The following is a 70639-nucleotide window of genomic DNA, read 5'->3' as shown; positions in this document are numbered from 1 at the left end:
AGAGGTGTGACTAATGGATTCATACCAAATCATGTGACGTGGTATATATTGGTCAGCAACCTGTCTAAAGAAAGAGGTTATGTCCATCAGGGCTTTATTTAAGCCTAGTTTATTTTTCTCCGGAGTGCACTAAGGATTCTCATGGTATTTCTGAAAGCATTTATGCTGATGGTGATTGGAGGTGGATATGAAGGCACACATTTTGATTTTTAGTTGGTGGTAATCCTGATTTTTGAGTTCTTTTAAATTATAAAGATTTTGCACCTGCGAGTTTGATTTGTTGGTTGGTGATTGGGGAGAAATCCGGCTGGCTCTCTGGAATACTTGGCTGAGTTTTCTGCTGGTTGAGGCAGAACAAACTACATGTTGCTTTGTGTTGTTGAGGTAAATATAATCATGGGCAACCTGAGCTTGTTTCTTCATTCTGTACATGGAAACCTTCTAGTAGCCTATTGTAACTTTATGTTTAATGCATACTTCCATAGACTTACATCCCTATTTGGAGAAGTAGTAGTTTCATAGTTTGCATCAGAGGCAGTGGCCATCAATGAAGCCTACTATGACAACTTTTAGATTATTTTTGCCTCATTGTTTGAATTTATGATCTTGTCATATTAGGGTTAATGTTATTTTCACAAATAAAAGTTGCCCTCTAATCAGTTGTGAAAAGATATGTTCCTTATCCACTGTTGAATGCTTTATGGAAAAGGTTTAACAACACTTTCATGAGCTATATATCTAGACATGTTACCACTCAACTTACCACCAGGCACCAGATAGACACTTTGACTCTTGCTTTATAGGATTTAAATGCTTGTCTAGTTCTTTTAATTTTATTTATTTTTATTTTTATTTTTATTTTTAATTTATCAGAAAGCTAATTCATAAAACAGGAGATATACTTGTCTGGTTTGAATCTAATGAATGCTACTTATCTTACGTTGTCACTAGTTTGATATTGTAAATAATTCTGCTTATCTTTGAGACCATGGAATTTATTGTTTGCTAACTTCAAGACTTGCCGTCTTGATTCTCTCAGCTTAGACTCCAACATACTGTCACCTTGTTATTGCAGGCAAACTTAAGCATGATAATTCTAGAGACCAAGTAAATTAGGGTTGATGATAATTCCAGATTGATCTAATATGTTATTGGGAGTCAGTTTGTCTGATTTAATATGTTTAAAAGTATGTGACAGATTTATGTGTCACGTTTGTTAAGACGATAACTAGTAGATTAGTGTTGATGATTATTCTAGATAGGTCAAATATGTTTGTCATTCAGAGCCAGTTTGTCTGATTTAATATGTTTAAAGGAATGGAAGAGATATTATGTCTGCCCAAATTACTTAATCATCCAAGTATTTCAATTTCAATCTTTGTCTGGCGTCTGATCATGTCTCAATTTTTGTTATTTCTGTCGCGTTAAAGGTGGAGCTGATTGTTTTTGACCTATATTATGTTGTGGATTCAAGATAAGCGCCTTTCTTAGCTAGAAGCATGCACATTAGCTAGAAGCATGTATGTGAAGTGTATTGTTGCATATAATCCTTATGCCTGGATAGTTTTGAATTATATCCATGATTTATTGGACAGAAAACAGCTGGATATATAGAACAGATGTATTCAACTGTGTGTGCGCTCTATTTTGTGGAGGTATATTTTAGCTTATCAGTTCAAAATGGTACAAAAATTTCACACTTGCAGGTGAAATGGTCAATGAAATATATGAACATCTAATTACAGGAGGGAATGCGAGTATCCTTCTGGTGATGGCACACGTCTGGGTGTCATACAGGAGTGGTTATGAAATCAAAATGCAGGTTCTTCACAACTGCAAAGCAGCTCCCTCTCCCTCTCATTTCATAAGCAGAAGGTCCTTAGCGATGATCTGATTATTTTTTCGTCACCGTGACTTTGATATTCCACCCGATCCTACCTACTTTAGAGTCGGATTTCATTTCAGATGATCTCGATTAAACCGATTGCATTGCAGTGGTTAGATGTCTTTTAGTGATGATCTGTTTTATTCGCATATGTATTTTTTTTTTCTTGGTAAAACCAATTATTTGGTTGATAAACTAGACTGTAAACCAATTTCTTATAGATTCAGTGAAGTAATTTTGCATCGGTTCTCTGTTTTTAGCTATAGCACTTGATCTTTCAAATTTGTTAAGTTGGTAGACATGAGAGTTTAACTTTCTGTTCTGATGTAGCGCTCAAGTTGATTTCCATACATTGCCATGGATTTGACCATGCACATGTTTTTTTTACCAAAAGAAAAAGAATGCTTGTGTTTACATATTGATTGCAATGATCCAAGTAAACCTAAACCCCATCATGAATTATATGTTGTAATGAGTAAAAAAAAAGGTGTGGTTAGAAGCCGCCCCTCCCTCTTTGCTGGAATTCTGAGCTCAAGCTCAAACTCTGCAAGGGGAATCAAATATCAATCACAGTAACAAATCGGACCTTGACCAGCTTTTGCATCGTCCGAAAGATAAAAGGAGTATCAAGCATTCCGGATAAGGCCTTTCGGTTCATCAAGAAAAAGGAGATCTTAGTAGCTAGAGAAATGAAAATGTAACCGAATAATGGATGGAAGTACGAAGTTGTCCGACTAAGTATTTCTTCAGGTACCACTCATACAATTTGATACCTAATCTTTGAAAAATGAAAGAAGACTAGGTACCAAATAGTATGATACCGTAGAAGAAAGAAGATTAGTAGGTATCAAATTGGACAAATTGTATAAATACCGTAGATTAGAAGGTATTCATCCAAGTAAATACCTAAAGTATCCTTATGGGTCTTAACAATTTCCATCTTATGTCCCTACCTTGTACCTTAAAAGCGTCTCTCTTTCTCTTTCACTGCTTCGCTTCTCTTCTCTTCCTCCTCCTCTACTAGTGCTCCTTTGTCTCTCTCTCTCTCTCTCTCTCTAAGGAAAAGAAAAAGGAGGCTCCAATTTGCAGTGAAACGGAGACCAGGCTTTGCCAATCCTACGCTGCAGAACTCGGATGCCGCCATAGCTATTATGTGAGCTTTTCGTTTGAATTTTGTTTTCGTCTTTCTGATTTTTCCGATTATTCGTTCGCGTTTTTCGATAGTTTATATTGAATGCGACTTGACTTGTTGCAATGTTAGATTTCCCCTTGGCTTAATAATTCTATTTCGATCAATTAATTCGTACCCGCTTTGTTTTTACTTTTAGGGTTAGGGTTTCTGACCTCAACTTGGAACGCTAAGACTTGCTTTGTTTTTTGTTTCAGTGAAATTTTGGTTCAACGTACTAGATAGGAGCAATGTCGGTCACTGCAGGTGTTAGTGACACTGTGATTGCCATTAGGGATAAGCTGAGAGGTAAAATTGGACAGACTAAAGTTAAAAGGTATTGGCCTGGAAAAGCTCCTGAGTGGGGAGATGATGCCGACGAAGATGGCGATATTAGGTTGTCCGCGGCTGCCTCCCTCGAGAAAGCTTTCCCCACTCAGGATTATTCCGATATTGCAAGGAAAGATGATCCTAGGCTGCGTCGTTTGGCTGAGAGCAGGATAGATAATCGCGACGATGTTAGGGCTGATCACAGGCGTATCCGCCAAGCTGAAATTGTTTCAACTATTGAAGAGGAAGCCAGGAGGCAGGAAGGGATAGATGCCGAAGAAGAGGATCCTGATGCTTTAGAGGAAAGGAGAAGAAGGATTAAGGAAAGGTTGCGTGAGAGGGAGCAAGAAGAAGCTGCACTCCTCCCCTCCGAAGATGAGGAAGAGGATAAGGAAGAAGAGGAGGAGGAAGAGGAATCAGAGTATTCAACTGACTCAGAAGATGAGCATGGTGGTATGATGATGCTCAAGCCAGTCTTTGTTCCCAAGGCTGAGAGAGATACCATCGCTGAACGTGAGCGAATTGAGGCAGAAGAACTGGCCCTTGAGGAAGCAAGGAAGAAAAAATTGGAGGAGAGGAAGAGAGAAACAAAGCAGATTGTGGTTGAGGAAATCCGAAAGGATGAAGAGATACAGAAAAGTATGGAACAGGATGCTAACATTGCTGATATTGATACTGATGATGAACTTAACGAGGCAGAGGAGTATGAAGCTTGGAAGGCAAGAGAGATTGCCAGGATCAAGAGGGATAGGGAGGAAAGAGAAGCGATGTTGAAGGAAAAGGAAGAGATTGAAAGAGTAAGAAATATGACAGAGGAAGAGAGGAGGGAATGGGAGAGGAAGAATCCTAAACCTGCACCAAAACCAAAGCAAAAGTGGAGGTTCATGCAGAAGTACCACCACAAAGGTGCTTTCTTCCAGTCAGACGCAGATGACCATGCTGCAACTGTGGGAACAGATGGAATTTTTACTCGTGATTTCTCTGCTCCAACTGGAGAAGATAAAATGGACAAAACTATATTGCCGAAGGTCATGCAAGTCAAGCATTTTGGTCGAAGTGGAAGGACAAAATGGACCCATCTTGTCAATGAGGATACTACTGACTGGAACAATCCGTAAGTTGACTTTCCTAAATGAATTATTATCCATTCTGTTTTTCACTTCACTATCTTGCTATGCTCATGTGTTTTTCACTTCACTATCTTACTGATGCACTGTTCACTTAAGATTCTATGGGTTAGAGAGTGCTCAGATATGGAGGCATCCATGGTGGTACTGTTGCATAACATTATTGAATCCTATGTCTTGATATGAATGTGGTGATTTACTAGTACGTTTGGAGATTAGCTTAGGAAATGTGATACAAGTATAAAATTAATGAGTAGTCACTTAATTTAGAGTTCTAAAGGATTTATTGTTTGAAAAAAATAGCATATTCATTGATGAAAAAGTCTTCATATCATGCTAGAAGAACTGCTGCTGATCCTTGTAATAGGCTGAATAGATAGTTTTCTTTTCTGTTGCTTTTTCGTTTTGGGCGTTTCTAGGCCTCCTTGTAACCCCCAAAAAATAAATAAATAAATAAATAATAAAAAAAAAATGTTCGTATCAATTGCATTATGGGAGACAAAACAATATTGATTATGACATCATATATGTAAAGCAAATCAACTTCCATGATAATTAAAATGGAGTGAATACCTTCTTAACTATGGAAGATTAAAGCATTTCATTTGATTTACTTGAAAACAAGTATGTTAACTAAGAAATATAAATCTAGTGGAGTGTAAAAGTTCTTGTGATTCCCACTAATGTATGAGGCATCAAGACACATACAGTGTGATGCCAGAAAATTATTTAATGTCAATCTTGAAGTGATTTTAAGAAACCTTTACTCTGATGTCAAACTCTGAAGCTAGAGTGCACGTTTTAGCAACTAAACCCTAGAAGATTCTAAATGTAGGTTAGCTGTTCTGTATATTTGAACCTCACATTATAAAGATCCCTACTGCTTGTCATGCTTGTAATTCAATAGTTTTTTGTTTTGTTTTTTACTTATGACAATGTCTTCTGGCCATATTGATATTGTTACATTTATTTTCATTTTTTTTGCAATATTGTTATTTCAATGACAGAGCATCGTCAGACTCGGTAGTTTAGAGATTTAATTATGTTTGGAGTCTTAGCTGTGCTCTGTTATGTCTCGGGTTTCTTTGGTAATAAGTGAAACTTTCAAATGCTATGCATGGTGTTCTGTTGAATTTTCTGTGGGTTTCACTTTGGGTCCGAGGTTGAGTTTACTCCTTTTTGCATTTCAGGTGGACCTACAATGATCCTCTTCGGGCAAAGTATAATGCTAAAATGGCCGGAATGAATGCACCTATAGAAAAACCCAGAGGAAGCAAGAAATTGAAGGATCGGGAGTATCATTGAGGGTAATGACTCTCTGTCTCATCTGGGTGCTAGAAACCAGGTTTCTGATTTAATGTTTTCTTGAATGATATACATGCTTCAGGCGGTAATAGTGCATGAATCTTCACATTGTAGGACTTCCTAGTCCGAGCACAGGGGTGTATTAATCCCTGTCCATAATAGTATTTTTGTGTAACTCGAGATTAGAATTACTACTGTAGAATGATTTCTGAAAATTTTACCTCTTATGTCCTAGTTAATTTTCGTACTTGTTCTTTTGTGTGTATTTTTATTTTATTTTCTTGGTAAACCCTTTTCATAGATAGGTAGAAATCAACAATATGATTATTCCCCTAGACTTACTAGAGAAAGCAATCTAATCATCAACCGAAGTTATAAAAAACAATCCCAGAATTGCTAAGTTATCGTTGTTCAAAGGGAACCAAAACCGAATTCTTGAGTACAAGTCGTGTTGCACCCATCTCTACTCATGGTTTTGAATCTATTGATTCCATCCATTTCCTCTTGCATCCAGGTGGTTGTCTAGTTATCTCTCCTAATGTTCTGTTGATACTCTTGTTGTGGAGCTAATAGTTGCTAAATTCAACATCTGGTTTGCATGGTTCTCGCGTGTTTAGTGTTAATAGGGCACTATTTTGTAGGAGTTAAGCACAGGAGCACCACGGCTCGAATCATTTACCTTATATATTTTGATAAACTAGCGTTGGTGAAGTTTTTCTCATATTTATATGCAGGATTCATTATAAATGTTGGGAGTCACTACCGTTTGAGGAAGGAAATATCAGGCAGCTTCCCGCAATCAAAATGTATAACATTGTACAGAAGCCTATTGAACACCATGTCCCTTTAGAATTTGGTCATCCATCTTGACCCTCCTCGTGCCAGAGGATGGTAAGTATGAACTTGTCATCAGGCCAACAGCTCGCCACCTCCTTTGTGGAGCGTATCTTCTCAAGGCTTTGGCCACCTCTCACGGCACAAGTCCTTTTCTGTGGGTAATTAACTCCCCGAACTGCTGCCCCAAGATGACAGCATCTTCCGGTGCTAGTGGTGTGCATGCAAGACCACTGCGCTAGATATGTTTTGTATTGATATGAAGGAACATTTTCCCTACTATATAACCTATTTTCTCTAAACTTTTAGAAAGATAAAAAAATTAAAACTCAGGTGCTCACGGAACTCTCCTTTTTTGGGTTCTTATAGTTATATACCTCATTACTACAATTTGCACACGAATTAGCTACAGTAGTTACTAAGCATCAAGCGACATCTACATAGATGAAAGATTTCCCACCATGGTTATTGCCTCATCGTGTAATTTTAGGCAGTGAAATTCACACTCCTCATTTTACAATCCACACTCTCTCTTTCTGTTTTTGGTAACTTAAATTGTAGGAAAATGCTTGAGATCTCAAAAAGTTATACAAAAAACCTATCCCAAATGTGCCACATCTTTATCTTAATCCTAATAATATCTAGTATGTCTTTCTATTTTATTATTTGTCATTTAAAATAGAAAGATTGACAAGAAAACTTACGAAATATGAAGATCTCTCCCTCCCTCTCTCTCTCTCTCTATCTCTCTCTCTCTATCTCTCTCTCTCTCTCTCTCTTTTTATTCTTTTAAAAATATGAAGAGATCTCTTAATCGAAACCGGGCAAAATCTATCATACCATACCCTATCAACTTTGCAACCACCTAACTCTAACGTTACCATGTTGATCATCAAAAGGAAAAACCTAAATTCACTTAGCATCAATACCATTGTTGACCATATCTACAAAAAGATTATGCCTATCAAATGGCAGTTTTATTTTTTCCAAGAACTTGCAGGAACAAGCTTGAGTCTCTCACTATTGCATATCTCAATCATGAATTCATCTAGGTCATTGAAGAAGATTTGATCAATTTTGGTCCCATTTTTATCATCCTCTTCTTATGTACTCTATGTGCCAGTGCATGAGGCTTTTCCCATTTGAACACCACCGAAAAGTGACCAACTATTGGATTAGCTATCATACTATTAATCCAGGTAAAGTTCTATCGGTTGAATCTTCCACTAGTTGAGGCAACAACACAATGACTTATATATTCAAATCTCAATATGCATAGATAATTAGATATATATTGTCTTGGAAAACCTTAATGCGACTCTGAAGCCGCTCCTAAACCCTATTCTTTGTCCTCACGACGGCACACTCTACGACCCCTACTTACTGCAAAATGATATCCATTGACGACGTTACAACGAGCTTTGCTGCTTCTCTCGCCTAGCGGGCTCTGATGTTGTTGACATCTTACACTTGAACAGCTTAGAAAGGCAATCAAACTCTCAGACTTTTCTCTTGGCCAAACTTATGACAAAGAAATAGTTTGGCACTCAAGATCTGCAGCGCCATTTCCGACGCATCTGGGTCATCGATGGAGTCTTTAAGGTCCAAGACAGTATCCAAGGTCATTTTGTCTTCTCCTTTGATCTGAAACGGGATCGGAATAAGGTTTTAAGGGGAGGGCCGTGGTATTTTAACAAAGCTACGGTGCTGCTATAGCAATATGATGGCCTAGAAGATCCACTTGTCATCCCCATGAATCTGCTCTTTTTCTGGGTCAAAATCACAGGTATCCGGCCAGCCTTAGAAGATAAAAAAAACTATCATGAATGTGGCTTCTGTTGCGGGTAAGGTTCTGGACTTTGATAAAAGACTATTTGACCATAAGGGTCAGATTAGGGTTCATGTAGCTCATGCTACATCCCACCCTTTCTTCCTGAAACGGACTCTTAAAATCATTCCTAGAGTGGTGAAAGAAATTACCATTTTCTTTGAGAATTTACATGGAAAATGCAGGAATTGTCACCTACTGTTTCATGAACAGGGAGTTTGTCCTAATGTTGATACACAAACTGTGCATGAACCTGCTGCAAGACTAAGACATCGGGGAAGTCTTTAACATCCCACTTTCTAGGTTTCTCTGATCTTCGTTTCCAGCATGGAGCGTTCCGGTTTCAAGGACTGACAACACCTCTACTGCCACCAGTTGCGCGCAACTTGTTTGGCACGCCTGCTATGCACAAGCACCGCAAGCCTATTGTGGTGCGTAGTGAAGACCTCAGGCTTGTTGAAGAAACAAATGCCCTAGCCTTAGTTCCTGTGGAAGTCGAGTCATCAATTGTAAAAAGAAGTAGGCCTACATAGCCGTATACATCCCCAAAGAAGCTGAAATTTCTGTGTAATGATGGTGAGGTTGTAACATCCCGTATCTTCACTTACCCGTTTACTAGTCATTTGGACGGTAAACGACAACTACTTTCACTTTTACAGTCGTTTCGATACTTTTAGTGGCCCTAAAATATGACTTTTTGTTCGGGTCAAAATTTGAGAAAATGTTTTTCATGAAAGTTGTAGAGGACGTTAAACCGAGCGCGTGCATATGTGGTACGTAAAAATCGGAGTTCATATGCGAAAGTTATGGCCAAAATACTAAAGTTACTGTTTATGGTAATTTTCTATAAATAGCCGAGTTACTGTGGTAAGTTTCCATTTTTCGGAAACTTACCGAGCCCTCTCCCCGATTCTCTCTTCCTCTCCGACCTCTTCACCTTCTTCCGGCCATAACTCCTCCATCCGGCGACGGATTTTGACGTATAAGATGTCGTTGGAAAGCTCTCTTCCTTCTCTTCATTTCTGGGTTCGTTTCGTAGCTTGATATGAACTGTGGAAGGTGCAGCAACGAGAAGAAGAGGAGGGTCACTGTAGCAGTTTTGAGTCAACACCGATATTTTCCAATTCCGGCAGTCTCCGGCCACCAAATTGGCGTCGAAGGTTCGATTTTTGACATAGATCATTTCCCCTAAGGTCTTTCATTTCAATTTGCAGTGTAGAGGTCGAATTAACAATTTCAATTTCTAGGGTTCTTGGAATTTCTGGAAATTTTTCACCGGCCAAATTGGAGCTCTTCCAGGTAAAATTGGAACTTGTTGTAGTTGAGAAAGAGGTTGGGTTTGTTGAGTGGATGGGACTGCCAAATTTTGGTGGCCATCGGAGGTGGTTGCCGGTGGCGTGTGGGGCCCACGCGCTTCCACTGTTGGTGGAGCGTGGAGGCGTGTAGGACAGTGTTTTAATTCCGGTTTTTAGCCCATTAAATCCTATAAATTGTGTAGAGCTTGTATGTGAAGTTTGGTGATTTTTGGAGAAACTTGGAATTAATTATGAATTTCTGAAGTATAGGGTTTCGATTACCGAATTACGAGAATCCGACCGTCGGATATCTCACGGTTCTGCCTTGGAACCTTTAAATTAACGAATTGGTATTAGTGGTATAATTTGGGCTAAATCCGAGGAGAATTGGGAGGTGAAATTATGAGGAATTGATTTTAGGAATTGTATTAAATTAGTGAAGAATTATTCACGGAATATAATTATGTACAGGACGACGTACCGAGTTATTACTCGATGACGGAACACGAATGCGTGATCGTCGGAATAGTACTGTGAGTGGACTTTTGTTTTAAATAGCGATGCATGCATTTATTTTCTTAAATAATGCTCTAGTGATTATTCATATTACTTTTTGAGGAAATGAATTAATTTTCGGAAATTGATTTCGAATTATATCATGGATTTGCTTTCAATAATGAGTTTCAAAGGTTGGTTTTGATTTATAATATTATTTGATGAATTCCTTATTTCCGAGGTAAATTTCTGGAATTAAGCATATCCCTAATCACCGAGTTAAGCTCCTGGAAGATTTTTAAGATGAGTTTCAATGGAGTTGGATATTCTCAATTGTTTATTGACTTTCAATTTTGGCATCGGGAATGCCTAATTAAGGATTTTGGATTTGGTTGGCTTCTTGGAGATTTTGAGAGATTTTTGGAAATGGGATTTACCTAAACTAATTTCCGGTTTTAGTTACGGATTTGAGAATATCTGGGCGTGTGGGACACGCCGTCGATTTATTCCTATTTCTCACTTATCCATTTTGAGATTGAGAGTAATCTTGGCGTGCGGGGTCACGTCGTTGAATACATGGTTTCTATCTCGTGAGAAATTTGGGGAAGCTACATGGATTTACTGGTTTTCGATGATTTTTCCTCACCATACGTGGGTTATGTTATTAGGTCTCCTCCTCACTGACTTTGTGTTGGTGAGTGGCAGTTGAGGTAGCTTGTTCTCCTCCTCACCTACCTTGTGTTGGTGAGTGGCAGTAGAGGTGATTTATTCTCCTTCTCACGTGGGTGGCAGTTGAGGTTATTTGGTCTCCTCGCACAATCTATGTGTGAGTGGAAGTTGAGGTTATTAGTTCTCCTCCTCGCACAATCTATGTGTGAGTGGCAGTTGAGGGTAGGTAGAGCCTGGGAGGCTTCATTTCCCGTATGGTGATATCTCTTCCCCATATCCTATCATTTCTCGACTAGCGGGGCCTAGTCTGATTTCCGTGTAACCAGCGGGGCTGGTCTTATCGTGTTGAGTATCGGAGTTTCGATCTTTCCTCTCAGTTGTTTGTGACTAGCTAGCGGGGCTAGTCGGTTTTTCTTGAGCGGAGCTTCTCGTGATTTGTTTTCTAAATCGTTGCATGCATCGAGAGTTTTGAAGGAAATAAATGTGGGAAAATATAAAATCCATTTAGTTTAAAAATTGTTTATTTTTGTCCACTCACGCTAACGTATTTTATGTACTTTCCCCTGGGCCCTTCGGTTTCAAATGCCCAGTTTGCAGGCGAATTGGTTGAGGTCGGGCGTACACGAGTTGAGGCATAGTCAACAGCATGGCTTCCGCATCTGCCTTTGAATTAGGTTTTCCTCTTATACCTTTCTGTTAGAATTGCTCTGATTACCTATGAGATTTATGCTATTCGAGTTGAGATGTGTGTTTTGGGAATTGGTGACTGATGTTGATTTGGGGAGCAGGGTGGCTCCAGGAGCATAAGGATGAATTGATTAAGTGTAAATGTTTTGTACAGGTTTGGGTAGCCCATTTTAGGGGAAGTTCCGCCAAATTTTTGGTAGAATTTCTTCTAAGGTGGGCCCCGCAGGGTCACTTCGGATTTCAGGGTGAAATCTGAGGCTGGTCCTGTCAGAGGTTGCTGCTAGCTCATCTATCATGCCCAAGAAACTAAAAGTTCCAGAATTCCACACCAAATTCTCTGCTAAATCCCTGGGCCTCATTGAAGCTCTGGGAGGTGTCTTAATTCCTAAGGAAGGATCATTCCCCAAGGAAACTATGCAGCTGGTCAAAGTGGAACAGAAGAAGAAAAGAGGCCGGCCTCTGGGGTCGAAAAACAAGAACTCTTCAAAGAATATGAAGATTGCAGCTGAAGAGGTGCTTAGCATGCTTTGCCCTGGAAAACCTCCTAGCCCTAGTGTTAAGGGCAAGGAGAAAATTTAGTTTTATTTTCTTTTCAACTATGCCTATTTACTTGTCATTAGTAACATAGTTTATAGGCTTTCTTTGAATAAGTGAGCATGAGTACCGTCAAATGATCGGACCTAATCTATGTATCGCTGTGGTTTTTTACCACAAACTCTTTATCTACCTAGAGACGGTAGAGAGAGGATATGTAATAGTCCTTTCTGGCCTGAGTTTTATTAATATATCAACATGATATTCTTCAAAAAGATATATATTGTCTTAGATGAACAACATAAGCATCTATGTGAAAGAAAGCAGACGTATTGCACCAAACACATCTGTTCTCTTGATGAGGACGTTATGTTGTGATTTTTATTTTTTTAGGCTAATTTGAAAATGAAAATAATTATATTTGCTGGAAATTATTCAATTGAAGGTCACGTGGCATATGCCACTTATGATGTTACATCATTTGGTATTAGTTTTTGGGTTCTTGACCCAAAGCACTAAAATGAGCAAAAATTATCCAACTTACCCAACAACAGATTTTTATTCTCACTAACACAATTTGAAGCAAAATGACTTTTCTACGCTCAATCTAATTATTAATCTACCCACAATTTAATCAATTATTCTTGGATGGTTCTCGGTTATATTGGGAATTGTAAGACATAATTACTTCACTAGAAAACAAAGGAAAGCAAAGTTGGACTTTTATTCTTCAAAAACTATTGTGGAAATCCTGGAAAAGTTCTAAATGGAATAAATTTTGACTTACTCTACTAGAGAGTTATTATTGATCACATTCAACTAGAGGAGTTTTGAACATGACACGTTGAAACTTGAAATGTCATTTGGTAAAATGGAGGCAGAAGGGCTAGAAGGAAAGAAAAAATGGGGGAAAAAAGGGTTCTAGTGGGGTAATAGAGGTCTGTTAAAGGTCTATTGGGAACAATAGACGTGTATTGAGGGGCAATAGATGTTTTTAAATTGATATAATCTCTTCATTTTTTTTCTTTAAACAAAGTTTTATTTATCTAAATTTAGGGAGATTAGTTCATATTCTGGCAACCGAAAGTTCTATTAGGGGACAATAAACATCTATTGGGGGGCAATAGACGTTTTTAAATTGATATAATCACTTTGTTTTTTTTTTTTTAAACAAAGTTTTATTTGTCTAAATTTAAAGAGATTAGTTCATATTTTGGCAACCATTATGGGACAATAAACATCTATTGGGGGCAATAAACATTTGCGGTGAGGTTTTCAGAAAAGTCCAGTGGGCGGCGGCAGGTGACCACATTCCAGTGGCCGGTGACCGGAATCTGAAGAAAGTTGGCCAAAATCCGGAGGTCGGCGACCGGACTCCGGCGAAGTCTCCTATGGTTTCTCTCTCTTCCATTCTTTCTTTCTCTCTCTCTCTCTCTCTAAGTAACAAAAAGGTGAGGATAAAATGGTATTAAAAAAAATTAAAAAAAAAATCTTAATGGGGTATTAGAGAAGACCTCCTTAGAGTGTTTTGGGTAAGAGTGAATTAAAAAACTTAATGAGGTAAGTGGGAAAAAAATCTATAGAAATGGGGTAAATGAACAAAAACCTAATTTTTTGGTGTATGTAGCACTACTCTAAATTTTGTTTTTAGTAACTTAAATTTTGTCATTTTATGAGAATTTTGACCAAAGAAGAAAAATTTTGCAGGTGATAGCTTCTTGCAGATGATAGCTTCTTGTTGGGGAAGCTACTGAAGCTGATTGTACTCGTGTTAAATCAATTCTTGATATTTATGCCAGAGCATCAGGACAACAAATTAATTTGTAGAAAAGTAGTGTGATGTTTAGCTCTAATGTGAGTATGGAGACCCAATCGCATTTGACTTCCATCCTGGAGGTGCAATGTGTGACAGATCATGGGCAGTACCTTGGTCTCCCATTGCATGTGGGAAGGTCCAAAACTGCAGCGTTTGCATATCTGAAGGAAAGACTTACTAAGAAGCTTGTCAGTTGGAGATCAAAAACTCTTAGTATCGCTGGGAAGGAAGTCTTGATTAAGGCAGTTGCTCAAGCCGTTCCCCAATATGTTATGAATTGTTATATGTTGCCAAAGTCATTATGTGATGATTTACAGCAATTATGTGCTCAATTCTTTTGGGGCTCTACGGAGGAAAAAAAGAAAATTCATTGGCGCTCTTGGGAGAGGATGTGTCTTTCTAAGCAGGAGGGGGGGGGTATGGGTTTTAAATGTCTACATGCTCACAATTTAGCAATTAGCAATGCTTGCTAAGAAAGGATGGCACTTGATATCCAACCCTAACTCTCTAGTAAGTCGTCTTCTCAAGTCTATTTATTTTCCTAATGGTAATTTTCTAAGTGCTGATATGGGTGATAGACCTTCTTATGCCTGGAGAAGTATTATGGAGGCCAAACCGATTATCCAAGCTGGAGTTTTTTGGAAAATTGGGGATGGGCAAAAGGTTAACATTTGGCATGAAGATTGGATTCCATCTTGCCCTTCTTACTCTTTACAGAAACCTCAAGGCACAACTTTTGAATTTGTTTCTGATTAGATAGATTCGGTATCCAATACTTGGATGGAGCCGGCTTTGCATGCATGTATTCGTCCTGAAATTGTTCTTGAAGTGTTGAGCATTCCTCTCAGTAGAAGAAGGGGGCAAGACGTTATTACCTGGAAGTTCAACGAGAAGGGTTTCTTTTCAGTTAAATCAACTTATAGGGTGGCAAGGGATTTCTCTTTGGGTAATGTTTTGGCCTCTGGTTCTGGAGGGGATCCTTATGCTACACTGTGGAGGGCCTTATGGAAGGCCAAAGTACCGGGTAAAGTCACAATTTTTGGGTGGAGGGTTGCCCACAATCTACTGCCTACTAGGGCATCTTTGGCTTTGAAAGGATATGAAGGGGAGATGAGATGTTTATTGTGCTCTTTTCCTTGGGAAGACTTGGGACATGTTTTATGTCAATGCCCTCTAGCTCAATCTATTTGGACTGCTCCTCCTTTCTTGTTTAATATTGATACTTCTAATCCTTTGAATGTAAATGACTGGTTGTTGGACAAGGCGAGCACTGTCTTCTTCTTATTTTGATAAGCTGCTAGTTCTCATGTGGAGCTTATGGCGAAACTGCAATGACCAATTGTGGAATAGTCACCACATAATAGGTCCTGCCCTAGTGGCTTCTGCCATGAGTTGGTTGGAGGAGTTTAATCAAGTTCGTGCTACTGGGAAGCCTGCCTCTTTGAGCATGCAGTGTTCAAGGAACCTGCCTCTTTGAGCATGCAGTGTTCAAGGAACCGGTTTTGGTGCCCACCGCCTTCTGGTGTCATCAAAATGAACACGGATGGCGCCTTCCTTAATGGTATTTGCCATGGAGGTGTTGGTGGTGTATTGCGTGATGAGCACGGTAGTTTTTAGGCTGGTTTTTCAGATAAAGTGCAGTTCATTACGTCACCCCTTCATGTTGAGTTAGTAGCTATCAAGCATGGTATGCAGATGCTTCAACAGTTGGGAGCAACAAAAGTAGAAATTGAAAGTGATTGTCTTGTTGCTGTACAATCTGTTACTGATCAGGTTGGTGACCATTCTCTACTAAGTAACCTAGTAGATGACATCAAAGATTTATGTAAGTCTTTTTATTTCATTGAATTGCTTCATGTAAATAGGCAAACAAACTTTGTTGCTCATAGGTTGGCTAGCCTTGGTTTTGAATCCTCTATTCAGACTGAGTGGTTCACTTCTGCTCCGACTATCATCTCGGATGCCTTATTGTATGATCTAAATCATATTTGATGAATAAAGTCTTTGTTCTTTCAAAAAAAAAAAAAAAAAAATTTTTTTTGGACCAAATAAGGAAAAAGAGAATGTGGATTACAAATTAGGGAGTGTAAATTTCAATTTTTTTTTTATAAATTATTTGTTTTTTTATTTTATTATGAACTCTAAGTAAGGCTGTCAATGGGTCGTGTTGGGTTAAGGTATTTATCGTGTCACAAGATATAAACCCAAACCCAACCCATTTAATAATCGTGTCAAAAATTTAAACTCAAACCCCAACCTATTTATTAAACGGGTTACCCGTTTCCAACCCGCTTAACCCATTTAATAAATAGGTCGTGTCTTGTTAGACGAAATGACCCATTTAAACGTTAACAATGAGACTCATTTAATTAAAAAAAATTGCATAAATTGATTAAATTTACTAAAAACTCCATAAGATGAAAAATATAAATAATTATATATAATTCATAAATAATTAAATCCAATAATTAAAAAGCGAAATATTTCAAATTGTCTAATCCTATGATCAAATATCCGAACATCTAAAATTTCAAGAAGAAACATAACACAATAGGGTTATACGGGTTCATTTTGTGTTGCGGGTTGATCATTGGCCGACCCATTTATTAAATGGGTCATGGCGGGTTGACCCATCACCGACCTGCTTTTTAATAGTGCGGGTTCAACCTGCTTTATTTCGTGTGGGTTTCGAATCGTATTATCGGGTCGTGTCAGAATTGACAGCCTTAACTAGAAGTCCTGAATTCGGCCTAAACAGAGGGCATATTTTTGCATAAAAAAGAAAAAGAAAAAGAAAGAAAGAAAAAGATTCCAATTACGTGGTTATCGAGACCAAATAGCAAAAGGCCAAATTGATTTGAGTTTACGTGCTCCTCTAATGCAACTCTTTCATCAAGCCCAAAAAAAAAAAAAAAAAAAAAAAAAAAAAAAATCTCCAACACTTGGCCACACAAAATGTGATGCCACATGCCATGAAGTTGAACGCAGCAGAGATTAAGCTCTCTCTTTGCTTTTCTTCTGCCTGTCACTCTCTGTCCCGCACTCACCAACCAAGTCGGCCAACCCAACGAAGTTTCTGCTACTTTCTGAACTTGTGTCAAGATAGGTACAGAGACCCACAACCTCTCAACAACAAGTTCAACAAAAATGCTCTCCAAGTTGGCCAAGTATTGGATACCGATTATCCAAGCTGGAGTTTTTTGGAAAATTGGGGATGGGCAAAAGGTTAACATTTGGCATGAAGATTGGATTCCATCTTGCCCTTCTTACTCTTTACAGAAACCTCAAGGCACAGCTTTTGAATTTGTTTCTGATTAGATAGATTCGGTATCCAATACTTGGATGGAGCCGGCTTTGCATGCATGTATTCGTCCTGAAATTGTTCTTGAAGTGTTGAGCATTCCTCTCAGTAGAAGAAGGGGGCAAGACGTTATTACCTGGAAGTTCAACGAGAAGGGTTTCTTTTCAGTTAAATCAACTTATAGGGTGGCAAGGGATTTCTCTTTGGGTAATGTTTTGGCCTCTGGTTCTGGAGGGGATCCTTATGCTACACTGTGGAGGGCCTTATGGAAGGCCAAAGTACCGGGTAAAGTCACAATTTTTGGGTGGAGGGTTGCCCACAATCTACTGCCTACTAGGGCATCTTTGGCTTTGAAAGGATATGAAGGGGAGATGAGATGTTTATTGTGCTCTTTTCCTTGGGAAGACTTGGGACATGTTTTATGTCAATGCCCTCTAGCTCAATCTATTTGGACTGCTCCTCCTTTCTTGTTTAATATTGATACTTCTAATCCTTTGAATGTAAATGACTGGTTGTTGGACAAGGCGAGCACTGTCTTCTTCTTATTTTGATAAGCTGCTAGTTCTCATGTGGAGCTTATGGCGAAACTGCAATGACCAATTGTGGAATAGTCACCACATAATAGGTCCTGCCCTAGTGGCTTCTGCCATGAGTTGGTTGGAGGAGTTTAATCAAGTTCGTGCTACTGGGAAGCCTGCCTCTTTGAGCATGCAGTGTTCAAGGAACCTGCCTCTTTGAGCATGCAGTGTTCAAGGAACCGGTTTTGGTGCCCACCGCCTTCTGGTGTCATCAAAATGAACACGGATGGCGCCTTCCTTAATGGTATTTGCCATGGAGGTGTTGGTGGTGTATTGCGTGATGAGCACGGTAGTTTTTAGGCTGGTTTTTCAGATAAAGTGCAGTTCATTACGTCACCCCTTCATGTTGAGTTAGTAGCTATCAAGCATGGTATGCAGATGCTTCAACAGTTGGGAGCAACAAAAGTAGAAATTGAAAGTGATTGTCTTGTTGCTGTACAATCTGTTACTGATCAGGTTGGTGACCATTCTCTACTAAGTAACCTAGTAGATGACATCAAAGATTTATGTAAGTCTTTTTATTTCATTGAATTGCTTCATGTAAATAGGCAAACAAACTTTGTTGCTCATAGGTTGGCTAGCCTTGGTTTTGAATCCTCTATTCAGACTGAGTGGTTCACTTCTGCTCCGACTATCATCTCGGATGCCTTATTGTATGATCTAAATCATATTTGATGAATAAAGTCTTTGTTCTTTCAAAAAAAAAAAAAAAAAATTTTTTTTGGACCAAATAAGGAAAAAGAGAATGTGGATTACAAATTAGGGAGTGTAAATTTCAATTTTTTTTTTATAAATTATTTGTTTTTTTATTTTATTATGAACTCTAAGTAAGGCTGTCAATGGGTCGTGTTGGGTTAAGGTATTTATCGTGTCACAAGATATAAACCCAAACCCAACCCATTTAATAATCGTGTCAAAAATTTAAACTCAAACCCCAACCTATTTATTAAACGGGTTACCCGTTTCCAACCCGCTTAACCCATTTAATAAATAGGTCGTGTCTTGTTAGACGAAATGACCCATTTAAACGTTAACAATGAGACTCATTTAATTAAAAAAAATTGCATAAATTGATTAAATTTACTAAAAACTCCATAAGATGAAAAATATAAATAATTATATATAATTCATAAATAATTAAATCCAATAATTAAAAAGCGAAATATTTCAAATTGTCTAATCCTATGATCAAATATCCGAACATCTAAAATTTCAAGAAGAAACATAACACAATAGGGTTATACGGGTTCATTTTGTGTTGCGGGTTGATCATTGGCCGACCCATTTATTAAATGGGTCATGGCGGGTTGACCCATCACCGACCTGCTTTTTAATAGTGCGGGTTCAACCTGCTTTATTTCGTGTGGGTTTCGAATCGTATTATCGGGTCGTGTCAGAATTGACAGCCTTAACTAGAAGTCCTGAATTCGGCCTAAACAGAGGGCAGATTTTTGCATAAAAAAGAAAAAGAAAAAGAAAGAAAGAAAAAGATTCCAATTACGTGGTTATCGAGACCAAATAGCAAAAGGCCAAATTGATTTGAGTTTACGTGCTCCTCTAATGCAACTCTTTCATCAAGCCCAAAAAAAAAAAAAAAAAAAAAAAAAAAAAAAATCTCCAACACTTGGCCACACAAAATGTGATGCCACATGCCATGAAGTTGAACGCAGCAGAGATTAAGCTCTCTCTTTGCTTTTCTTCTGCCTGTCACTCTCTGTCCCGCACTCACCAACCAAGTCGGCCAACCCAACGAAGTTTCTGCTACTTTCTGAACTTGTGTCAAGATAGGTACAGAGACCCACAACCTCTCAACAACAAGTTCAACAAAAATGCTCTCCAAGTTGTGTGCATCACCCAGTTCCCGATTTTGTGGGCATAGGGGTGGGAATCATCCTCTATGTCGTTTTGGGTATGCTTCAAGGAAATCTTCAGAGTATGACAAGCCTCGGTTCAGGATTGTGGGGCAATCTCTGGGGGATAGGTGGAAGCTCAACGACGTTGATGCCAGTCAGTTTTCCTTCCTTTTTTTTTTTTTTTTTAACTAGTGAAGCTGGGTTTTTGTTATATCCTAATAAATCGTATTCCTAGATGAACCCAGATTGTGGGCTTCACTCAACTCTCTTGGGTGATAGTTGTAGGCCATAGCTGGAAGATAACCCTCCCGGAACATGAATGAACTAAGACTTCTCCGACAAGCATTTGCTTACTAAAGGATTGTATGATGCAGTCCATAGTTGTGATGTCTAACCTATTAGTGTGATGCAGTAGTTTCCATCCTGTTCTTGTAGCTTTCTCCCCTCATCATCCAACTTTCCTATTGTTCGTATTGTTATGGCAATCATAAATCTAGAAACAAACCGGAGCATTCCCATGCATTATTTTCTTACATCAATACCATAAGTGTTTAGATTCCTGTTGAGAATGATTAGTGAAAGTTTATTAATAGGATTTTTACCTTTTGATAGCAGATTGCGCAACCATTTTTGGTGGATCTGTTGAGTGTCTGTGGTCAGTTAACTACACCTTTCATTTCATGCATTCCTAGTTCCTTTATGGATAGAATTTAAAGTGGTTCTCTTTTGTGCTTTTAGCACCACATTGAGCGAGTCTCTTAGGGGACATGATTTCGGTAATTGGAATGGTAATTCCTCGGCCGTTGATCTTTGAGGCATAGGTTCCATGAACCTTCTGGATTCATATAATATAGTTAAACTGTGTTCTTTCGTTCACTGTTGTTCTATTTTGGAAAACATAGTGCAAAATACATAAGACTGTTGATTGCTGTTAAAATAGTTTAGAAATGCAACTGTAAATATAAACAGATACAATCTATATGTCTGGATTGAGGAAAATGGAGGTATGAGGCATTCTTTTTGGCTAATCAGAATGCACTACTAATTTGCTCATAAGCTCTAAAGCATCATGAAACAAATGTCAAAACAGTCTCATTTTTTTTTTCCCCTGAACTCTTGTTTCATGATAGATGCAGTGCAAGAAAAGTTGAATTCATGGCTACTGAAGACCCAAAGCTTTTTAAGTGAAGTTACTTCTCCACTAGTAAGAACTAGTCAGACTGGAAAACCTGTCACCAGAGATGCTCTTGAGACACAAGATATGGACGACATATTTATGGCTGAACAGACTATTAATAGCAGAACACCAAATGGAATTCTCTCTTTGGCTGCTATTGTATCTGTAGAGCAGTTTAGCAGGTGAGTTTATTTTTCAGTCAAGTATTTTGACTTGAAAATTTTGCGTCTGTTCCTCCTGTGTGACTTGGATGTTCTTCAACAGCAATATGTTCATTCTGTTGGTTGGATTGTTTTACAAATTATGATTGTCTGTTTCTCTTTTGGTTCAAAGAAATGCTGTTTATTGCAAGATTGGAATAGAAATTACAAATGGAAGAAGAGAGATTTCTCTATTTTTTTATTTTTTATTTTTATCAGAAGAATAGAAACTCCTACTCAAATGTACTGACAGACCAGCAACCTGGAATTAACAGGGATGCCATAAATGATGGTATTTTAATATGCAAGGCTGGTTGATGTTGCTTCCTTTAGAGCATCTATTATTATGCAAGAGCTTCCGTTGTTTCATATACCTAGTACATTTTATAAGCATTATCACATTTTATAAGCATTATCATTGAATTTTTGCAGGATGAATGGATTGACGGGGCAGAAAATGCAGAAAATATTCAAAGCGCTTGTTCCTGAATCTACATATAATGATGCTCGTAATTTGGTTGAATATTGCTGCTTTAGGTTTTTGTCAAGGGATGCTTCTGATGTTCATCCTTCCCTGAAGGTTAGTAGTACTTAGTGCAAGTTCAACTTATATCTGATTTGTGCACTAAATAAGAATTGATTTTGTCCATGTCCCTTTGTTGAGCATTTCATATGAGATGTGGATTTTTCTATATTTGGGCAAACACGATAACCTGTTCACCGTCTATATTTTGATTCATTATGTTTTACAGTGAATGGATGATTGGTGTTTTCTGAAATGATATTCTGGGAATTTTATTCTGTAAATATTACTTGCTTTCCTTTTCTTTATGTTCTCCGTTTCCTTGTCTCAAATTTTTAGCAATTGTATAGGTAATATCCTGCTCTATAAGTGAAGTCTCTGAAACCTTTCTTCCCTGAGTCTTTTTTTTATTTTTTATGTGTGTGCGTGCGTGTGTCTTTGACCTATAAACCTGATGTAGTCCTTGGTGTTTCTGAAATTTGTCACTGAGGTGATGTTGTAGTTGAATAGCAATATTTTTTATTTTATTATTTATTTACTTATATTGGTCAGGAACTTAGTACATTTTACTGTTGTTTCTGGACAATGTTGGAACGTTAACAGGAACCTGCATTCCAAAGACTGATATTCATAACAATGCTTGCATGGGAGAATCCTTATCAAGAACATCTTGCCAGTGGTTCGGAGAAAGCTTCTTTTCAGGTTCATTTATTCAAATACTTTAATTATTTATATCAACCTTTAGAAAATAGAAAATCTTCTTTATCTTGTAGCAGCTCTCTTATTAGTTGTACTTTACTTTGTTTAAAACTTCATAGTAATGTGATTATGAACATAGAGACCTGATTAGATCCCAAAGGTTCTCTCTCTCTCTCTCTCTCTCATTCATTTGGGTTTCTGAACCAGAAGTGCACAAATTTAAGTTACAAGGCACATTGAATCTAACAGTTTTCCTATGAAGAGAAGGACATGAAATTGCAATGGGATTTCTTAAGGGTAAACCAATATTTTTTGCCTATAGATGATATGAATGATATAATGCTCTATGAGATAGTTTGGATAGGTCATGACTTTACATTGGGATTTCTCAGAGGTGAACGGATACTTGTTCCAAATATGATTTGTTAGTATGTCCTATTTACAATACGGATGAATGATATAATGTTGTATGAGATAGTTGGGATAGGTCATGACTTTACGTGGAACTCATCAATGGTGAACAATATTGATTAATTGATTTTCTTCTGAGATTTTCCACTTTGCGATGAGGTCCACCAATTTCTTCTAGATGGAATTTAGATCCGAAGTTTCTTGGCGAAGGTTTCATGTTATTGTTCCCCCCCACCCCCCCCCCCCCCCAAAAAGGCTCACTGAATCTAATAGTTTTCCTATTAAGAGAAGGACATGAAAATTGCAATGGGATTTCGTAATCCCATAATTTAGAGAAGGTTCATACAGCATACACGCTGGGTAAAGTACTGAGAGAATTTCCAATGTTTATTAATCTACCACATAATTTTTTTCAAGGTTAATCTCTAGTCATCATAATCTGGAACACTGTTAGCAGGTTTTGCGCTCAACCAATTTTTCAGTTATTATTAATAGGAGGCCTAGTCAAATAGTCAGGAAAAATCTGGAAGGCTGGAGCCAGAGTTACGGTTCTGGAGGTGGTAGAATCGGCTTCATTTAGTCACTCTTAAGTAGTATTCATGCTTATTTCTTGTCTATGTTTAGACCAACAACCACAGTGGCCAAAACCCTGTCAGTAGGATTCACACTGCGTTCTGTTATTCAAAGTTCTTGGTTTGGAGATTAGTGGGGTGGGATTTCAGTATTTGACATGTCCTTGGTATTGTAGTCCTGAGAAATTCATGTCCCAGGTATATCCTTCTCTCATCCAAGCATCAAAGTACAATTAGATCTTGGGAAGATTTTTGGCTGAGAGAGCTTCCTTTGAATCTTTATTTCCTCATTTATATCAAGTGTCCACAAACCAGTTTACTGTGATCTCTTCTATTGCTTTTTTATTCCCATCTAATTGGCATTTACATGTAGCTTGAATAACAAAAAACAGCAGAGTTTATTAATCTTTTATCCCATATCAATAGACTCTTGCCATTCTAGTAGATTGCATTGGCAGTGAAAATATAAGGGGTCAGTACTTAGGAAAGCAGGATATTTGCGTCAAGAAAATATTTGAAATTCCCATCACATGATGGTATGGTACCCATGTAAAGTGTTGCATCTTGGACTTGGAGTGCCTTTATATTCTCTCATGTCATAGTGTACCTACTTTTCTTGTAGGAAAACATTGTAGGAAGACATTTTGTTCCTTTTTCTACACATTATATTGTAATTTTTAAAGTGGTCTGTCAACTCTATTCATTGCTGGCATTGCAGAGAAAACTTGTGAGAGAAGATGCCTTTGTACGTTTGGCTCCTGCAATTTCTGGTGTGGCTGATAGGTCCACAGTGCATAATCTATTTAAGGCTCTAGCTGGTGATGAACAAGGCATCTCTTTGAGCTTGTGGTTGACTTATGTTGATGAACTTCTCAAGTGAGTTCATTGTTTGCTATTTTAGGAACTTTGCTTTGTTACACAGTTTTGTTACTTGAAGTAATTGTGTGCTAATCATTCAATATGTTTTTGGTGCGGGCTGGGCTGCAACTTTTTACTGCACACAACATTTTACAGATTGTGGGAGTAGTGTGAGAGTTTATAGTTCCTTTCTCTATGTTTGCTCTTACGGCACTTCATGAGGACTTGTCTCTTTTTATTTGTTCTATACCAGTGGATATACAAGTGAGTGATATTATGAACTTTCTTAGGTATGTTAAATGGAACCAGTTAGTTGAGAAATAGTTCAAGTATTGAATGAAACTACTAAGAGCTAAAGGAAGTTTGATGTCAAATTGCATTTGCTTGCCTGTCTAAGATAGAAACAGAATTTGATGATTGGTTTATGGACACTATTATAGGATATTTGCATGCTTTCAATAAATATTTGTTATAGTATAGTGATTTGCAATTTGCATGCTTATGAATCAAGAAGAGTTTCTTCTGTAGAAACTACAAATAGTAGGGAAAACAATCATTATAATAGGTTCAATTGCCTGCATAGAGTTTTAGGTTTTACAGTTTTTTTTTTTATACATTCTAGGAAGCTCATGTCGTACTGGTGTCATGCAGGGTTCACGAAGGAAGAAAATCATATCAGATACGAGAGTCCCCGAACCTTTCTGAGGAGAGAATCTTATGCATTGGTTCCAGCAGGAAACGTCCTGTCTTAAAATGGGAGAAAAATATGGCCTGGCCTGGAAAAGTTACTCTAACTGATAAAGCTATTTATTTTGAGGTAGCTAAACTTCTCTGTTCAGCCATCAACATTTATATCTGTAAAGTTTTTTTTTATAAAGTATTAAGGGCTTTTTATTAGGAATAGGCATTATGGTGCATTCTGGAATCATATTTTTGATTAATTCGAGCACTTGTCTTAATTGGTGATTGTCAACCTTTGAATTTCTTTCTATGAGTGTCCTTATTTCATTGTTGGAGCATTTCTCATCTCAAATCATTCATATATTTCTCTATTGTAGGCAGCTGGCTTATTTGGACAAAATGATTCTATGAAGTTGGATTTGACAAGACCTGGATTGCGAGTAGAAAAAGCAAAAGTTGGACCTTTTGGTTCTGTTCTCTTTGATTCTGCGGTCTCTATATCATATGGTCCCGAGTGAGTAAGCTTCTTCCGACTCGTAAAATTATAGAAACCTATATTATTCATTTCTGTTTCCAACTATTCTATGGTGTGACTTGTTAGGATGAGATGAAAAGCTAATTGTTAAGTTGCAAATAAGTCGGAAGGATATTACTTAGTCCTCCCAAACCCCAGAAAAGAAAAGAAAAGAAAAAAAAGCACTAACAACAAAAATAGGAAACTAGGGATCTTAAACTAATTCACTTGTGTCATCAAACTGTGAGTCAGATCTCCTAAATAATTTTCCTGACTCAGTTAGACACCTTCAGGATTCAAGTAATTATGTATGCAGTAAGAGAATTGTCTCGCTAATTTCTTAACTGATGCTTTTTTTCCTCACTCTAAATATGCATAAAGGGCTGTTTTCTAAACAATTTGATACAGGTCAAAAGACAAGTGGGTGCTGGAATTTGTTGACTTGGGTGGAGAAATGAGGCGAGATGTCTGGCATGCGTTTATTAGTGAGATTATTGTGTTACACAAGTTTATCAGGGAGTATGGTCCAAAGGAAGATGATGAATCGTTATTTCATGTTTATGGTGCTCACAAAGGAAAGGAAAGAGCTATCACCAGTGCCATTAATAGTATAGCTAGACTACAGGCTCTTCAGTTTATGAGGAAGTTGCTAGATGATCCGACCAAACTAGCTCAGTTCACATATCTACAATATGCACCATATGGTGATATTGTTTCTCAGGCTCTAGCAGTAAACTATTGGGGTGGCCCACTGATATCTAAGTTTATAGAGGAACACAACCCACCAGCTCAAGGAGCAAGGCCTTCTAGTGAAATGATTGAAAGCAGTAATCATGTGTTTGACATTGATGGCAGTGTCTACTTACACAAGTGGAAGACCTCTCCATCTTGGGCTTCAAGTGCTTCTGTGAGCTTTTGGAAGAATGCATCAATAAGGCAGGGGGTGGTATTAAGTAAAAATATTGTTGTTGCTGATTCAGCTCTAGTGGAAAGAGCCACAGGAATATGCAAACAAAAATCGCAGGCAGCTGAAAAAACTCAAGCCGCTATTGATGCTGCAATGCTTAAAGGGATACCCAGTAACATCGATCTATTCAAGGTTTGTTCTCTACACAATAAGCATCCTTTGGTTCGAAGTACTTGATCTTATCAATTTGTTTTCTGTTTATATGTTCATGCTTCTATTTTCTGAAGTCTTCCAGCATATCATCTAAGGTTTCAGTTGACAATTCTTTTCCCTGTGAAATTCTTATGCTTCAACTATAATTTAAGAGTAAGATTAACAATGTATCCATTGTTTCCTCTTTGCAGGAACTTCTGCTTCCTCTGACCATAATTGCCACAAAATTTGAAAAACTTAGGCGCTGGGAGGAGCCATACTTGACTGTTTCTTTTCTTGCATTTTCCTATACAATCATTTTCAGGTAGGTCTCTTGTTTTAGAATAGCTAATGTCTACGCTACCCCTAAAAACCCCACGGGATATATATGTAGTTAGTGCTTACCCCAGAGATACTAATCAAATAATCATATACTCTTTACATGCCATGCAGATGTTAAATGGTTTTCTTTTTATGAATCACTTAGTTCCTTGTGTCTATAATATTTTTTTTGTTGTGATCTTTTTAGTTGGTCATTAATTTAGTTTCAGTTTTTCAATTCTTTGTTACTAAACCACTGCTCTTCGGAGGTGTCCAATCTGACCTCTCACAAAACTCGTAACTGATCCATTGCTGAAGTCCAAGTATATTTAAGAAATCAATATATTGCATTCCTAAAATATGCTACAGGTGAAATCACTATTATATTCATATACTCATAGGGAATTTAAACACAATGTACTGGTGCCTCATTTCCTTTTTGTAATTGCTATCATATCTTATTAGTAATGTTCTCGTAATGGCTACAATAACTTATTGTAGTTTTGAAAAATCTACATGATTCTTAAAGTTGACAGTGAAACACATACATCAGCTGTAGAAAATCTTCTGTAGAGAGTCTCAAAGCTTTCTTGCCAACTATTTAGGGTCCTGTTGAGAGAAGTGAGAAAATAGAGAGCACTAAATATAGGTTTCCTGTAAACTGTTCAGGGTAGTGTTCAAAGTGCATCTATTGGCTTGGTCCAGTCACCATTGTGGAACCATGATGAGGAAATAGAAATCCCAGATTACTCAAGAACCTATCCTGTATTGCAAATTGTTTCTGAGTTGGATGCTAAGACATAGTATTGTGTAGTATCTGTCATTTCAATTCCAAATGAAGGGACGTTCTTCATATAATCCCAAAATGTATACTATAAAAACTCTTTCCTATCTTTCTTCCTTCAGCTTAATCTATTGTTAGAGTACTTTGGTTATAAATTCCTATTGTTTCCCTAAATTTTCCACATACTGAGTGATTTCAGCTAATTCAATGAGATACTTTGTCAGGAATTTGCTGTCATATATATTCCCAACAGCATTGATAATATTGGCAACTGGTATGCTAACACTGAAGGGGCTAAAGGAGCAAGGCCGTCTTGGGAGATCATTTGGAATGATTACTCTCCGTGACCAGCCTCCTTCAAATACTATCGAAAAAATTATAGCTGTAAAAGATGGCATGCAAGATGTGGAAAATTATTTGCAGAATCTGAATGTCACACTTCTGAAAATACATACAATTATCCTTTCTGGTCAGCCTCAGGTATGAATTCCTCATTTTATTTTGTAACTCTTACTATTTAGTTGTCACATAAGCTCTCTCTGATGCATTGCTGCTGTTAGTGTGTCTTTTGGCAAAAATTATTCTCTATTTATATATATATATATATATGTAGTATGTGTGTGTATATAATAGGTAAAGACTTTCATACTCCACTTGAGCAGATGCCAATCTGATGAACATCTGCTTGATAGACCTTCATAATTTGTCAATCCACCCATTCACTGCTTAGGCGTGGCAATTTGGCTCTCCGATATTGGAGCAAAACCCTAAACCCGAAGTGGTGATTATCCATCCTTGCTAGTACATCCATGTTGGATGAGTTTTGGGTGGATGATACTCCTGATATTATTCAGGATGTTCTTATTGAGGACAGATGTAATCTAGCCCGAGGTATAGGCTCTATGTCCCCTCGTGGCAGTATCCTTCTATGAATAATGAAATCCTAGGGAGGAGAACCAGCACTCTGGCTTAGCGGGTTATTTGCCTGTATTCAAAAAAAAAAAAAAACAACATTGCCGAAACCAGAACAAAAGATATATAAGATCAAAATGCGAAAAATCAAAACAGATTGATGGACTGCTCAAGCTGGTCGTAGATATTTGTATGTACACACATGAACCATTCTGATTAACAGTTTTAAAGATGAATTGTAGATTCTACCATTCTCTAGGTGCTTCAGGAAGAATGCTTGGTAAAATTTGTGGTGATAGGCTATAAGGTAGTTTGATTTGACAGATACTCTAGGTTGTCTCCTTGACTCGTTACATAATGAAAGAGAGAACATGTTTTTTTTTCCTTTTCTTTTTCTGAATTTTTTATTTTATATGATCTGGAGTGGTCCTTGTTAGTACCATGGATGATTTTCCTATAGTAAATATATGTTTCCTACAGTAAGTTGTCATGTAAAATTGGTTTGTTTTGATTCTTGAAGAGGAAAAGTTAGTTTAGTTGGTTTTAAGTTTGGCTGCCGGTTACATATCCATATTGATTTGGACTTTAATCAGATTACGACTGAGGTTGCACTGGTGCTGTTATCTTCTGCAACAGTTCTCCTCACTGTGCCATTCAAATATGTTCTTGCCTTTCTTATCTTCGATCTCTTCACGCGGGAGCTTGAGTTCAGGAGGGAGATGGTCAAAAGATTCATAGATTTCTTGAAGGAGCGTTGGGACACAGTGCCTGCTGCCCCTGTAGTTGTATTACCGTATGGAAGTAATGAATCCACACCAGAACCTGATAGAAAGGGAAGCAAGGACGTAGAAAAATCTGAAAAAAGTGATAGAAGTAATAATTCTGTATAGATTCATATGTATAGCTATGTGATAGTCTCATAATTCATTTTTAATATACCTCAGGTATGTAGAAAGCAAGAATAACCATCAAGTGTACAGAAAATGAAGCACTTGTAATGTCAATCTAATGCTTCACTGCAGCATAGTTTGAGTTAATTGGTTAATGGTTCTGACTTTATCAGTATCGGCCCTAAAGCAACCATTCCAGGAAGAAGCCGCCAAATCATCTGCTACTTTAAGCTACAATCACTTGCTATGCTACATGCACCTAAATGCACAGGGGAGCATTTTGATTTCTTTGCTCATGTATATACACCAAAATTGGAACTATTAATTTCTTCTAATTACCCGTGTTTATTGATGTAATCTTTTTTTTTTTTTTTTTTGTAACTTTTATCCATTACTAGTCTGGCACTTCATTCTGGTTATGTTCAGAGGTTGACAACCATTTTTCACCACCTATGAAGCAACGAGTAAATGATTTAACTTATAACATCAGGCATGTAGTACTGTTCTGCACACGAATCATATAATCTATGAAAACTGGACCATCAGAGTTTATCTTTGCAACCTAATCCATCTTCCAGGTTTGCTCTATCTTCTGAATTACTGTTTGGGTAAAGCATTGTGTTCAAGTGCATCTCTTCCTTATACACTCCTTATGGGAAAAAAAAATCAACTAAAAGGTACAATTGTGAAATGCATGAAGCATGTGCTGAATCTGCTAAAGTTGAGTCTGCAAGTCGAAAATCAGGGTTAATGCGAGCAAATTTAACCACCATGTTTGAGTGTGTACTGTAAAAATCCTTGGATCCATTGCACAGAAGCTGTCTATCATGACAAGAGCACACCGTTTAGTTCATGTCCAGTTTCGACAAAGTAGTTATATTAGTAAATGCATGTAATGTATAAATTTCTTGGAGGATTGGTGATGGCTCTCTCATTCATTTTTGGTCTGATAATTGTCAGGGAGAGGACATTCTGATAGTACCACTTCTATTGATTTTCCTCTTGAAGGTCAAGGACTGCGGGAATTTTGAGGGATATAAACTTCTTACATCAGTCCTTGATGAAGATACTACCAATGAAATTGTGAGAATCCCTGTTGGTTTTGACGGTGAAGGGACTGATAAGATGATCTGGGGAGCTAATTCTATTGAAAATTTACTGTGAAGTCTACGTACTTTCCTTTGTTTAATTCAACTGGAGAATCACACAGCTTTTCCTTGGGACTATCTTTGGAGATTATCAATTCTTCCCCAATTGAGGACTTTCTTCTGGTTGGTTTGTTATGGACTCATGGTAAGCTCCTGTCTAATGTGGAAGGGCTAAGAGACATCCTTGTTCTGATCCAAGTTGTTAATGTCCTGAACTTTATTACACCTCCTCAGAGATTGCCTCTGGAATAGTATTATTTGTCCTGATTTTATCGCAAGAACTTGGAACCTAGGTTGGAATGGATGGTTAATTGCAGAACTAAATTGTTGATTTCAAAAATTAATAGTCATGCTGGTTTGAACTTTGAAATGGGTAAATGTTTCCATGTACACATGTTGGTTTATGTGGAAATAGGAGTCCTCTTGATCCTTTTACGTACTAATATATTGGATACTACTACTAAATGGAGTCTTGCTCATACTCCTGACACTCATGGTACTGAAAGATTTGCAGTGACTGTTAAATGAACAAAGCCTCCTCCTGGATGGGTGAAATTGAATGTTGATGGTGCTAGTTGGACCAAGGGAAGTCATAAGAGATTGTGATGCTAACTGGATTTCTGGACTTGCTAGTTTGGGGATGGTTCTGTTCTTGAGGCAGAATACAGAGAGAGCGTGTGTGATGTTGCGCATGTGTATGGAGAGATGAATGTGGTTGTTGATATTCTCTCCAAGTCAAGATTGGGGTGGGGTTACTTTCAGCAATCACCTCCACAAGTTGTCAATGCTCTTACTGATGACTTGTGTGAAACTCCTACAGTTGGAGTCAGGAAATTAGTTGTGACTCCTAGAAAATTCTAATGATTTGCAGGGAAATTTGGAAAGCTAGAAATGATGCCTTTTAAAGGAATGTCAGAATACACCCAACTCCCAAGTCCAGTGGCTACAGCTGCTACCATGCTAAAAATCTACTTTCAATACAACACGGTAGAGGTGGGGAATCTCTCAAAACAACAGAGGTGCAATTAAATGGCACCCTCCCCCCAGCTATACCGTTAATTTCAAATTTGATGGCTCTGTTTCCACCAATTCGGCAGCTTGTGGATACATCCTCAGAGACTCAGACAGCAACGTAATAACTGCTGTCTCCAAAAATCCCGGAATCACTTCAGTTCCAGTACTAGGAGAAGCTTCAGCGCTAAGAGACAGTCTTTGGCATGCCCTACAAAGAGGAATTAAGAAAGTTCAAGTTGAAGGAGATTCGAAGATTGTCATTGTAGCAGTCAAAGGAAAAATTCATCCCCTTTGGCGACTCACAGATAATCAAAGACATTAAAAAGATCGCAGAAGGTTTTGAGGAAATCAGCTTCAGCACATTTTAAGGGAAGCCACTTTTACAGAGGGCGCTTGTGCTAATCTAGGTCATGCAACAGTCAGAGAAAGAGAATGGGGAAGATATCTTCCCCCTATTATCTCTAGAGCTACTCTGTTTGATCAGTTAGGTTCAGGGTGCCCTAGAGGCACTTCCTTGTAAGCAATCTGTATTTTCTTATAAAAAAAAAAAAAAAAAAATGTAGCTGTGACTACTTAAGTTCTTACTTCTTAGGTTTATTTGTTTTTTGGGCCTTTTGGCCCCATATATTTAAATTACCTTAAATTAAATGTAATACAAATAAATTAGTATTTCTCCGTAAGTTTTATAAGACCAACATGTCAGTCATAGCATAAAAATTAGCTAGTTTTAGTGTCTAGCAGGGTCATAATATTCAAAACTATATGCTGCAGGGCAAAGCTTGTTCGTAGCTCCTTAAAATAATTAGCTAGAGCCCTAGAGGGTAAGATATGCTACAAGATTTCAGTACATCCCTCTATAACCATACTCCTTCAGACCAAAAAAAAAAAAAACTAGATTTTTCGTTTGTCGGCGTTTGTTACAAGCTCTGGTGGGCAGTTTTGCTCTTTTCCATTAGTAGCTAGGTTTAGCTATTACATGCAAATTAAAGCCATCCCCAGCTAACATCAAATTAATCAATCTCTCCAAGGGTAAACTCATGAGCAATTGAGGCCAGCGGGGTGCCGGGGTCTGTACAATTGATGGTGGTGCCACAGTCACGTACCTAGCCTGTTTGGCATCTGCCATTATCATTCTTGTCGGAGTTGCAACTAGTACTACCCAAATTCAACAATCCAGTCAGCTGGAGCAATATAGATTGCAGATTGTGGTGGTTTCAATGTGTGTTATTCCAGGCCTTAAATTGTCTGCTTGCAGTAGTTTTTACTGAGGTATAGGTCCATGCACTAATAGGAACAACTTTGAAGCCAATACATGTAATGTGCATTAGATTTGGAAAAATGCTCCTTATTGCACTAGACTGAAGAAATTGTACCCTTGGTTAGATCAAGTGGTGATATATAGATGGGAAAATTTTACACAGGCCAGAGAGTTCCATGTTTAGAGCAAGTTCACCCGTTGGGTCACCAGGGCAGGAAACTATTCACTGCCATTGGATCTTTGCTTCCACCCGTTGGGTCAGGGTCACCAGTCAGTTACTGTTCATCGAATATTTTATTAAATTTTTTTTGGAAAATGGAGAAATGTATGATGTAAATAAATAGTATTGATAAACAATTTGAAAATGCAACCAAAGAAAATTTTATTGGTAGACAAATTATATGTCCACCGATACTTTTTTATTTTTATTTTTTACTCCACTGACACTTTTATCACATGTACATCACTGACAAAATTTTTGAAAAGTGTGAAAAAATTTAAAACTCCACCGACACTTTTATCACATGCATGTACACCACCGACAAAGTTTTTGAAAAGTGTGAAATATTTTTTAACTCCACCGACACTTTTATCACATGCACACCACCGAAAAGTTTTTTGAAAAGTGTGAAAAAATTTAAAACTCCACCGACAATTTTATCACATGCACACCACCGACAATTTTTTTGAAATGAGTGATTGATAACCCACCGACACTTTTATGTGTGAAAAATTTCAATAAATAGACATGATGTTTTCACTACATACACACACCATCCGAGCTTAACAAACCTTCACCCTTTTCATATCTCTAGCATTACATATTTCCTAAATTTTCCTCGTTTCAATGAACAATTTGTGGGATCAAATTCGACGGTCTCAGGATGAAGATGATGAAGAGATGATGGCCACCAACACTATTGTCATCGCTGCAGTCGCAGAAGAATCTAGAAACCAACACCGAGGGCGCGGTTCTCATTCGGGTCGTGCACCAAATGAGGAACGACTTAGAGAAGAAAGGGGCAAAGGTATGTTGGTCGACTACTTTGTCGACCGGCCAGTGTTCAAAGATCCGGTGTTCCGAACACGTTATAGGCTGAGTCTCAATCTCTTCAAGCGTATATCTACTGACCTTTGCCAGTATGATCGTTACTTTGTTCAAAGGTAAGATGCTACCGGCAAAGTCGGACTGCTTCTGGAGCAGAAGATGACAGCTGCCTTGCGAATGCTTGCTTACGGTGCAGGGGCAGATCAATGTGTTGAGTATTGTTGGATGGAAAAATCCACCTCCGTCGCAGCCTTTCAACACTTTACACGAGAAATTGTTGATCTTTACTTAGCAGAATACCTCTGCGCTCCTACTGCTGCTGACCTCAAACGACTTCTTGCCAAATTTGAGAGGAGAGGTTTTCCAGGAATGATTGGGAGCATCGACTGTATGCATTGGCAATGGAAGAATTGTCCGACAGGTTGGGCTGGAGAATATAGAGGTAGGAAACAGATCCCCACTGTCATCCTGGAAGCAGTCGCATCTTACGACACCTGGATTTGGCACTCATTCTTTGGAATGCCCAGGGCATGCAACGACCTGAACGTCTTGGCAAAGTCTCCATAGTTTGATGAGCTTACCGCTGGTAGAGCACCTCTGATCCAATTCCAAGTTAACAACAGAGCTCACAGTTTAGGGTACTATCTCCCCGACGTTATTTATCCTCGATGGGCGACTTTCTTGAAAACTGTTCGAAATCCTACACGCCCCAAGGAAATCGAGTTTGCAAAGGCTCAAGAGGGGTATAGGAAGGATGTAGAAAGATGTTTTGGTATATTACAGTCACGGTTTGGTATTGTTAGAGGAGCTGCTCATGGGTGGCATAAAGGGGACCTTCGATACATCATGTTGACGTGTATTATATTACACAACATGATTGTCGAAAATGAATGACCTGAAGACAACGATGATGAGTTGGAGTCCAATGATGAGGAGGATAACAATATGAGGCCCATGATTGCTGAGGTATGGGAGGGACCAACCGGTAGAGACTTTGAACCTGTTGGTAGAGATGCTCATCATATGAACGGATTCATGGACCGCTACCAACAAATTAGATCTGAGCACAGTCACTCCAACCTTCAGGAAGACCTCATTCAACACTTTTGGGAATTTCAAGGCAATAGGAGTATCTAGATCTGCTATTTGTGTGTATTTTCATTTAGTTTTTATGTTTTTAATTATGTTTGTGTGGTTTCTACTTTAGTTTTTATGTTTTTAATTATGTTTGTGTGGTTTCATTTAGCTTTTCATTTGTAAGGGTATTATTCAAATAAATTTTCATTTCATCAATCTAATATTACATAAGTGAAAAACCAAGCATTGGAATCATAACAATACAATTATTTAAAATATATAACTCCCTAATTTTTCTAATCCTCATCTTCATTAGGAATCCAATTTGTGTTTGTGGGGTCATCGATATGGTTGGGGTTGGTGGATTCACCCGAAGGGAAAGGTGGGGAAGGGACTCCACCGGTGAATGGTGGTTGTGGATAGCCACCGGTGAATGGTGTTTGTGGGAAGCCACCGGTGAATGTTGGTTGTGGAAAACCACCGGAGAAATGAGATTGTGGATAAGACTCACCGGGGAATGGTGGTTGTGGATAGCCACCAGGGAAAGGAGGTTGTGGATAATATCCACCGGTGAATGGTGGTTGTGGGATGTTAGATCCACGGGTTGCATCTTCAGCTTCTTTCTCCGCAATTTTTTTTTTTTTTTTGTTTTCTTTGCCAGTAATTCTTTTTGGTTGGCGTCATCTTACTTGTGTCCATCTCCATAATACGCTCTTCCCTCTCTTGAATATCCAATTGCGAGGGTATATAATCTCGTTGTTGTTGGTCACGGAAATGTCGAGCATATTCTTCATCACCTTTCTCCTTGGCAGACAACATTGATGTTTGGTTGGTTGCTATAGTCTCCACAGCGGCTGTCAGAGGACTGGAATCATTAGATGCTTTCTTTCCTTTCTGAATAGCTTCTTTGGCAGCCTTCTTTCCTTGAGGCCTCACCGAAGGATTGGGAGTTGCATCGGCGTTTACCTCATCTGCATCTATGTCCAACTGGACATGAGAATTAAGAACGGATTGTTGTGTGTGCATCCATTCAGTTCCTCCCTTGGAGGTTCCTCCAGCCGAAGAGGAATGGTTTGGAATGTCATCAAATTGTTGAAACCCCTTAACAATCTCGTAACATTCTAAACTAATGAAATCACCTTTTTTTTGTTTTCCTTTCGATTTGGTCATCGGAGCTCTCCACAAATCTTGTGCTTGACGTCGCTATTTAATTCAAATAAAAAAAGTATAAATCTATTAATTAGTACAAATATAAACGAGGTACAATATATCAACTATTTAAGTATAAGGTGAGTATAATGTATAATTTAAACAAAATGAAGTCTAAAGTATGATTATGAAGTACTAATTTGAAGTATAATTATCAACTAAATTTTAATATATCAACTAATAATTTAAAGTATAATTATCAACAAAATATTTCAACAAATAATTTAAAGTAAGATGTATCAACTAATTAAATTTTAATATACACTAAAAGAATCATAAAAATTAATATTCGTGTTACACTACAAATTCATACCTCATGAATCATATTCGCACCACTCTTGTACCAACTTTTTGCTTGCCTTAACGCACAATGACAAGCATAAAGTTCAACTTTCAAGGTTTTCCACCTCCCTTGAAAAGCTTGCAATGATCGGACATATCCATCCCAATGTTCGGCATAGTGTTGGCGTACATCTATCCATAGATCATCTTTTCTTCGTTCCGTACCCTTTGACGGATCTTGGCTAACAGCCCTCCAAGACTTGTACAATTGAATGTCTTCATTAGTCTACCAATGTGTCCCGTCAATACTTGGATCTGATACTGGTTGGACAATCGTATTAATTGCCTCGTACACTCATATTGGAATCAAAAAATTGTAGAGTATGAAAGCTATGAGGAGAAGGAACAAAAAATGAGGAAGAAAGATGATTTTTTTGGTGTGAGAAGTAAAATAGGAGGTAAGGTATTTATAGAAAATTTTGGTTATATTTTTTTTTGTTACCATTGTAATCTAACAGTATTTTTTTTGTTTTTAACCTCTGCAAATGTTGATTTATAGCCATCAGATCCATTTCATTATCATAAGCAACGGTCCAGATCTGTGGACCGTTGCATTCAAATATGCAAAGTAGCCCAACGGCTACACGCCACGTCGCCGCATCACGCCACTAAATGACAAAATAACGGCTGCAATGCACCTGCTGCCTTTGTCGCCGCTAGAAGACAAGAGAGTGGCCTTCACGTATTGTGTCAGGCGCGTCTCCCCGAGCTTCTTCTTTTTGGGCCAGCCTGGCGCGCATCCTGGGTCACGGCCTCAGTCACCCTCTTACCCGAGATCGTGACTTGGGCCTACCACTATGGTCTTGCCCCAACACCGGTGGAAGCATGAATAGTTGAAAAATGGTGACCCAGCTGCTTTTGATGTGGTGCCCGGGCATAAGAATGCCCGCTGAACTTGCTCCTAGGAACTACTAATTGCTTACCTGTTTAAATTTTTTTATTTAGCCTAGAAGAATTAGCAACTACAAATAATGTTCATAATATCCTCCAAAAAAAAAAAAAAAATTAATGTTGATAACTTGATAATAACAACCGAAAATGGAGGGTCTGTTAATTCCAAAAAAAGAAATGGAGATGTGTACCATATAACCTACTAAAAGACGAAACAGCAGGAGGTGTGTGTACCATATAACCTACATCGTTGACCATTACGTACTCAAGAAAGAGTACATACTTCTAACCCAGAACATCAATTACTCCTCACCAGTAACCCACCTGCAACATATTATATTCAGCTCCTATGCTCTGCATAACAAACTATCTATTGATGAGTGAAGACACATTCGTATATTTCTTCTTCTTCTTCTTCTTCTTTTTCTTTTTGTCATTTTTCTCATCGATCGTATTTAACTAGCTTACCCAACTCTCTGAGTGTATGGTACAAGTACTATCCCATCATTCAATTAAATTAATATTAGGTCAGTGAATATTAAATGAATGGAAATAAAGAGAGATGGTCGGAGATTGATGGTGGTAGCTTGATAAGCTAAACGAAAGCGTGTCAGTCGTATTATTGAGTAATGAGTCTTCGATCCCAGATGAATATTATACTGATCGAATTTGAAACAGAAAAAACATGATGCGGTACGTACAGTTTATTCAGCAAAATTCCATTCAAAAAAAGAATGCCAAAAACTGTAAACAACTCATGTAAATGTACTTCTAAATTCAAACCATGCATGCATCTGCATCAAATTTATTTGGTGGTTATAATAAGAAAAATACTGACTGATAAGTCCGTTTATAGTTACTTCGGGAGGAGGTTCTGGGTTTGTCATTGCATAATTTGTGGTTCAAACCTAATAGCATGATCAGGGCTATATTCCGGTGCTTCAAGACCTGTTGTTTGAAATTTGGGCTCAAGGTTTAACCTCGAGTGCATTCCAGTAGCTAGCTCCTCATCGATTATATAAGGCTGAAGGTGGTGCCATGATAGGAGTAGCGAAATGGAACCAAAGGGTCGTGGCCTTGGTGGAGCTGGAAGGATCCGAGGTGGTGCCACGTACAATAATAGTAGTGAAAACAAATGACCACTTGCAAGGAAGTGAATAGAGGCGATGCAGTCAACTGTACAAAGGATAATAGTTGTTCATCAAACTGAACACATATGATGTATAAATATATGATTAGTAGCATGATCAAAGCATGTGTAGACCTAGGCATAATAAAAGAATGAGGCGTCTCCGAGTTTCTCGGAGCGACTTGGGTTTTCGCAACCTAGGTTTCGATTTGGCGGCGGCGAACTTCCCTCAGGCAAGGCAATCTGTCCTCAGGCAAGGCGGCGATCGTGGAGGGCAAAGATGCGATGGCGCGGGGCGGGGTCTCGGCGTTGATCGTTCGGTGCGGCGCGAGGTTTCTGGGTTGGAGGCCTCGCTGACCATGTTTTTTGCTAGATTGGATCCGGTCTTCGAGCGCCGTACAGCGTCGACGGTGATTGTCGGCTCTGAGCGCGACAGCAGTCAAGGCCGGTGGCTGGGATATGTAGATGGATTCTTCGATCTGAACGTCGTCGATCGAGGCTGTTTTTGGAGGGTGGTGGTTTTCAGGCGGTGACTCACGGCTATTTTCAGCCGGCTGTTTTCATCCAGACGTCGGTGGACGGGTTGATGAGATGGGCAGGAAGGCCGCCGGAATTGATGACGGCAAAGTGGCAGCAGAGGAGCTGGGCTCCTGCTAGGTCTTCCTCGTGGGCTTGGGTTTGGGCCTGGGTCTCTGGGCCTGGGCTCAACTTCGGGCTGATGGGGCAGAAGGCCTTGGTCTCTATGAAACAAGCTTCCAAGAAGGAGAAAGTGAAGAGGGTATTTGCTGGTATGAGCTCCAACTCGAAAGGGGAGGAGCTTGTTATTTACTAATTTATTTCTGTTGGGTATCAGCCTATGTGAGCGAGGACAAGCTTCTATGAGTCTTCTATGACGTTTCTAGTTTCTGGTTTGTACCACAATTGCGTGCTTGGCAAGTTAGGGCTAGTTGAATGATTTCCTTTCCGTAGGAGGTGAGGTTTGTTCTATTCTTGTATAGGCTCGCTTAAATGTGAGCGTCCCAGAGATTTTAATGATCTGCTCTAGCTTAGATAGTTTAGTTCGGATTTTCTTGCCGAGTTTTGCTTATGTAAGTTATGGTAGACTCTAGCCTATTGGCGGTTGATCTAATGAAATCAACTTCTATTTCAAAAAAAAAGCATGTGTAGACCTTTGTTCTGTATGTTGTAACCGAAGACTAACAACTCGGGCCAAGTTGGAGTTTGACAATAGATACAAGAAAATGGGGAACACCACTAAAGAACGGAGAATGAAAGACGACTGATAATACAACAGCAGTAGAAACAGCATCTATCTAATGTCTTGCTGGAACAATGCTATTAAATATCAATGTTTTTACAAACAGCACTTGAATTCATAGTTATGTTTCAAGTTTTAATAAAGATTGAAATAGAAATTTTGGCCGGTTTCATATTCTCCACTTAATAGTAGGCAAATGAAATAATTTCACCCCAGAACTAAATGAGGTACTTAATAGGATGAAATGTCTTTCCACATATTAAATCGATGAACCCAGTCTGATCAGCACTTTGATCTCCAGCACCCGTGCATATATAACCAAGGGACAAAAAGGCAACTCGTTATAAGTTATATATAAATTTTTTTTCCTTCTATTTTTTCTAAAAACAATATAACCAGTTTTCAATTGGGTGGTGCTATTCACACACCCCATCTTTTTTTTTTTATTTCTTTAATTCAATTTATTTTTACAAATTACCCACTACCCTCCCTTGCAATTCTGATTATTTTTCTTTTTTCTGTTTGACAAGTCAATTATGAATCAAACATCATCATACAATAATTTTTTTTTATTACCTATAAATGAAGGAAAAATTTGTGGAATGACCTGTATTGAATCTAAATTGCAAAGTTTGTCTTCATACAAGTAGGAGAGGTAAGACGCATGTTTTACTCCTTTATTGTCTCGGGTTCGAATATTGCACCTAGCTTATTAGAGTTTCTCATGTGTTATAGATTGGCAACAAGTCATTTTCAAACGAAGTCTGCAAATTTGGGAAATTTCTAGGTACAAAAAAAAAAAATTAATTAAAAAAAAAATTGGAGTATATAGTTCAAAACTAATTGTTTGAAAAAGACTTGCCTGAGGGGCTAAACAAATGTAGACACACACATAATCAATGGTATGAAACATCTAATATAATGTATTTTAGTTAATTGTATTGAAAGAACACTCACCCATAAATAAAAGTTCAACATTAAACTGACAAAAAAAAAAAAAAAAACTAGACTTTGGAACGTTATTTCCAGTATGTAACAAGTAGATCATATGCAATAATATCTCAAATGTTGCAAAAACGCAGCCTATACCAAAATCAAATTAAGACAAACAGAACGCACAAATTTAAAGCTCCTAGATCCACCAAATCCTTGAGAAACTTACCGAGAGCGATGGGTTGAAAAACACTAAATAATTTGAGTTAGAATTTTATCAGAGATGATGATTCAAAGGGGCTCGAATGATGCCAAATATGCTGATTTTCAAATAGACTTCTTTTCATCTATTCCTCTATCTGTAGAGGCTAGCTTAATCTATGATTGTAATGATCCTCAATCAATGAATTAGTCTTTCATTTCCCTAAAAAAAAAGAAAAAGAAAAAGGGGCTCGAATGATCACTAAATTCATATTTTTCTTCCATGTCTCCATTGCAAATCATATGTAAAATTTTCTCCAAAAATGAGTCTAAAATTACTTGTTCTCCCATAATTGAACTTCAAATATCACATTAGAGAGATAAAATGACTATGCTAAAGAAGTTTTTGATGGAAAAGAAAAGAAGGAATTGCAAAGAGCTTTGAAGTCTTCATCTACGGGAAAATAAGGGTTTAAGATCTGGGGATGATTGACTTTTTTTTTTTCACTCCTACCCCCATGGTGACTCGAACCCAGAACCTAGATCCTAGGTAGTGGGCGCTCTAACCACTAAGGTAATACCACTTCGTCAACTAGGGATGATTGATTTGCCAAATAGAAGAGAAAAAGAAAATCAGAATTGCAAGGGAGGGTAGTTAGGGCAATTTGTAACAAAAAATTGAATTAAAGCAATATAAAAATAAAGGGGTGTGTGAATAGAGAAAATGGATGTGTGCACCACCCTTTTCATTTTGGTCAAAAAGTTATAACCACTTAAGAGCACTTTTAGCAATGCTAGCTCAAAAATTTTAGCTAAAGTAGCTAAAAAGTCAATTTGGCTAGCCACTTTAGAGCATCTTTAGCAGACTCTCTATTTTGGCTTCTTAGCTATTTTGGAGAGCATGTTTAGCTTTTTATATATTTTAGCAGCTGCACAAGACTCTTAAGTGGCTTTCTATTATAACTTTTAGCTATCTCGCTCTTAAACATAGAGAGCGAGATGAGACTCTCTATAATTTAAAACATTCATTTTGGGTCATTTTATGAAATTTATAAATACATTTAAACTATTTGATCTTCATTTGAAAAATAATATAAACTCAAAATTAGCTAAAATAGAGAGCACTGATACAGATGTATTTCTAAAGTGGCTAGCCAAAATGACTTTTTAGTTATTTTGGCTAAAATTTGACTCAAAAATGGCTAGCATTGCTAAAGATGCTCTTAGAAATACGTCTGTATCAGTGCTCTCTATTTTAGATAATTTTGAATTTATATTTTTTTTAAAATAAAGATTAAATAGTTTAAATTTATTTATAAATTATATAAAATAACTCAAAATAAATGTTTTAAATTATAGAGAGCCTCATCTCGCTCTCTATATTTATGAGCGAGATAGCTAAAAGTTATAATGGAGGGCCACTTAGGAGTCTGATGCAGCTGTTAAAATAGATTTTTATCAAACATGCTCTCTAAAATAGCAAATAAGCCAAAATATATAGAGTCTGCTAAAGATGCTCTTATGCGCAACTACCTACCTAGCTTTGCCAGGGAGGCCAAAAATTGAAGTTAGTGTTATTAATATTGTGTATATTATAAGTACATGCATTCATCAATTAAAGCAAAATCAAGTACCTTAAATTGAAACAAACATCTCAATTCTAGACAGCACAATCTGTAAGCGTCGCTGTAGAAACTAAACGGTTAGACATCATTGCCCGACATAAATCGATAACCTAAGTGACAATAACTGATGTGGACAACTTAACCCTGACCAATCAATTATAGTTAGAGATATTCATAATGATCTGGGATTAATATAATAAATTACTCGATTGTAGATTGAAAATAACAAGAAATATTTCATGTTACAGAAGTGAATCTATAACATAAAACTCTAGAAAATACTAAGTGCGAGTCCATGACCGATCATGAAAGTTGTTTCTTCCAATTCTCCACACGTACGATGGCTCTGATTATTCTGACATGAGCTAGAAATCTTTCTTGGAGGTACCATAACTCTTGGAATGGAAGTCCATGAACAAAAGCAGAAGAGAAACATAGAAGAAAATGTTGAAGCACCATCCCCAGATCCCAGAGCAACCACAATCCCTGTTGAAATGATAGTAGAGCATCCACACCAACCCTATGAAGCTGCTCATGAACTGAAATATCTGAAACTCGGTCACGCATCTCTTCCACTTGGGCCTTCCTCCGAGACTCGACAGCAGGTAGTAAGTGTACATGACAACGTGGACGGTGGCGTTGGCGACGATGACGGCCGGGAAGAGAGACTGGGAGGTGTGGAGCCAGATGTAGCACATGACCAGCACCATGGTGTGGTGGTACACGTGGAGGAAGGTGAGGCGGTGGAAGGAGCCGCTGACGATGATGAGGAGGGTGTCGACGAACTCGTAGATTTTGGAGAGGTAGAAGATGTACGCCCAGAAGAAGAGGGGACCAGTTGGCGGGGTTTTGGGTGGCAGGCAGATGATCCAGAAGGGGTGGGGAGCATGGGAGAAGATGGTGACAAACGAACCCACGGACATGATGAGTGACAACACCAGCAGGATGAGGTTGTGAACGACCGTGACCGGCTTGAGGCGGCGGGGCTTGATGAGCGGGAGAGGGATGTTGGAGAGAAGCAGAGTCAAGGCGAGGTAAGAGATGACCGTGACGGACAGGAAGAGTGGAGTAGAGCAGGGAGTTTCCCCCGGGCTCCACTTGAAGTTGAGGATTGTTGGGTGCTTAACCAGCCAGTATTGGAAAGTACTCTTGATGGTCACGTTTCCCTCCATCGGTGGTGAGACTCACGCGCCGCCGTGGTAGCACTAGTAGTAGCTTGGTCAAAAGAATGGTGGAGCAGTAGTAGTAGTATTGGGAAGTGGAGGGAATGGAAGGGGATTTATCTAAAGCAGCAGAAGAACCAGTAGTCGATGCGGGTCCCCACCACGAAAGGCTCAATTCTGAACTCTGAAGCTGAAAGTAATGAACACTGAATCAACGCCTACCTCATGTTGCTCCATTTACTGCTTGATCTGTTCCATTTAATTCTCAGCTGGACAACATTATTTCTGCTCTAGCTACCAAGCTCCCAAAACCCGGTTATCTTTTCAAAGTCGGGCACCAGTTGTGGGCAACGAGTAATTAAGGAAGTTGGAGCTGGACTTTAATGAGGTTGATCTGCCTCGTGCGTGTTTCAATTAAGAGTTTTACATCAAGTCGTTGGGTTACACGTGAGCAACTGTAAAACGTACTTCTATGAATATGAAATGAAATGATTGTCGTTCTTCCTTTGTTTTATGAAGAAGCTGCTAGCTCATTGACTCCCTACACGTTTTGCTTAATGTTGATTGTTGAGTAACCACTCATTTTATGCGAGATTAATTAATTGTTGTTATTGTTGTGTTTTTTATTTTTTTAGTTTTTATTTCTGTGATAAGACAACAGATGTCCGGGTCAATCCTTTCAAAGATTTATAGTTAGGAAGCCGGGTTAGATGCCCCACAATCTACCAATATTCTGAACGTGAGGCACTGGTCGATCTGTGTCGTGATGAGGTTCGTGCGGTTGTTTTTATGATGAACTCCTCGTACGATTGGCTTCCATACTATTTTGAAGGGTGTTGCTTGAGAGATTTTATTCACACATAGCAAAATACTAGATATACATCTCTTTTTTTATACACCCAACATCAGATTTTATGGGTATGTTAAATTATCAAAAGAGACATGTAAATCAAAAATAAAGAAACATAGCTAGAATATATTATCCCGCTTTAGAGTTTTATTCTCCTTTACATGAATGACGTGAATGAACAAACTTAGAACCCTAATTAGAAACAGTTAACGACAGTGATTGATGAACATCTATAGTTCTAAAGAAAATTATCAATATCGTACGTAATGGATTCTGATATGGGTGTTTCTCAACCCTCAATTGAGGTACGACTTCTCTCCTTCTTCACCTTTGATTGAATTTTATCTACTACGAAATTTAGGTTTCAATTTCAATTGTTGTTAAATGATGGGAGCTCTGTTTTGTTAGATGATCCTGCAAGTAATGTAGATGTCATAGAGTTGGGTGCTTTCGATCTCAAATCGAGAAAGCTTCTTGCTCCTTTTTGTGACTATTGCAGGAAGCGAACATAGTCAATATGATTGTACTTTTACCTTGGCTTTTGTCTTATGTTGTGGACGAGTCTTTCTTTGATCCTCTTTGTACTCATAGGAAAACTATATTTAGATGTTGAGAAAGTATCATTGGGTTTTATTAACATGCCCATTGGAGGAAGATGTTGCTGAACAGCTGTCTTTGAAACCCTTGCCCAACGTCTAAGGCACGTACTCTGACTATTGGTCAACTTTTATGTGATGGAGAATTGATGTACCCAATCATCCTGGTCAAGATATTGGAAGTATGCCTTTTGTGGTTGCAATACCGAGTCTTTTCTTTCTAGAAAGTGTGTGATTGGAGATTTCTTGTCCTTGGAGATTTTCTTCTAGTTTCCTTTGTTAATGGCACATAATGGTCAGTTTATCTTAAATGATCAGTACAGGAGACATGATGTTAGCTAATTCTAAGTCAGGTTTTGGATCTTTAGTGCATAGTTCATTGCTGATATGACTTTACGGATGTTTTATATAAGAAGTATACGTAACTCATACCTATCCACTAGACCACTACATGATCAAACATTATGTGCAGTAACAAGGATGTGATTAAAGTGCCTTTCAATTCATATAGTCGCTCAGTTCCAATGTCTATTATTATTGAGATATACTATCCTAGAAACCAACAACCGAGTAACTAAGACTACAGTAATAGGCAACAGGGTTTAGCAGCATTAGAGTAACCAAGATAGTCAACCATGAGCTTCAAGTACTGACACAATAATTGTGGCGTGTTTTGAGTTTTCAACTTGTCATAAACTATATTCTTGCATTCTTAAGAAGATTCAAACTCTTCACTTATTTTAACTTTTGTAAATCCCAGGCTGAAGTCCAGCATGGTGATGCCTCTACTAGATATAAAGGAATCGGGGTAGATTGTTAGCGTGATTATACGTATGAGTTTACAATGCACCAGGTAATATTTCATTCAGTTTGGTTTAAATTATTAATGAACCTTATTAAGGTTGGATTACAAATTAAATTGTTGCTTTGTGCAAATTTTTGAAACTAAGCTTGCATTACTTCAATGGATCCATACAACGGGAAAGAAAAACAATTGTGTGATTGTGATTAAAAGGTTTGATTTAGCAAATTGGGGTAATAAGAAGAGGAAACCAAAAATAAGATTTTGTTATGAGAGTAGTGGCAAATACTGGAAGTTTAAGGGGAGGATCAAGATGGGTGGCGAAGATATCCATAAGTTTCAATCAGATCTACATGAGATAGGCATTGGATTTGTGAATAGTAATCACTTTGTGCAGGTAAAAAGTAGCATACATTAATTGTGTATATAATTTTTATAGATATAAATTTAGATCACTAATGAAATTTCTTATTACTTTGCATATATGCTTATTGCCCAGGCACCCACTGCCACCAGTTCCACCAAATTGGATTTATCATGCCGATAACACAGCTAAGAGTTTGTACTTGAAATATCAAGATCGTTTCCAGCAATATAAACAGTTGCCACATCCTGAAAGAGTAGCCAATATATCCTTAGAAATTATGGAACTTGGTGATGATGAAACTACTTAACTTGGTGATGTTACTATGTCCGGCAAAGACAATACAATGCACCTTGGCAATGATTGAATTGTTTTGAGATTTACTCAGTTGGATTGTTAGAGACTAATAAATTAGAATTATGACTTCAATATATTTAACAATTGTACTTGTGTAGCTTTTTAATTTTTTGGCTTGAACTGAGTATCAATATTTTGCCACCATTTTGTTCTCTTTGTAGAACCATATGAATTGTGTTTGCAATGGTTCTCGATTAACTTACTTTGAATTATTCTTTACATATATAGCAACCTGAGAGCTCGAGCTTGATGAGAAGATTAGACTGGTATAATTCCAACATGTCATATTGAAACCCATTAACATGTTCCCACAAAGACAAACACCAAGAACCGTATTGCCAATAAATCTCAAGTAGATCAGAAAACTTGAACTGATAAGAAGAATAATGCCGGGAAATGCAAGAGATAAGTTGCAGTGACAATAGAGTGCATTCCTGATGGATTATTAAAGGGATTCACTTCAGCAGTATGCGTGAGATTGAATCTTCTGTGGGGTATAAATTTTGAGAGTGAACTTATAAACACAATGAGGACACATCTTGTCAAGGAAACAATATCTAGTTGAGGAGAGAATATTTTTTCGAGGAGCATATTTCTTGTTAAAGAAGAAATATCCATCGAGGAGGGAATATTTTGTTAAGGAGCATATTCAAGGAAGAAATGTCTTGTCGAGGAGGAAATATTTTTGTTGAGGAGCATATGTCTTGTCTAGGGAGAAATATCTCGTCGAGCAAGATCTAGTTACTGCAAAACATTTCAAGAAAGATTTGCTCGATCAGGGAGAGATTTGCTCAAGGAGAGATTCGAGTAATCTTCTGGAGGTAGGGAAGAATCCTCTCGAGATAACAAAACATATAGGCAGGCATCTGAGGAAACTCAAAGCTAATCTTCAACATTGAATAAGGAAGAACTTGTTCTTATCGAGAATATTGTAATATGCAAAGAAATGATGGGGTTCTTGGATGAACCATTTTCCTTGTACTGGATGAGATTTGGCAATTAGTCCATCAGCAGGATAAAGATCAGATGCTAAGTGTTGATCATTTGGTTGGGGGTCTTCACCTAGCATGTTTAAACCTTGTCCTTAGTTGGAGTTTGTTAACTGATTGCTGTTAGTCAGCAAGTAGCACATCAATCACCACGGTGCTTTCAATCTGTTGGTGTTTTGTTTAATTTCAGTATTTTTAATGCTTAGTTTCTTCTTGAATCTTTGTTCAGGCACTGTTTAGGAAAATTGCTACAGCTTTACCAGGAATGGAAACACTCTCATCAACAAAGCAACAAGACATGGTTGATGTGAACCTGAGGTCTACTGGTGGCGATGCATCTCAGTTGCAGGCTGAGTCTGGATGCGCCTGTTGATATAGCTTTTTGTCATGATCATTTTATATGCCAGTTGCTCTTTGGTTTTGCAGCCTAATCTGTAAAGGTTTTCACTTCGAATTTCTTTGTTTTGAAAGTTTTTGCCATAGCCTCGAGACAGAAAATGAGAAGATGCGTGCATAAATTTAAGCCGTAAGACATTAAATGCTAATCTTCAACATTGAATATGGAAGAATTGTTCTTATCAAGAATGTAATATTTTTTTTTTAAATAAGTAGGAAGTCTGGGGTTGTGTAGCCTGCCCTAGATCTCTATGTTTGTTAAGATTTTTCGGTTTGAGAAAAATTGTTGGAGCTTTATCTCTTGGATTGGGACTCAATTTTTTAGAGTCAAACACATGTTTGTGTTATAACCACCATTGTCCTGATTTCAAGGTATTTCCAAGGTTTCAAATTTCGGTTTTGGTTTCAATTTCAGTACTTCAAATTTAAGGAAAGTTCGGAGAAAATTTCGATTTCGGTGGAAATTTCTGTTAAAAATAAAGAAATTATATTAATTGCATTTATAAAATGATATTTTTGAATGAAACTTTTACATAGACTAAATTAACCTATAATAAATCTATTTACAATGTAGCCTCTCTAAAATTATACATTTATAATAGAATTGTGATATTTAATATGTACGAGTAATTAACTAGTACTGTAATAGGTTGCTAAACTAGTGTTTTTATCTATATGTAATTATAATTGTGCTGTATATTGATAATATGAATGTGATTTACTTTTTTTTTTTTTTTTTTGATGGCTGGAACCCAGTTGAATTGTCATTTTTCCACAATATATAGATCACTCAACCTTGACAAACTCAAACCTAACTAAATGGCGTACAAGTTGAATTGTCACTGTTCCACAATATATAAATCACTCAATCTTGACTAAATGGCGTACAAGTTGAATTGTCATTGTTCCACACTAAATGGCGTATAAGTTGAATTCGGACAATGCATATAAAAGCACCGTTTGAGTAATACTAGTCTTACCCAAGGTTTCAAATTTTGGTTTCAGTTTTGATTTTGGTTTAAAATAAAGAAATCATATTAATTACATTTATAAAAGGGAAAATTTTGCAAACAGTACACTAAGTAAAGGCCACTAATAATTTCCATACATAAAGTTCCAAACTGAACATTTTGGTACATGGACTTTTGAGCCCTACCCACTATGTAGACACGACGTCAATGACACCGTTAAATATTACCTTGCAGAAAAGGGTAATTTGGTACTCTCACACTCTAATTCTTTTTTTTTTGGTAAAAAAAAAAAGAAGGAAAAAAAAACAGAAAAAACGAACAGAAGAAAGAGAACTGAGGACATAATAGACATTTTGGTGTCAAATTAACGGCGTCAATGACGTCGTGTACTGATAGTGGGTCGAGTTTCAGATTTCGTGTACCGAAATGATTGGTTTGAAACTTTATGTATAAGAATTATTAGTGGCCTTTACTTGGTGTACTGTTTGTGAAATTTTCCCTTTATAAAATGATATTTTTGAATGAAACTTTTTACATAGACTAAACTAACCTATAATAAACCTATTTACAATGTAGCCTCTCTAAAATTATACATTTATAATAGAATTGTGATATTTAATATGTACGAGTAATGAACTAATACTGTAGTTGGTTGCTAAACTAGTGTTTTTATCTATATGTAATTATAATTGTGCTGTATATTGATAATGTGAATGTGAATATGATTTACTTTTTTTTTTTTTTGATGGCTGGAACCCAGTTGAATTGTTATTTTTCCACAATATATAGATCACTCAACCTTGACAAACTCAAACCTGACTAAATGGCATACAAGTTGAATTGTCAATGGCATACAAGTTGAATTGTCATTGTTCCACAATATATAGATCACTCAACCTTGACTAAATGGCGTACAAGTTGGATTGTCATTGTTCCACACTAAATGGCGTACAAGTTGAATTTGGACGATGCATATAAAAGCACCGTTTGAGTAATAATAGTCTTACCCAAGGTTTAAATTTCGGTTTCGGTTTTGATCTCGGTACTTCAAATTTAAGGAAATTTCGGAGAAAGTTTCGATTTCTGTTAAAAATAAAGAAATCATATTAATTGCATTTATAAAATGATATTTTTGAATAAAACTTTTACATAGACTAAACTAACTTATAATAAACCCATTTACAATGTAGCCTCTCTAAAATTATACATTTATAATAGAATTGTGATACTTAATATGTACGAGTAATTAACTAGTACTATAGTAGGTTGCTAAACTAGTGTTTTTATCTATATGTAATTATAATTATGTTGTATATTGATAATATGAACGGGATTTACTTTTTATTTTTTTTATGGCTGGAACCCATTTGAATTGTCATTGTTTCACAATATATAGATCACTCAACCTTGACTAGCTCAAACCTGACTAAATGGAGTACAAGTTGAATTGTCAATGGCGTAGGAGTTGAATTGTCATTCTTCCACAATACATAGATCATCAACCTTGACTAAATGACGTACAAGATCGTCATTGTTCCACACTAAATGGCATACAAGTTGAATTCGGACAATGCATATAAAAGCACCGTTTGAGTAATACTTGATAGGATCCAACCCGAAAATTCACCCTGAAATTCCAGGTGGCCCTATGGGGCCCACTTTTTGAGAAAATCCTACTGAAAAATCAATAGAACTTTTCCTAAAAATAGACAACCCCAAACCTGTGAAAGGAAGTCAAACCTCACTTCTAACATTTACACCCTTAATTCCTGGAGCCACCCTGCTCCCCGTAAACAACAATTCCACCAAACAGATTATCGTAAAACCAAATATGTCCAACTAGTAATTTAAAAGACCACATCTAAGTAATTCAAGTTTGCAACAATCTCTGGAGAAATTCTACTCAATCCAACCCATAATTACAATATTAGCAAATAACATCCCATGGTTATCAGAGCAATCACTAGTAAAAACAATTGTTTTTCAGAAGCCTATTTTGCGACGTCAAATTGAGCTTTTGCGATGGCAAATTATATCTTTTGCGATGGAAATGTTAGCGTTGCAATAGGTGGGGTCACAAGATCCATTTGCGGCAGTAAATTTTTGTTGCAAAAATGCGCAGGAAAACTGTTGCCGTTGCAATGGTTAAACTATTTGCGACGGATACTTTGCCATCGAAAAAAGATATTTTATTTAAAAAAAAAGTGGGGTGAATTGGTTGCGACGGATGCTTTGCCGTCGCAAAAGAATATTTCATTTATTAAAAAAAAAAATTTGTGTGAATTAAGAACATGCAAAAGTTATTAAGGTACAATAACATTGTAAACTTACAATAAAACTAATGAAATGGTGCAATACAAAATGTCATAAACATACAAAATGCCACTCATAAACACTCTAGTCTGGTATACATAAACTACACCAAATCACATGACATATTTATACTATGTTGAATCGAACAAACTACGAATTACTCAAGCTGTTCTTTAGCATATTGAAAGTTACAAAAGGTAGTTGAATCGTTGTCTGCATCTGCCCCATCTCCTCCTGAAATTGACAATTAACTCTAGTCAACAATATAGTCACAAGTCAAGAGCATGAAATCTACTTGCATCAAGGAATGCTAACAAAAATAAAAGGAAGATAACCACAGTTTGATTTATAAATGATGTCAAGAGCATGTATATAAGACGAGAAGACAAGAAGTTGTGAGATACATGTCAGATTCAGTTCAGTACATGACATTTTAATGAGAAAAGGCAAATGCTAAAAAAGAATACATATCTTCTAATGTCAAAACCAAATTAAGGAGTAAGAAGAAAGAAGAAATAGCCTAATGGAGAAAGCAACACCCCCACCTTCTTTACTGAACTTAGGGTAATACAACTTAAGCTAGGCCAATACAACTTGGGTAACCTTAACTTGATTCACTGATTATTACACTATAATTACCTCCCTGACAGAAGAAAATCATGAAGTATACAACTTGATTCATACGTATAATCAGTGTATACATTGACATAGACATGATAAAAAGTATAATATGATGATTTGTTTTTGTCAATATCATCACAGCTAGGTTCATCAAGAAGTGTAGCAATTGATTTAATCAATAAGAGAAACCAACAAAGAAGAACCAAGCCCATTATTTTCAAGTTCATATCTACATCTCCCAAAAACATAATCACATAAGACTTTTATTATCATGTACCAATTTAAACAAAATTGAAGATCCGGAATTTTAGTTTTCCTTGACATGTTTACAAAATCCCATCTTCAAAGACCAGTAATGATAAAATTGGCTTATGCTTCAAAATCCCATCCAAACACTGAAGCAAACAACAATTAACTTTTACAACAACTCAAAAATTGATAATACAATTCCAAGCATATGCTTTAAGCAGAAAATAAGTATAATTGCCAACAATTTCCAAACACGATGACCAAAATTCAATTATGCCTATGTATATACACAAATATACAGACAAACTAATGTTGAACTCACCAAATAGGAGCTGATAGTATGAGCTTTATCTTTCAATTTAGGCTTAGTATCCAACTGGTAAGAGCCAATTTTGACTAGCTGTGAATTCAAAGCCACCCTTGATTCCCCACCCACTAGGTGACTTGAAGAGGAACACTGTGTGGACGAACCAAGTGTGATTGTCCTTCAATTTTCTGTTTTTCAACCAGCCTCATCAATGTGACTCCCATGCATGTTCTCTACATTACCTAAAATAGCTAAGTTACAAGACGCATGTCATATGATAATGCATGCAGACAAGAATACTTCTCATATACATTGGTAGAATTAATTTTGCAGTTTGATTCATCAATTGGTAATGAACTGACTCCTAATTTGACACTAATAAAAAAGAACTATCTTGTTTACGTTCCACACCATGCATTATGCATATGGTTAGCTGTCACTAGAATACAGTGTTATTTTGTATGATCTTAATGAAGATTACCGAAAAAGAAATAACAGAGATGATAGATTGATGCATTTTCAAATGAAATGTCCATAAGGACATAAATGACACCAGCATTACATGCCTTTCTGAATATCTTTTTTTTTCCTTCTGGGCTCTAGGAAATTTCATTTAAGCAAAAGAGAAATAGTACTAGCTAGACTCCAGTGCCTAGGATAAGAACATATGGGCTTCATAGCTGAAATGGACAAGCCATAATTTCAAGTCAACAACTTAACAAAAAACAGATAAGAAAATAGGATTAGTTGTAGGACATTTCATTAAATGTAGTAGCAAGCTCAAGATCTTGATCAAAACAACATAAGAGATCTCGTACATTGATTCATGGCAGGGTCTTTAAGATTAAACTTGAATAGATTCTTGGTAGTGGCTTGCATTCTTTTAAAAACAAAATAAAGATTCTTGGCAATACGCGAAGCAAATTGAATACTTTTGACATACAAATGCATAGAGAAAAGAGAAGGAGGGGAATGTGAGTTATGGTTTTACCAGATTGGGAGGTAGATCGGAGAAGGAGGAGACGGGGAGCGTCTCGAGCACAGTGAGTGAGAGAGACAGGCGTCGTTAGTGATAGGGGAATTAAACTATCAACTGTCACAAAATTATAAAATGGGCAACCAAAGTAGTAAGGTCGTCTAATTAAAACCCAATTTTACAAAATCCCAAATTCTTCGCTGAACAATTTCAACAATTCATTGAAACCCTAAAGCACCAAAGCGGTGACAACTCTGATATCTATGGAATTTATGGAAATTGAAGAAGGAGAGAGATAAAGATATCGGCCAGCGCAATACCTGAGAAGCTTCTCGATCTTCTCACACTTTCTGATGAACTTTCCAATCTTCACCTCCTCTATCCTGCACCGCATCATCACCACCTTTGATCTTTCTAGTATAGCATCGCTCGCCATCAGATCTGGGGTTAATGCCAGCCGCAGTTCGTCGTCCTCCATACCCAATCCATTTCTTGGTTTTGTTTGCTTGAATTTGGCTCTCTTCTCTGTCTGTGCCTATGTGTATATTCGAGAACTCACTCTGATTTTGTTTTCCTTCTCTGGAGTCCAGAATTCCTCGTTTAGTGAGAATATAAGTGACGGAAAAATGAAACTCGTCGCATTCTATTTAAATTCATTCAACGGAAACACTAGATCCGTCTTAAAAATATTACAAAAATGCCATCGCACGCGCCGTTGCAAAAACATAGTTTTCACGACGAAAAGAGATGCCGTGGCAAATTTTCGAAGAAATTGCAATTGTTTTTAGTAGTGAATCTAAGGAAAGAGAATAGAAAAACGATACACTCAGTAGGTTAGCAAGTAACCTACGAATGATAGATGGCAGCAGTGGTGCTAAGCCTCAACTCCTAATGCCAAACAGCTGCTCTGCAAACTGGGCATTTGAAACCAAAGGGCCCAGAGGAAAGCATTGAAAAACGTTAGCATGAATGGACAAAAATAAGTAATTGTAAAGAAAAATGGATTTTATACTTTCCCACGTTTATTCCTTGAAAAACCCGATGCATGCAACAATTAAGGAAAATAATCTGAATGATGTTCAGCTCAAGAAAACCCGATGCAGCCAAGGCTGCCGTCGATCCGAACTCTCCTTGTGTGGATCATCCTTACGTCCTGTACAATGTAGCACTCATAAATAACTAGGCATAGAACAAAATTTAAATTTATGTTAAATATAAACCGAATTCTAAATATCGCTTATTAGCACCAAAACCTCCAAACTTCCTCGGATTCATTCCAAACTCCACCACTTATATCGATTCGTCGATTAAAGTGTTCCATAGTGGAAATGAGGAAGATTCAGTGGTTGGATTCCCATAAATCGACAACAAAAACTCCAAACTTCGAAAATTCACAATCGATATCAAACTTCTCCAATTTCCACCAAAATCATATCTACAAATTCTACAACTCCCAATTACTTTATCTAGCCAAAAACAGCAAGTCAAAAACTGCCCCTCACGCCTCCACGCGCTGCCGGCCAACTCTAATCCAGGTCACCAAATTTCACCAATAAGATCATCTCAACATTCCCAACAACTTTCTCAACTACAACAAAGCCCAGAAATACCTTGGCTGGCCGGAAATCAAGCTTGATCGAAATAGGGCCAATTTGAACAATTAAAGTTTCAAAACTTCGATTCGTCCTCCACGCTTTGAATTGCTTCAAGAGGCTTGGAGGGATTCATCAGCAAAGAATGGGCTTCCAAACAAGACTGGTTTGGTGGCCGAAATCCGGAGAAATCGTCGGTGGAATCCAACTACTACAGTGATCGATTTTTTGTTTTGATCCCTCCCTTCCGGCCAAAACGCCGTGATCCACCACAATAGGCTTGTAAAGGAGGAGGAGACGGTCCAAACGAGACTAGTGGCCGGATGGTGAAGAAACGCTAGAAAACAGAAACCCGAAGAGAGAGAGGGGGAGTTACTCGGGGTGGGTTTCCGGAATTGGAAACCTACCACAGTAACTTTCCCTTTTATACAAAATTACCATAAATATTAACTTTAGTTTTTGGGAATGCACGAACAGTGTCTGGAGACTCTGAGGACTGTCAAAATGATACCTGAACTTTCAAACGTATCAATGTGATACCTGGACTTATATTTTCTTGTCAATGTAGTACCTACATCAACTTTCCGTTACGGCTCCATCAGTTCGAGTCACGTGTGATGCATGTGAGGCCGAAAATGAGGGCAAAAAAGACTTTTCCACTCCATCAAATCCTAAAGGGAAAAATGCACGAACAGTGTCTGGAGACTCTGAGGACTATCAAAATGATACCTGAACTTTCAAACGTATCAATGTGATACCTAGACTTATATTTTCTTGTCAACGTAGAACCTACATCAACTTTCTGTCACGACTCCTTTAGTTCGAGTCACGTCTGATGCATGCGAGACCAAAAATGAGGGCAAAAAAGACTTTTCCACTCCATCAAATCCTAAATGAATAAATTTAAAATTTAAAATAAAACATAATAATTTATTATATTGAAAATAAAAGATGATTAATTTTTTTTTGCTTTTTCTATTAACCAAGATCAATCCAATATATTCTCAAAAAAAAAAAAAAATCCCAATCCGATAAGTATGAACCTAACATTTCTTCATGTTCATCTTCTCAAACCCAGCAAAAAGGCAAAAAAAAAAAAAAAAAAACAAAAGAAATCTCAATTGTTCATGTTCTTGAACCCATTCTTGTTCATCTTCTTAAACTCAACAAATATAAGAGTAATTAAGTTTGATCTAGTTGATCGAATTCGAAACGAGAACCAAATTGACTGAAAATTTTACAACCACCATAAAACACCTAAACCCTAAACTAAGTGACGACGATTGACCAATTCGATCGGATTCGAAAATAAGGTGAAATTGGCTAACGGTTGGTTTTTCCATTTTCTTTCAATTGATAGAGGTTGCTCTTTAGAGTGTGTATGATATAAATATAGGTTTATATGAGTAATTCAGTTTGACCTAGTTGATCGAATTCGAAACGAAAACCAAATTGGCTGAAAATTTTACAACCACCATAAAACATTACAATCTCTCCATCGAGCGGTTGGTTTCTCCAAATTCATTTTCCACTTCATATTTTCTTTAGAATGAACCTCAACAATTTAAATACAATGTATAAGTTATATAATTTTAGGAGGCAAATTGGTATAGACCAACGTATTTGTAATTAAAATTGAAATTTTTATCTTATGTCCACGCACATCCATCGATGAAATATTTACAAACGTGATGTAAAAAAATAAGCACGTTTCGCGGTCGTCACGCCATCGATCAACCAAGAAAACATACAAATGACTATGGTTGACCAATCCGATTGGGTTCAAAACTATGGTGAAATTGACCAAATTTATTGTAATAATCACATCCAACGGTCGGTTTTCCCATTTTCTTTGAATTGATAGAGGTTGCTCTTTGAAATGTATGATATATAAACATAGATTTATAAAAAAATTAGTGTCTTTAAATATTTATTATAAATAAAGCCCACAAGGCCCATCCCGAAAAAGCCTGCAAGGCTCGCTTTATATGGACCGGCTTGGATCCTTCGATTTATAATAAAGCCCGGCCTGGCCCAAGCCCACTATGAATGGGCCGAGCAGGGCCCGGCCTTGCCCGTTGACGAGGCCTAGCCTGATTGAAGCAAAAGACATTATCTTCCATGGCTCTTCTTGGCAAGTGATAAATGGCAGGTTAATAAACATCTGGAGGGATAACTGGCTCCCCCCACCATCATTTGGCCCTCTAATCCCTACTGGTGATGTTACCATGAACCCCCTTGTCCGGGTGGATTCTTTAAAAGATTGGGATACTCATTCCTGGTCTCTAAGTCATATTCTACATCTTTTACAGCCTAGGATGGTCAATATGATCCAAGCTATTCCAAGTGGAGATGGTGAAAGTAGTGATAGACTTGTCTGGCCTTGGAACAAAAATGGAGATTATACATTAAAGTCTGGGTACCATTGGTACCATTCCAAACAACTCAGATCCAATCCTAGCTCTAAGCACTCCTCTCATTCTATAGAGAAGCACTACTGGAAGTTGATTTGGAATTTGGACACTCTACCAAAGATCAAGCATTTCTTTTGGAGAGCTTTATTTGGTGCTATTCCTACCCAATTTAATCTCTATAAGATAAGAGTCACTGCTTCCCTAATTTGTCCTATCTGTGGTGTCTTTGAAGAAATAATTGAGCATGTCATTCTATTGTGTCCGTGGATGTAACTTGTATGGTTTGGCTCACCTCTAAGGCTTAGAATTGACAAACAAAGTGTTAACGTGTGTGACCGAGGGGTCTAGTTAATGTTAGAGAGAAGAGATAGAGAGAGTAAGTGAGACAGAAGAAGTATAGTGGTTCGCCTCCCACCTTAGAGAGAGACTACATCCACTTGAAATCTTTAACTAGTGTTTGGGCCTTGTGGCCCAATAGGATTACAAGTATTGTAATGGAGTGGTATTCTAAGTGGGAGGAGTGGTCCCTTTTATAAGGAATGGAGCCACTCTCCTTTACATGTTTTCCAATGTGGGATGCAAAAGATAACTATTCTAGTGTAGAAAAGCATGTTGTGAAGGTAACTTGGCAAGGCCGGGAAGGTTGCTTCCTGGCGAGGTCTTGACTGCCTCCAACTACTATGAGGTAGGTTGTATGTCGGGCTACAGAATGCATGTTGCGGTTGGGCCCCACCATGGCTTGTGGGCGCACCAAGAGAGTGTTGCTTATCCTTAGTGACATAGAGAATAAGCCATGCTAGTGGAGGTATCTACACAAAGCATAACAACAATGGATGAATGGATTTTAAGTATAAGCAGTATATAATCACAGGCGGTACTCAATACGGTAATCATAACCCAACAATTTCGCTAGCCACTTGTGCTGGGAAGGAGTGGTGATCCGCTGAGTAAGGAGATGCTTCAGAGTCTGATGGTTAGTGAGAATTGTGAACTCATGACCCAGCAAATAAGGACGCCATTTATCCACGGCAAAGAGGATGGCCAACATCTCCTTATCGTAAACAGAGAGGGATTGATTTTTTCCAGATAAGGCTTTGCTCAAGTAAGCCACGGGGTGGCAGTCTTGCGACAGCACCGCTCCAATGCTGGAGCCACTGGCATCGGTTTCAACTATAAATGATTTGGAAAAGTTGGGGAGAGCCAGGTTAGGTGCAGTGGTCACGGCCTCTTTGAGCTTGGAGAAGGCAACTTCTGATTCAGGAGTCCAGCAGAAATTATCTGCCCTAAGCATGTCTGTGAAGGGCTTGGAAATAAGCCCAAAATGGCACATGAATCTTCAGTAATAGCCCGCGAGGCCAAAGAACCCTCTCAAGGCTTTCACAGAAGTTTGTTTGGGCCAATCAAGTAGGCTTTGCACCTTCTCTGGGTCAGCAAATACACCTTCACAGGAAATCACATGGCCTAGATAATTGACCGAAGCTTGAGCAAAGGTACACTTGGACAGCTTAACTTTGAGATGATTAGCTTCAAGTAGCTTGAATACTTGGTCAAGATGGTTAATGTGTGACTCTAAATCCTTACTATAAACCAAAATATCATCGAAAAAGACTAATACAAAATTTCAAAGAAGTGGTTTAAATAATTGATTCATGAGTGCTTGAAATGTGGAAGGAGCATTAGAGAGACCAAAGGGCATTACCACAAATTCGTAGTGACCATCATGTGTGCGAAAGGCGGTTTTTGGGATGTTCTACTCATGCATCCGGATTTGATGATAGCCGGAATGAAGATCCAATTTGGTGAAGTAACGAGCACCATGCAACTCATCAAGGAGTTCATCCACTATGGGTATAGGAAATCGATCCTTGATAGTCACGGAATTAAGTGATCGGTAGTCCACACAAAAACGCCATGTACCTTCTTTCTTGCGGACTAGTAATACCGGAGAAGAGAAGGGATTGCGGCTTGGTCGGATGTGACCTTGGGCTGGCATCTCACGGACTTGACTTTCCATGGCAGTTCCCTTTTTGGGAGTGAGCATACCTATATGGCCGCACATTAACCGGGCTTGTATTAGGAGCAAGTGGTATGCAGTGATCCATGGGCCGTTTGGGAGGTAGGCCTTGGGGTGGCTGGAATAATTCTTTAAACTGGCCGAGCAAGAGTTGAATAGATGAATTGTGGGCTAGAGGCTGTGGCCCAGGGGATTTTGGGCTAGGGTGAAGGCAGTCAACATGTTCCCGAGGAAGAATGGCACACAAGGCCGAGATAACTGAGGTGTCTATCAATGATGAGTTTGGGGTTAACCCTTGCAACACATGACAGCACCCATTTGCTGTAAACATCATCAATTTTTCCGCCAAGTGCCATCCAATAAAACCCAAAGTGTCGAGCCACTAGGCTTCAAGGAGAAGATCGCACCTATGAACGGGAAGGAGTAGGAAGGAATCTGCAAATTCATACCCTTGAATAGCCACGGTGAGGTCCGCTGCAATACCAGCAGGTTGGATAGGTTGGCCGGTCTCTGTAGTGAACCAGAATTTGGGGGAAGGAGTAATGGGGACCCCTAGTTGCGTGGCAATGGCAGGATTGAGGAAGTTGGTCACTGAACCACAATCGACAAAAATGCTGACCGAGTGATCGTTGACTGTACCATGGAAACGCATCATTTAACAAAGTGAGGATTGGGTGATGGTGTGGAGTGGGTAATCAGGCATATTGTTTGCAACTTCCTCTTCTGGTGGAATAGGATTGGGATCGAGTTTTGGGGTGTCATCCGAGGTGTCAGGACAATCCAATATGGCTAGTATGGGCTTCTTGCACACATGGGTGTCAGAATAAGGTTCATCATAGTGGAAGCAGAGCCCTCTGGCCTGTCATTCTCATTGAACAGGGGTAGACCAGCGACGGAGCCTCGGGTCCGGGTCTGTGGACTTGTTAGGTAGTGGAAGCAGAGGGAGGGCTTTGATTGGGTTGTTGCAATTGAGGAGCCGTTGAGGCGTGGCTGGACGTGGCTTGGCTGGACTAAAATGAGGGACCACTGTTTGGCCCTGTTTGAAAGGACCACTGTGACGTGCGACTGAAACTGTGGACCCGTGTATCAGTTAATCTGGCCTCATAGCGCCTAGCTAGGCATTGGGCTTTGGCCAAGGTGTCAGGCTCTAATGCCATGACATCATGCCGGAGCTCCGGCTTGAGACCACCAATGAAGATCGGTAATAGCTGCTCATCTGACCAATCTGGAGCCCTGCAGGATAACTTGGTGAATTCGGTGATGTATGAGTCCACCGAGGAGGTGTGTTGCAAATGGGAGAGCGCCACCTTGAAATCCGTTGTGTTACCCGCCCCAAAATGCTCGAGGAAGGCGGTCACAAAGCAATCCCAAGTAGCCGTTGGATGGCGCTGCTGAAAGGACGTCATCCAAATGGAGGCGTCTGGGCCAAAGTGGGAGGCTATGGTGGATACGAGTTCCGGTAAGGGAATGTGTTAGGCCCGGATATACCGTTCGGTTATGGCTAACCAACCGACCGCATCATCACCGGTGAAGGGTGGAAGGTCAATTTTTGGAGGTCGATATGGGTAGGATTCCTGGTGTCCCGGATAAGGAGGAAGGGTTCTGTGCGGAGTAATTGTGGAGAATGGAGGGTAGGAGGTTTGGCCAATGTATGGTGTGTAGAACGCCGTGGTGGCGTAGGAAGGCGGTGGCTGTAATGAGGAAAGGTAGAGTATTGCAAACGGGTGGAGGAAGGAGGTGGGCTCGGTGTCATGGGTGTCGAGTGGGAAGGGCTTGCTACAGCAGTTGTAGGGGGTTGTGAAGAGGAAGTGGGTAGGGTGAGTGTTGGCCATGAAGTAATGGGGGCTAGTATGGAGCCAAATGAAATGTGAGGTTGAGCGGCAGGAGTAGAGGGGTAGAAGCTTGGTGTCGAAATAGTGGTGGAAGGAGTTAGAAGCTGCCATGTGGTGGTATAGGATTGGGAAGAACTGGGTGGGGTATGCTGTTGTGGTTGTAGTCTGCTGAAGAGTAGTTGCTGAAGTGCTGTGAACTGATGAGCCATATTAGTTTGGCTATGGGTGATGGCATCGATAGAGGTGTGTAAGTCCTCCAACTGCTGGGATTGCAGGAGGTCCATAGATGCTTGAAAGATAGTGAGGGGCTCATCTTCGAGTGGTGGTGGTGGAAGGGTAGCAGAGGTAGTGGCCGTGCGTGGTGGTTGAGGAGATGTCGGTGGAGGTGGAGGTGGCTGTGTTTGGGTGTTGGACGGGGAGGAGACTTGGAGGCCCCTCATAGATCGAAGGTCTCTGATACCAGATGATAGGTACCGATTAGAAGGGAAGCATAAAGATTAAGGAAATGGAAAAAAACTTCAAAGGAGATTCATTCATGTCCCTCAATTGGGTTCCAGTTACAAAATATAAGGGATGAGGATCTCATCACTTACAACTGGCAAGAGCCACGTGTCATAGGGACCACCTGACTTGTCATCTAGCTACTGGGCTAACTGGACCTATTACAATTGTAGTACTTGAGCTTGCCTCACTTGGGCTACAAAAGATATTCTTAGGGTTAATAGGGAATGGTTCTAACAGAACGAGGTGGAGATGAGTTTCCTTTCTTTCTTTCTTGTAAGACATTGGGCCTTGTCTCTTTAGGCCTATTTGAGTTTTCCCGTTTCGTAATGGAATTATCCAGTTCTCCAAAAAAAAAAAAAAAGGATTGGCAGAGAATCGTTGTTATGTGGAATAAGGATAAGCCTGAAAATAACATGCAAAATACATCATCTCTTCAAAGTCGACTTTTAGAAATGCAAATTTTTTAATAAAGGTATATCATTGATTATATTTTCTAAACAGAGCATATATTAATATTTTTGGTTAACACATGTATGTAGCCAAGGCAAAAAATACGCTCTCAGAAATTAGTTATCTACTGTTAACAAGCAAATAGAAGTTGTGTAGCATAAAAACGCAGGTTACATTGTTTCTTTGTTTGAGTGGGACTCTTCTCTTCAACCATTAATTGGTAAGCTGAAAAGACCAAGTTAGATTTGAGTTTCGCATATGTCTCTTTTAATATTTTACTAGTCCACAATCACACACTCTGCATGTGTAAGAAATTTTTTCTATTGTAATTTTCCTTAAAAATTATTTAACAAAACAAAAATTATCTGTAGAGAAAATTGATTAAATTGATAGTTTTTCATAGAATTGGTAGTTTCCAACATACTTATCTGTTTCACCTCTTTTTTTTTTTTGTTTCTTTTATAATTTGACTATATTATCCATATATATTATGAGTACTAGAGTTTATTAATATTTCAAGATTAGTTTAGTACATTTTTTCAATTTCAGCTAACAAAGTCTCTTCACTTAATAATAGAGAGGGTGAAACAGATAAGCACAAAAGCCTCGGGGAGAGAGAGAGAGAGAGAGAGAGAGAGAGAGAGAGAGAGAGAGAGAGAGAGAGAGAGAGAGAGAGAGAGAGAGAGAGAGAGAGAGAGAGAGAGAGACTGTCTACCTCTTCTTTGGTACAATACCTAATTTGACTTCACATTAATTTGGTCCCTCCCTATCTTTTTTTTTTTTTTTTTGGTCAATGAAATCATTCATTAAAAACTAAAGGGGAAGAACCCAATGGAAAGAGCCCAAACAAGGCCCAATTACAAGTAAACCTAACAAGGAAAATTACTACTCAACCCAAATCCACATAGATAGGGTAAAAGAGTGTAACCCTAAAGTTTAAGAAAAACATCATCTCCTACAATACAACAGCCGCCACCTAATCCATCTGTGCCGCTCGGAGTAAAAAGGTAGGGAAAAGTGCCATATTGAGGAGATAAAAACCTAATAACCGCTGCCAAAACAATCCCAAAATACAAATCCAATCGAAACCAAGGTAATGAGATGATAAATTGGAGCCAAACCCACACACTAACACTCTCTTCTCCACCAGAGAAACTCAAACCGGGAAGAAACCGACGCCACTAAAATGGGACAGAAGCCAATAGCAAAGAAAAAATCCAATGGTGAATGGGGGTGAAACACCCATGCGTGAGCACCCATACACCTCTAGGTAAGTGTTTCTCACTTTTAAGAGGTAGCCATAAGAATCTTCAAGGAACAAGTCTTTGGTAGTTGGAAGGGAGTTTATGTGAGGAAATGGGTGAGGGGAATCATGGAGGTTTGTGGGTTTGAAAATTTTATGGGATGTTTGACAAAGAAAGAAGGAACAAAGTCCTCTAAATCTGAACATAAGTCAGGAAATCACCACAAAGAGGGAATAAAGCCACCACAGAGGATGTAAAGCCACCACAGAGGGTGTGAGATAATCAAGGGAGATGAAGTGAGTGCAACACAGAGCAAGGAGAGGCCCCCCCCCCCCCCCCCAACTCTCAAGCCACTGATCGAGATCAAGAGGGATCACAATCTGGGGAAGAGAGAAGGGAGAGAGAGCTATAGTTCTAGATCTGGTTTCTCTCTCTAAGTTTAGAGAGAGAGACTCTTGGGTTCCTAGTTCTAGATCTGGTAATGATCTCTATGTGTCAGACGTCCCTCCCTATCTCTTATGCTCTATAGTTCAGGCATGATCATACCTAGGGGTCATCATGGGCCAGGTTAGGGCCAGCCCTACCCTAAACTTTAGGGCTTAGGGTCGGACTGGGCCAGGCCTAGTCAAAGTCAACAAAATTTATGGTCGGGTAGGGTCGGGCCGGGGCTTAAATATGCTAACCCTTACCCGCCCTAAAAGCCCGATCTATTAGGGCCAAAAGGGCCGGGTCGGGCCGACCTTTCTAATAGGGCCGAAAAGGGCCTTATTTTGTTTAATAAAAACAAAAACTTACATTATTTTTTTTCCCTCAAAATGTAGCTCAATGGTTATATAGGTAATATAAGACATTGTTTTTAGTTGATCATATTTAATATATGTGTGTGTGTATAGGAATTAACTTATAACATTTATTAATATTAGTTAAGGTGGTTATATTCAATAACTATCTCTCTAAATCTCCTAATATTAATTTTAATGTTCTACTTGAAAACCAGCGAGATTTTCTCTCGACCCTAGTCGCTCTCTCCTAAACCCTAGTTTCTGTAGTCAGTGTCTCCCGCTGTCCTTGATCCTTCCTCACTTTGCCATGGCTACAATAGACGCTGTCACTGCCAGTTTTGCTGCCTCTCTGGCGCTGGCTGAATGGGGTAAAGCCCCGAATTTGGGAAATATTGGAGGAGGTCCGGTTCGTCGCTCTGCTCAATCTTTTCTTCTAGGGAAACCACTCACTCGGAAACCGGTGGACTCCAACACCTTCAAATCCCAGTTCTTCTAGACCTGGATGGTGGAGAAGGACTTCGGCATCCAAGAAAAGGCGGACAACAGGTTCCTCTTCTCCTTTGATCTGATCAGGGATCGGAACAAGGTGCTTAAGGGTGGTGTTTGGTGCTATGACCAGGTTCCGGTCTGTCTGGAGGAGTATGATGGTATCACCCCCATCGCTGATGTCCCTTTGAAGTATGTAAGGTATGGGTTAGGGTTTCGGGTATCCCTTCTCTCTACGAGGAACCCGACAACCTCATTCTCATTGGAAACCTTCTGGGCGGCTATTTGGATTATGATAAGAGAGAGTTTCGCAAAGGTGTTGTGCGCATCTTCTTTAAACATGATATTTCGAAGCCAGTTCTTCTAGAGCGTAGGGTTTTCTTGGCCCCTAGCGAAGTGTGAGGAGGCTGTGGCTCTTTCTAATCCTAGGGTTGTGAATTTTGGTGGCAGCCCTTCTTCCTTGGGCGGCTCTTTTGCTTTCTCTACCAAGAATCCCCATGAGTTACCTATGCCTTCTTCCTCCTTGCTGACAAAGAAGAAGCCAGTTATTCGACGTCTAGAGCGTTCCACCATTGAACCTACGGATCCTGAAGGTACCGTGCCCAACACGGCAGATTTGGAAGGCACGGATCATGAGGGTGCTTTGCCAGACATGGCTACTGAGGTGTCCTCGGTGGAACCTTCTGATTCAGGAACAAAGGATCTTCCACCGGCCTCCACCATGCAAGTTGGTCAGAAGCAAACTTTGACCTATAAGAAAAGAGGTCGACAAGAGACAGTTGATCCCTCTCCAAGAAATTCAAAACTCTTTCGGGTGGCAAGCTTCTCACTCTGCATGCGGAAGCTCTTGGTTTGACTGAAGTTGAGGATGATGTCGCACTTGTGACAATGAAGAAGAAGTTGGGCAGACCGCTTGGTAGCAAAAACAAGGGTTCCCGACCTCACAAGAAGGTGGTTTTGACCCCTTTGCGTCTTACCTACCCGGCTGCTACTACTACTCAGGAGATTGGCCCTAAAGCTAAGGGTAAGGGGAAACTCTAAGTTTTGATGTTTCTATGCCTAGTATTTGTTTTAGAGTCTAGTGCTATGTAAGTTAGCTACTTTAATCGTACACAAATTGAGGTCTCTAGGCGGTTTGGTTGCTATAGCAAGAGCTTATATAGTTTTGGGTTTTGAGCATTTAGCTAGGCACTTTAATAAGTGAGCGCATTTGTTTTCAATGAGGGTACTTATCATTTGCTTGGCAACTTGTGCTAGCTAGATCTGTTGGTATGAGACAGCTTGTAATGTATGTGCCTTCTGGCCATGGATAAGTTAATGAAGTTATCTATTTCCCAAAAAATATTAATTGTTATGTAACAAAGAAAATAAAAACTAAAGAAAACAAATCTTAAGAAATTAATTACAAAGAAAGAGATAAATTGCATATTATATAAAAAAGAGAAACATAATTAAAAAATAGAAAAAATAGAAAATTATTAGGGCTTATTCGGCCGGGCCGGGTTTCGTTCTTATGGCCCACACCCTACCCTATTTTAAAAAGGGTCGGGCAGGCCTATCCTAATGCAATGGCCGGGTCGGGCTTCGGCCCTATGGGCCGGACGGGTTTAGGACCTAAGGGCCAAATGATGACCCCTATTCATACCCATGTCCTCTCACACACTTAAAACACGATCCGAGTACTCTTACCGTATTGCCACTATCCTTCTCAAATTAATTATTTCTCATTTTTAGTATGAGAAATTCATAAAAGTATCCTATTTTATATGAAATATGTACCTCACTATCTCATTACAGTCCAATGATCGTACAAAACTGAAAATTAGATTAGAATTAGACTACATAATGGTAAAATCCATATCGTATACCCATTGCTACCCTTTGTTCTATGCTTTACTGCTTTAGGCCTAAATATTACATCGAGTCGAGAAATGAACCCAAGTTAGAGACATCTATGTATCTCCACCAAAACTTCAACCTCCAAAAATACACATAACAAAGAGACAAAGATAAAAACAGTTTGTACTGTGTACTGCAGAAACATTATCCCACAGCAGGCAAGCATCTTAATTAGGTGCCAAGATGCTAGTTCCATCCATGAAAACAAACACCAAAGCTCAACAGAAGCCCCAAAAAAAAAAAAGAGTGAATCAAATTGCAATTTCTGGTGCATCTGTGAAATGGGCGCGGAAAAAATCAGATAAAATATGGATCATGACCGTTTATCCTTTGGACCCGCATAGCTCTTGCCATGAAAGTCAAGGAAGAGAGCCAAAAGCGAGGCATTGAAGACGGCATTGAAGCACCATCCCCATATTCCGGAGCAGCCGGACCCGGAGAAATGCAGGTAGAGCATCCGACCCGACACCGCAAAGCTGAACACGAACTGGACTATCTGGCAGTCCGTGACGGCCCGCTTCCACCTGGGGCGGATCCCAACCGCGCAGAGCATGTAGTAGGCGTACATGAGCACGTGCACGGAGGCATTGGTCACGAGCGCCACCGGGAAGAGGGACTGGCGAGTGTGGAGCCAGAGGTAGCACATGACGAGGACGGTGGCGTGGTGGTACACGTGGAGGAAGGAGAGGCGGCGGAGGGAGCCACTGAGGATGATGAAGAGGGTGTCGAGGAGTTCGAGGATCTTGGAGAGGTAGAAGACGTAGGCCCAGAAGAAGAGGGGCCCGGTGGGGTTGGTGTGGGGGGAGAAGCAGAGGGTGGAGGAAGGGGAGGAGAGGATGGAGAGGGTGCAAGCGACGGCCATGATGAGGGAGAGGAGGAGGAGGGTGAGGTTGTGGAGGGCTGAGATTGGTTTGAGGAGGGCGGGGTTGAGGGGGGAGAGAGGGAGGCGCGTGAGGAGCAGAGTGAGGGAGAGATAGGAGAGGAGGGCGAGGATGAGGAAGAGTGGGGTGGAGGCAGGGGTTTGACCCTCCGTCCATGAGAAGTGGAGGATGCTTGGGTGCTCTACTAGCCAGTATTGGAGGTTTGACTTCATCACGCGCCGCCGTCAATGTGAAAGTCGTTGGTACTTGATCTAGTGACGAAAAGCAGCGCAACTGGGGAAAGGTTGTAGACGACCTTAATTTACCTAAAAAAACAATAGGTTAATGCGGTTCAGATCTCGCCACGTAGCGTTATCTTTAAATGTAGGACCCACAAACTTATCCAAGGGTGCCAGTATCAAGGCAGCCATGGAACAGCTAAACCGATCACAAAGTGTTCAGATTCAATGGGGTATAATAACAAAAAAAAGAAATTAAGTTTTAACTAAATAATTATTTTTACCCTTTTTCACCTTGTAATTTAAATCCAACAACAGTTTAACACAATTGAGTAGAGAGTTGGTTGAGTATATGAACAATAATACTAATATATGCGAGAGCCTATTACTATCTGTTAACAATGGAAAAAAAAAAATTGGTCTCAACTGAAAAAATGTCCCAAAAGCCCTCCTAGTGAGGAAAAAAAAAATTAAGTTTTAACTAACTAATTATTTTTTTACCATTTTTTACTTTGTAATTTAAATCCAACAACAGCTTAACACAATTGAGTAGAGAGTTCATTGAGTATATGAACAATAATACTAATATATGCGAGAGACTAGAGAGTATTACTATCCGCTAACAATGAAAAAAAAAATTTGGTCTCAAGTGAAAAAGTGTCCCAAAAGCCCTCCTGGTCACAATAAGAGGGAGAAAAAAAAATTATCATGACAACCCGTCTTTCAAATACAGACGGGTAAATAGCAGTGGCGGATCTAGGATTTGAAAATGGAGAGGGCTACGTATTCATGTGTTTCTTTGGACGAAGCCCAAAAAAAATTTTTAGTACAATTATGCACAGGTGTGGGAATACAAGAGTGGGGAGATGAGAACCTAAGAGTTCAAGTGTTCAAAGATTAAATTTATTAGTTCGGAATTTAGGCCTTTTTGGGAAGAATGAGAATTTGTGATGGACGGAGAGAATGGGAGAGCCACAGAGGAGTTTGACTTTGATAATTCAGGTGTTCGAGTGGGCTTCGTTAAACAAATATACATATAAACAAAAAATATACATATATATATATAGTTTATTTTTTTTCAACCCAAAAGTTTGAGGAGGGCTTGAGTCCTCCCCACCTCATACCTAGATCCGCCCCTGGTAAATAGAGTTACTACATAAGCAATTTCACATTCGACAACATGTAACCAAATCGACATACAAGCAATCGACCAGAGCCGATCCATCGCCAGTTCACCATGCATCCCTTTTGCGTCAGAGGAAAGGCCACCACCGGACCAAAAAGATGAGAGATTTTCAAACACAATGGAAGCCGCAGCTGGGGAGAGAGCCATACGGTTATGAAAAATAGAAAACGCTTGAGATGCCTCTATGATATTTCATCGTAATCATATGATTGAAGTAGAGTAAGAAATCGTGAGCTTTACTTTCGATATTGCTAATTCTGGCTCAAGAAAAGATGGGAAGATCTCAAAAACAAACCAGAAACCACACAAGTCTGTCCTTAGCTGAGTTTCAGATGAATTTCCAGTTTTACATGTGTCGTATATTTGCACTCATTAATCCCAGTCTCACTGAACACCTCGGAAATACGAATTTCCATTTTCACATAATTTGGGGTCATCAAGATATTCTGAAATATGACAATGTGGCCCTACTAAAATCAGAAACTGCAAATATTTCACTTATTTTCAAAAATAAAGTTTCTACCTAAAACTGAAATATAGCAATTCACTAAACTTCTGAGGTCAACACATTACAATGAAATGAAGAGGAACTATAGAAGCAAAAATGAGAAATCGGTCTCCTTATATTCGTCATTCAGCAATCCTCTACCAGAGATGTCATCAATTACTGCACCAACACCTCCTACACGCTCTTGTTTAAAGCTTTGATGAGCTTGTTGTGTCCCCCTCAGGCAACAAAATTGGGCTCTGATGGTGATTCATTAGTTAAACTATGCAGCCACCTTCTTCCGGACAATCCGCTTTCTACGTGTCTTGGGGGCTGAAGATTCCCCCTCACCAACAGAGTCATCATTCCTTTGTTTAATGCCAAGGAGCCCAAGTCCAGATACAACAGCATTCTTTGATATAAACCATTTTGGAGAGGACCGATCAACACTCTCAGAAGGCCTACTGTAAGCCTTCAAAGATCATCCGACTGAACCAGCGGATCAGCCTCCACGCCAAGCCAAGCCAACCTTGATCTCTCACCTAACTGAATATTCAAAACCCTGTGTACATTACCCAGGATGAGTCAGATGACCGCCCAAATATACGTGGACATATGTTCGCCAATTCAACAATGTAAATCAAAGACCTAATAAACACATTACTGAAATAAACAAAATAAAACATTTCATCTTGATGCCCTCATGATGGGGCAAGCATATAGGGAAGGATTAGAAAGAAAGAAAGAAAAAAAAACATGTGTAATAGTGCTGCACAATTAACTAGGAATCCTAACGTGACTATAACATGATCCAAGTTTTAATCAATTCCAAAGCAAAGCACACCAACACTGTCAAAAAAAAAAAAAATCGGAATGTTTCTAGGGTATATATATTTACTTCTTGAAAACAGTTATGGGACAATTCCATAGTGCGTCCAATGATCCAAACAATATATTTTCTACACTCACAATTACTGCTAATAATTTGGTCATCTACTTCGATAAAGGATTCAGTGAATGCGCATATTATTGGACCACATTATTGGGTGGACAACAACAATGTTGTCCATTTCCTTTCTTAGAGGGATCCTCTTCAAAAAGGGAGTCATCAGACTCACACCACAGGAAACAAAAAATTATTCAATCAATTTGTGCTGCCAAGAATATGAGTGACGAGTTCTAAGTACATTGGAAATGGTAGCAAGGGATTGTCTGGG

The 70639-nt window shown here is 38.6% G+C and overlaps 8 protein-coding genes across 19 annotated transcripts in view; 5 read left to right on the top strand and 3 right to left on the bottom strand.

The window, feature by feature from the left end:
- The window catches only part of LOC112180642 (pentatricopeptide repeat-containing protein At5g64320, mitochondrial), a 4489-nt gene extending 2360 nt beyond the window's left edge, over positions 1-2129 (top strand). The window contains exons 1-3 of one of the 4 annotated variants that reach the window (XM_024319202.2): positions 1-384; positions 1596-1655; positions 1746-2129. The exon at positions 1-384 is cut by the window's left edge and continues 2360 nt beyond it. In XM_024319202.2, coding sequence (XP_024174970.1) covers positions 1-102 — 102 coding nt within the window. In that variant the 3' untranslated portion in view covers positions 103-384; positions 1596-1655; positions 1746-2129. The other 3 variants (XM_024319201.2, XM_024319200.2, XM_040511732.1) reach the window with 3 other exon arrangements.
- Positions 2130-2880: 751 nt separating this feature from the next.
- LOC112178730 (microfibrillar-associated protein 1) lies at positions 2881-7023 on the top strand. Of its 3 annotated transcripts, none has more exons than XM_024316932.2 (4): positions 2881-3038; positions 3272-4497; positions 5701-5855; positions 6550-7023. In XM_024316932.2, exons 2-3 carry the CDS (start codon positions 3305-3307, stop codon positions 5813-5815), a joined length of 1308 nt encoding a protein of 435 aa, XP_024172700.1. In that variant the 5' UTR covers positions 2881-3038; positions 3272-3304; the 3' UTR covers positions 5816-5855; positions 6550-7023. The 3 variants fall into 3 exon arrangements, with proteins under 3 accessions (XP_024172700.1, XP_040367184.1, XP_024172699.1); XM_024316931.2 differs by having other exon boundaries at positions 2882-3038; positions 5701-5817; XM_040511250.1 differs by lacking the exon at positions 6550-7023 and having other exon boundaries at positions 5701-6062.
- Positions 7024-19531: 12508 nt separating this feature from the next.
- On the top strand, positions 19532-29712 carry LOC112176229. 7 transcript variants are annotated; one of them, XM_040510727.1, is made up of 13 exons: positions 19532-19859; positions 20321-20360; positions 20444-20493; positions 20842-21064; positions 21515-21662; positions 22209-22307; positions 24006-24163; positions 24797-24962; positions 25204-25340; positions 25749-26439; positions 26652-26764; positions 27769-28024; positions 29050-29712. In XM_040510727.1, the coding sequence occupies exons 1-13, from the start codon at positions 19682-19684 to the stop codon at positions 29344-29346; spliced, it is 2556 nt and encodes an 851-aa protein (XP_040366661.1). In that variant the 5' UTR covers positions 19532-19681; the 3' UTR covers positions 29347-29712. The 7 variants fall into 7 exon arrangements, with proteins under 7 accessions (XP_040366661.1, XP_024169832.1, XP_040366665.1 ...); XM_024314064.2 differs by having other exon boundaries at positions 20836-21064; XM_040510731.1 differs by having other exon boundaries at positions 20836-21064; positions 29093-29310.
- Positions 29713-33613: 3901 nt separating this feature from the next.
- On the top strand, positions 33614-33934 carry LOC112177968. The gene has a single exon (XM_024316199.1). It carries the CDS (start codon positions 33614-33616, stop codon positions 33932-33934), a length of 321 nt encoding a protein of 106 aa, XP_024171967.1.
- A 39-nt stretch (positions 33935-33973) lies between these two features.
- Positions 33974-34381, top strand: LOC112177967. The gene has a single exon (XM_024316198.1). It carries the CDS (start codon positions 33974-33976, stop codon positions 34379-34381), a length of 408 nt encoding a protein of 135 aa, XP_024171966.1.
- Positions 34382-42609: 8228 nt separating this feature from the next.
- LOC112180098 (putative elongation of fatty acids protein DDB_G0272012) lies at positions 42610-43967 on the bottom strand. The gene has a single exon (XM_024318608.2). It carries the CDS (start codon positions 43649-43651, stop codon positions 42845-42847), a length of 807 nt encoding a protein of 268 aa, XP_024174376.1. The 5' UTR covers positions 43652-43967; the 3' UTR covers positions 42610-42844.
- A 22558-nt stretch (positions 43968-66525) lies between these two features.
- LOC112176535 (elongation of fatty acids protein 3-like) lies at positions 66526-69188 on the bottom strand. Its single transcript, XM_024314503.2, has 2 exons — positions 68950-69188; positions 66526-67836 (listed from the first exon to the last, which is right to left on the bottom strand). Exon 2 carries the CDS (start codon positions 67741-67743, stop codon positions 66964-66966), a length of 780 nt encoding a protein of 259 aa, XP_024170271.1. The 5' UTR covers positions 67744-67836; positions 68950-69188; the 3' UTR covers positions 66526-66963.
- Positions 69189-69405: 217 nt separating this feature from the next.
- The window catches only part of LOC112176534 (protein RETICULATA-RELATED 1, chloroplastic), a 6298-nt gene continuing 5064 nt past the window's right edge, over positions 69406-70639 (bottom strand). The window contains 2 exon segments of the mRNA XM_024314502.2: positions 69406-69899; positions 69902-69984. Of these exon segments, the coding sequence (XP_024170270.1) occupies positions 69706-69899; positions 69902-69984 (277 nt within the window). The 3' untranslated portion in view covers positions 69406-69705.

Source organism: Rosa chinensis, chromosome 7, assembly GCF_002994745.2.
Source record: "Rosa chinensis cultivar Old Blush chromosome 7, RchiOBHm-V2, whole genome shotgun sequence".
Lineage (NCBI taxonomy): Eukaryota > Viridiplantae > Streptophyta > Magnoliopsida > Rosales > Rosaceae > Rosa > Rosa chinensis.
This window is presented reverse-complemented; position numbering and strand designations above follow the sequence as displayed.

What these genes read in the sequence shown, in the direction of transcription:
- LOC112178730 (XM_024316932.2), top strand. Translation starts at nt 3,305, where the DNA reads ATGTCGGTCACTGCAGGTGTTAGTGACACTGTGATTGCCATTAGGGAT. An exon ending in ACTACTGACTGGAACAATCC is followed by an intron (nt 4,498 to 5,700) that starts GTAAGTTGACTT and finishes TTTGCATTTCAG; the next exon opens with GTGGACCTACAATGATCCTC.
- LOC112176229 (XM_024314064.2), top strand. Translation starts at nt 19,682, where the DNA reads ATGCTCTCCAAGTTGTGTGCATCACCCAGTTCCCGATTTTGTGGGCAT. An exon ending in GCTCAACGACGTTGATGCCA is followed by an intron (nt 19,860 to 20,320) that starts GTCAGTTTTCCT and finishes TTTTGATAGCAG; the next exon opens with ATTGCGCAACCATTTTTGGT. An exon ending in GTAACATCGATCTATTCAAG is followed by an intron (nt 26,440 to 26,651) that starts GTTTGTTCTCTA and finishes TCCTCTTTGCAG; the next exon opens with GAACTTCTGCTTCCTCTGAC.
- LOC112177968 (XM_024316199.1), top strand. Translation starts at nt 33,614, where the DNA reads ATGAACAATTTGTGGGATCAAATTCGACGGTCTCAGGATGAAGATGAT.
- LOC112177967 (XM_024316198.1), top strand. Translation starts at nt 33,974, where the DNA reads ATGACAGCTGCCTTGCGAATGCTTGCTTACGGTGCAGGGGCAGATCAA.
- LOC112180098 (XM_024318608.2), bottom strand. Translation starts at nt 43,651, where the DNA reads ATGGAGGGAAACGTGACCATCAAGAGTACTTTCCAATACTGGCTGGTT.
- LOC112176535 (XM_024314503.2), bottom strand. Translation starts at nt 67,743, where the DNA reads ATGAAGTCAAACCTCCAATACTGGCTAGTAGAGCACCCAAGCATCCTC.